We start from the raw sequence: 72,089 nt of genomic DNA on the forward strand, positions 1-72,089 counted from the left end.
TCATTCAAATGATCACATCAATAAATAACTGGACTATAGAACAGTGCATATTAAATCATAAAGGAGCTTGGTAATAAATTCAGCCCCTCTTGGCTGCAAGTAACAGAGTAGAAGTGACCCAGGGCAGGAATAATAAGAGAAGGCTGGAATTCTCATTCACTGTCTGCTTTCCATTTCAATATTCTACTTAGTATAACACACACATTTTAACCCAGGTCAGTTACCCTATGACCTAGTAGCCATGGCTACTATGTCATAGGGTAACAGACCTGGGTTAAAATACAATTTACAATCTTTCCAATACTTTAAGAATTTGCTTTAGCCTGCCTAGAGTCCCAGATTAGTGGGGTTTTCAGTTTTGCAAGTTTTATTTTGGTTCCATTCTGCTAGGCATGCCCAGCTAAAAGTATTAGAAATGATTCCCAGGACTCAGAGTAATGTACCAAGCTGGAGGAGTTGAGATATTCGTCACTGACCTCTCTACTGTGCTCTCCTCTGTGTTCTCCTGTCTCCTATTTTCCTCACCTGGGGGTTACCTGCCTTTGGTGACCCACTAATGCTGCAGGTGTGGGAAGCTGGGTGAAGATGCAGGGGCGAAGAGGAGTGTTGACCCGCCTTACCTCCCTCCCCATCCCTGGCTCCTGTTGGGGTTGCACCAAACGAAGGGTTGTGGTCACAGTCCTCATCACACACACACACACACACACACACACACACACACACACACACACACACACACACAACAGAAGCACCTGGGGAGGAGAGTCTGCTCTAACTGCACAAGGCAAGAGAGCAGCAGGAGATGTTACCTTACACGCACGCATACATGCAATTCAGTCAGCTAAGGAATATGAACTGAAACCTAGTTCCCAATGCAAAATGCAATACTCAACAACCTTTCCTAGATTGTGTTTTCTATGATATTGTAACCGATAATACAAAGAAAATATGTGATGGGACTTACTTTATGAAAAATTATAATAATACATTACTACAGTCAATGATGTATAGTTCTACAGAACTACCACATAGTATCAGCTTTTACCAAGAAGAGAGAAATACATTAGAGCATCATACATAAATGCCAGCTTGCACATACAACTCAAGGAATCGTGTTCCACTGCGTGTTAGCTTTTCCAACATGTCTGCTTTTTAACTTTTAAGACGTGATTGTGAAAAGGTCTTGTCCTCTTTGGGCTTGTTACAACCCTGCCACCCACTAATTAAATATGAGGTGACAGGAACAGCCGTTAAATATGCATTGCGTTCAGACTGAGTAGGCTGCTACACACGCGTCACGCTGCACACGTTCTTCTTAATGTTTTAAAGTAAAACAACAGTCGCACTGGAAGATCGTTTTTCAGCTTTTCTGCAGTATGGACTCTTGCTAACCTATGTCACACTCTTGTGCGTGCCCACACACACACACACACTAACTCTCTCCCACACACACAAACATACAAGTAGTAGGTTGGAATTTGGGAAATTAAGACAAGCCCGCTCAAATATTTGAAATATAAATCAAATTGAATAAAGATGTATTTGTCACCTTATAAAAAAACAAGTTTAGACTAACAATGAAATGATTACTTACGGCCCCTTCCCAACATTGCAGAGAGAAAAAATATATACAAAATTATAACACGAGGAATAAATACACAATGAGTAACGATAACTTATACACAGGGTACCAGTACCAAGTCGACGTGCAGGGTACAAGGTAATTGAGGTAGATACAGTGACTTCAGAAAGTATTCACACCCCTTGACTTGTTCCTGATTTTGTTATGTTAATTAGTGCCTGAATTAAAAATGGATTAAACGTAGATATTGTGAGACACACAATAACCCATAATGTCAAAATGGAATAATGTTTTTTTAATTTTTTTTTTTACAAATGAATAAAATATGTAAAGCTGAACTGTCTTGAGTCAATAATTATTCAACCCCTTTGTTATGGCACGCCTAAATAAGTTCAGGAGTAAATATTTGTTTAACAGGTCACATAATAAGTTGCATGGACTCACTATGTGTGCAAAGATAGTGATTAACATGATTGACTACCTCATCTTTGTGCCACACATACAATTATCTGGAAGGTCCCTCAGTTGAGCAGTGATTTCACACACAGATTCAACAACAAAAACCAGGGAGGTTTTCCAATGCCAATGCCCCACAAAGAGGCATTGCTAGATGGGTAAAAAAAACGAACACATTGAATATCCCTTTGAGCATGTTGAAGTTATAAATTACACTTTGGATAGTGTATCAATACACCCAGTCACTACAAAGGGACATGTGTCCTTGCTAACTCAGTTGCCGGATAGTGTCATGACTCTCCTGTGAGGATTCAAGGATCAGGTTACAGTGGATCAGCGTTCAATAGTGCACTCTCAACCGCAGAGGGGGGAGGGATTGATGTTGGGGGTTTTATTATGACACCTCACGTCGATCGTTACAGAAGGGTTTTTCTCTCAAAACTTCAACCCCAAACAATGAACACTGGGACAATATATTTCAACATCCGAATGTTGGGAATGATGAGAGGTGGAATATGGAAAATGAATTTTTATTTTGTGATGTCATTAAAGGTTGTATGAAGACATTATAACGAAAACATTAACGTCACGTTAAACGTAACGTCACGACAACAGGAAGGAAACTGATCATGGATTTCACCATGAGGCCAATGGTGACTTTATACAGTGCCTTGCGAAAGTATTCGGCCCCCTTGAACTTTGCGACCTTTTGCCACATTTCAGGCTTCAAACATAAAGATATAAAACTGTATTTTTTTGTGAAGAATCAACAACAAGTGGGACACAATCAGGAAGTGGAACGACATTTATTGGATATTTCAAACTTTTTTAACAAATCAAAAACGGAAAAATTGGGCGTGCAAAATTATTCAGCAAACTCTCTCCAGAAGTTCAGTGAGGATCTCTGAATGATCCAATGTTGACATAAATGACTAATGATGATAAATACAATCCACCTGTGTGTAATCAAGTCTCCGTATAAATGCGCCTGCACTGTGATAGTCTCAGAGGTCCGTTAAAGCGCAGAGAGCATAATGAAGAACAAGGAACACACCAGGCAGGTCCGAGATACTGTTGTGAAGAAGTTTAAAGCCGGATTTGGATACAAAAAGATTTCCCAAGCTTTAAACATCCCAAGGAGCACTGTGCAAGCGATAATATTGAAATGGAAGGAGTATCAGACCACTGCAAATCTACCAAGACCTGGCCGTCCCTCTAAACTTTCAGCTCATACAAGGAGAAGACTGATCAGAGATGCAGCCAAGAGGCCCATGATCACTCTGGATGAACTGCAGAGATCTACAGCTAAGGTGGGAGACTCTGTCCATAGGACAACAATCAGTCGTATATTGCACAAATCTGGCCTTTATGGAAGAGTGGCAAGAAGAAAGCCATTTCTTAAAGATATCCATAAAAAGTGTTGTTTAAAGTTTGCCACAAGCCACCTGGGAGACACACCAAACATGTGGAAGAAGGTGCTGTGGTCAGATGAAACCAAAATTGAACTTTTTGGCAACAATGCAAAACATTATGTTTGGCGTAAAAGCAACACAGCGCATCACCCTGAACACACCATCCCCACTGTCAAACATGGTGGTGGCAGCATCATGGTTTTGGCCTGCTTTTCTTCAGCAGGGTACAGGGAAGATGGTTAAAATTGATGGGAAGATGGATGGAGCCAAATACAGGACCATTCTGGAAGAAAACCTGATGGAGTCTGCAAAAGACCTGAGACTGGGACGGAGATTTGTCTTCCAACAAGACAATGATCCAAAACATAAAGCAAAATCTACAATGGAATGGTTCAAAAATAAACATATCCAGGTGTTAGAATGGCCAAGTCAAAGTCCAGACCTGAATCCAATCGAGAATCTGTGGAAAGAACTGAAAACTGCTGTTCACAAATGATCTCCATCCAACCTCACTGAGCTCGAGCTGTTTTGCAAGGAGGAATGGGAAAAAATGTCAGTCTCTCGATGTGCAAAACTGATAGAGACATACCCCAAGTGACTTACAGCTGTAATCGCAGCAAAAGGTGGCGCTACAAAGTATTAACTTAAAGGGGCTGAATAATTTTGCACGCCCAATTTTTACGTTTTTGATTTGTTAAAAAAGTTTTAAATATCCAATAAATGTCGTTCCACTTCATGATTGTCTCCCACTTGTTGTTGATTCTTCACAAAAAAATACAGTTTTATATCTTTATGTTTGAAGCCTGAAATGTGGCAAAAGGTCGCAAAGTTCAAGAGGGCCGAATACTTTCGCAAGGCACTGTAACAGTTTGAGTTTAATGGCTGTGATAGGAGAAAACTGAGGATGGATCAACAACATTACCATACGAACCTAAATGACGGAGTGAAAAGAAGGAATCCTGTACAGAATACGAATATTCCAAAATATGGTCCTGTTTGCAAAAAGTCTCTAAAGTAAAATTGCAAAAAAACGTGGCAAATAAATAAATTTTATGTACTGAATACAAGGCGTTATGTTTGTGTCAAATCCAACATGACACATCACTGAGTACCTGTAAAAACTATTGGTCACTAAATCCAGAGAAATTACAGACCATGTAAACAACGGTTGGTCACTAAATCCGTCTAGAAGGACCACGTAAAAACGGTTGGCTGGTATGCCCTCGCCCGTCTGAGCGATCGGCTGTGAATGCCCTCACCCGCTTTGTACTTATAACTGCTTGGTTCCTACTATAGTGCTGTCCGGTCAGAACATGATGCTGAGGCCCAATCACTGTACTCTTGATAGTCACCACGCACACACACACATACACACACACGCGTTTCCATTTGAGAATGTTTATATGATTTGGTCATCCGAGCAATCAGTCGAGCAAAACTGAGCAATCGGGGGAGAAGGGCCTTGGTGGTAGAGTGTGCAGATGGAAGCCACTCCTCATTAAAAGGCACATCACAGTAGGTCCTCCTCCACCTCCCCTGGGAGGACACGGACCCCACCTGTTACGATTAAAGGAGACAAGATAAACAGGATGAGGATATCCCCAAAAGACTTAATTGTCTTCTTTCTGCTTCTAGCTGGCCTTTCTCAGTCACTTGAAAGGGAAGGAGAAGACACACACAGGATTTAGACGGTGAGACTGAACTGACCATTACATTTTCTCAGAGAGGCCGGTCGTTTTAAGAGAGTCTTCTTAAAAAGTTAGTTCATTGTAGTTTATTGTGCTTTAGCTTGTCTCCTGAAGAGCTAAGCCATTATTATGTCCTGAAAAATTTGAGTAAGTACAGCATTTAGTGCTGTATGATTAAAACTTCTTGGTGACAGGGGGCAGTATTTTCACATCCGGATTAAATGCATGCCCAAATTAAACTGCCTGCTACTCATCCCCAGAAGTTTCTAAAACTGTTTGAATCATGTCTGTGAGTATAACAGAATTTATGTAGCAGGCGAAACCCAGAGGAAAAACCATTCAGATTTCTTTTTTTTGAGGTCACTCTCTTTTCAATGTGTTTTCATTGGGAATCCTGATTTCTAAGGGAACTTCTTGCAGTTCCTACCGCTTCCACTGGATGTCACCAGTCTTTAGAAATTGGTTGAGGTTTTTCCATTGTGTGATGAAGAAGTAGCCCTGTTCAAAACGAGGGTCACTTCAAGTGTACTGTTAAGCACGTACCCAGAAAGGTAGCGTCAGTTTGTTTTCTTCCTGTATTGAACACAGATCATCCCGTCTTCAATTTTATCGATGATTTACTTTAAAAAATACCAAAAGTTGTATTACAAAAGTAGTGAAATGTGTTGACAAAGTTTATCCAGGTAACTTTTAAGATATTTTGTAGTCAAGTTGGAACCGGTGTTTTTCTGGATCAAATGCGCCAAATAAATGGACATTTTGGATATATATCGACGGAATTAATCGAACAAAAGGACCATTTGTGAGGTTTATGGGACATATTGGAGTGCCAAAAGAAGAAGCTCGTCAAAGGTAAGGCATGATTTATATTTTTATTTCTGCGTTTTGTGTCGCGCCTGCAGGGTTGAAATATGTTTTCTCTCTTTGTTTACTATGGTGCTATCCTCAGATAATAGCATCGTTTGCTTTCGCCGAAAAGCCTTTTTGAAATCTGACATGTTGGCTGGATTCACAACACGTGTAGCTTTAATTTGGTATCTTACATGTGTGATTTCATGAAAGTTTGATTTTTATAGTAATTTATTTGAATTTGGCCCTCTGCATTTTCTCTGGCTTTTGGCCAGGTGGGACGCTCGCGTCCCACATATCCCAGAGAGGTTTTAACAGAAATGTCCTTTATTTTTTCCTGGGGTTTTGAAATTGCCTTGGTAGCATTTTCACAAGTATGTGGTACAATGGCACAGTCCCAGGGTTGATGAGGAGGGAGACGTGGCTTGGGTCTTGGAGAATACCTCCCGTAGATCCTGGTATGTCAGGTTGGAGGGCAACCACAGGACTCTCAACCAACATGGAACCACAAGGCAAGGGAAGGCAGGTCCTTTGACTTCCGGGTTCCCAGTCAGTGATTTCAATCCTCGACCAGGAGATGGTGGGGTCATGACATTGGAGCCACGGGAGGCAGAGGATGATTTTGTGCACTGGTGCGGTGATGATTAAGAAGGATCTCCTCGCGCAAGGATCCCACGGTGAAGGTTAGTGGTGCTGTGACGTGTGTGATAATGCCGGATCCCACTGGTCGATTATTCAGGGTGTGGATCGGAAGAGGAGACGAGGGCCTCTTCGATGAAATTCCCTGTAGCACCTTAATCTACTAGAGAAGTAGAAACAACACATGAGGGACAGCCAAGAAGTGACATGGAAACCAGGAAAGGTTTGGTGGAAAACGATGATGGAGTACTCACGCTGGATGTTCAAAGGGCTGCCCCTCTGCTCTCATGGATCCTGGGTTGGAACGCACATGACATTGCTGAACACTGGTGCCCTTCCTACCCACAATAGGCACAGAGCCTTAACTGTCTCCGGTGACACCACTCTGCTGTGGGGAGGTGTGTGGAACCTATCTCCATGGGTTTAGACGCTGCCAAAGGAAGGAGGCAAATGGAGGTGGGCAGCGGCACTCCCGAAGAAGGTTATCCAGATGGATGAGTGCGTCCAATGAAAGGTTGTCATCCCGACATGCCAACTCTGTCTGGACCTCTTCGCACAGTCCTCTCCAAAATAGGGAACCGTGCACCAGCCCATTCCATCCACTGGAGGATGCCACAGTCCGAAAAGTGAGGCCGCATTCCACAGCAGTCTGGGCACACTGATGGAGTTGGAAAAGTCACTCACTGCCCCCTTCCTGCCCTCTGGTGGATGGTCAAAGACCTCGAAGCGGTGGAGAACGCGAAGGACCTCCTCCATAGCGTACCCAGTTGCGCCAGCTGGTTGTGGAGTCTGTGGAGTAGATGACCGTGTTCATTGACCGTCTGGAAGATGGTTTTATCTTCTGCTGTGTCGTGTCTTTGGCTATGCCGGATTAAGTGATATGACAGGCTATTCTATAAAATCCTTTCTCTGTAATTCATATTACCTGATTAAGCTAATCAAGTAAATGTAATTAACTAGGAAGTCGGGGCACCACGAAGAGTGTTTATAGAGCTGTTGTCTTCCGAATAAACTCTTAAAGACCTAGTAATATTTTACGTCACCTTATTTCAGTCTCATCTCTCATGAACCCTGGCTAACAAGTTGAATCAACAATACAAAATTGAGTTTAATTATTAAGTTATTAAATACCTAACTAATCACACAGAATTACATATACACAATTAATCATACATTGATTACAAATGATGTCATAAAGGAAAACGTCCCTAGCGGACGGAACAGATTTGACAGCTGGTTACACAAAGAACGGGGGTTGGATTTGAGTGAAAGAGCGGGAAGACATGAGGAACAAAGGGAGAAGCTTTGTCTCTATCAGGCTGTAGGCAGCTACTCTATTGTAAATACAGAATCTTATGCATTCTAAATTACCGCCCATTCCGAAAAGGAAAATGCAATAAATATTTACTCTGAGCTGCGCTTCAATAGGTTGGTGGTAGATGGAAGGCCGTGTTGCCCAACAGAGTCCTTTGTCCTTTGAAGAGTGTCTCTGGTGGTGAATGGGACACGTTGTAGTGTCGTCGTTGTGTGGTAGATGGTTTACTCTGTCCGTCTTTTCCTGGCCCACGTTTACAGCTGCTGTTGCTAACTCAACGGCTAGGATGTCTCACCTCTTTAGTGAGTAAGAGTTCAAAGTTTATACCATTCAAAACCAAAGCTCACGCTGAGGTTGGCTTAGTTCTGTAGTTTACATGTTAGTCCTTTTCAACGTATGGACTGTCGTCCTATCGTCTTCGGAACAGATAGTTACATTTTTATCAAGGGCTTATATAGTGGAGGGAGAGAAGGGTGTGTTTCATAGTTTTATAACCCATGTCTCTTCACAGGGGCGGGCCACTGATTGAGCAGATCTCGAACTTTATGAAAACCCAAATCTCTCATTCGGAAGCTAAAATTACATTTAATCTTTTCACAAATAGTGTCATATTTAAACATTTAAATTGCACAACAATTCCATGTGAATCTGATAACCCGAATGTGTAGACTTTCCCAGATACAGTTTATGTTGTCCTGTCATCAGTCAGATGACAACCGAACTGACATATTCATTAAGTACCAACGCATATTTTCAACTGGTTCTATTACCGAAATATGGTTCCTTTCCCCCCACTTGTTTGATGTTCCCAGACTCTCTATGTTTAACAAAGGCTATTCAAAAGTCCTTCAATAGAGTTCGAAAGAGGGAAGGGAGAAAGGTATTTATGGGGGGTCATAAACATTACACACAGGCCAACGTCATGACAGCTGCTTCCATATGTTGCGGTATTATTCTGTTATGTATTTGCTGGGAGTCAGGAAGCAGGTGCAGAAGGTGAATTTAATAATGAATAAATGCAGATAAGCAAAACAAGAAAGAGAGTAATACAGAACATGAATCAAAACAATACTACCTAGTGACTGATGGCTACAGAGGGCTAAATAAAGGGAGAGTAATCAAGGAAAAAAATTATGTCCAGGTGTGCGTAATGATGGATGCCAGGGCCGGTAGTTAGTAAACTGGCCATGTCAGCGGGAGTAGGTGTGACAATTAAGTGCAGTTGGATTAAGTGATGTATTTGAACAAATGAGAAGAGAATCACATGAAAAGTATTTCCAAATGAAACACTGATTCAGTTTGGTGAAAAAAATACTGTGTGATTTTGTGTGTTCTACTTACTCAATTGAAAATATGCTTAAAGTTTTTCAAAAACAGCCTGTTTGTTAATCTGTTTTGAGTTTTGTACTAAGAGTTGTGAAGTCCTGCTCCCAGACAAATTAAACAACTTCTTTGCTCGCTTTGAGGACAATACAGTGCCAATAACACGGCCCGCTACCAAAGCCTGTGGGCTCTCCTTCTCCGTGGCCAACGTGAGTAAAACGTTTAAACGTGTTAACCCTCGCAAGGCTGCTGACCCAGACGGCATCCCTAGCTGTGTCCTCAGAGCATGCGCAGACCAGCTGGCTGGTGTGTTTATGTACATATTCAATCCATCCCTATCCCAGTCTGCTGTCCCCACATGCTTCAAGATGGCCACCATAGTTCCTGTTCAAAAGAAAGCTAAGGTAACTGAACTAAATTACTATTGCCCTGTTGCACTCACTTCTGTCATCTGCTTTGAAATAGTAATCAAGGATCATATCACCTCCACCCTACCTGATACCCTAGACCCACTCCAATTTGCTTACCGCCCCAATAGGTCCACTGATGATGCAATCACCATCACATTGTACACTGCCCTATCCCTTCTGGACAAGAGGAATACCTATGTAAGAATGCTGTTCATTGACTACAGCTCAGCATTTAACACCATTGTACCCTCTTTAATAAATTGACTTAAAGGTATCACTAGTAATAAAGGTATCACTAGTCACTTTAAATAACACCACTTTAATAATGTTTACATGTCCTACATTACTCATCTCATATGTATTCTAAACCATCTACTGCTTCTTGCCTATGTCGCACGGCAATCGCTCATCCATATATTTATATGTACATATACATATTTATCCCTTTACATTTGTGTGTATAAGGTAGTTGTTGTGAATTTGTTAGATTACTTGTTAGATATTACTGCATTGTCAGAACTAGAAGCACAAGCATTTTGCCACACTCGCATTAACATCTGCTAACCATGTGTATGTGAACCATACAATTTGATTTGATGATTTAATGAAACAATATAAAATAAAACAAATGTAATATACACAACAACTGAAATATCTTTAAAGTAAAGTAATGTAAATAAATTATGCTTAAAAAATGTTAAGCAGTAATGGGCAGTCACTGCCATAATTGTATTCATTATCTGTCATCACATTTTATTTTGCCCCTTCTCTCTGTTCTCTACACTCTTACAAAAAAGGCTTCCAAAAGGGTTCTTCGGGTGCCCCAATCGGATAGCCCTTTGAGAAACCCTTTTTAGTTCCAGGGACAACCCTTTTGGGTTCTATGTAGAACCCTCTGTGGAAAGTGTTTTACATGGAACCCAAAGGGTTCTACCTGGAACTAAAAGGGTTCTACCTGGAACCAAAATTGTTCTTGAAAGGGTTATGCTATGGGGACAGCCGAATAACCCTTTTAGATGCTAGATAGCATCTTTTTCTCTACGACTATATGGTGGCCAGTAGTCTAGTGGTTAGAGTGAGGAGCCAGTAAACAAAAGGTCACTAGTACAAATCCCCAGGCTGTCAAGGCCAAAAATCTGCTGATGTGCCCTTGAGCAAGTCAATTAACTGTAATTGCTCCCACCTAATTTGTATTATTTATCTAAACAGGACCCTTTGAGAGACAACATATGAGCCAGCTTTCAAATACAAAGCCACACTATGAACTGTGTCAAAATACCCATGTTTCCTCTGACAGTTTCTTCAGAATACAGATAGTGCAGCACGCAGCAGGAGGAATCAACAGCAGCATGGGAGAAAGGGTCACAGACAAAAAGTGAGGGATGGTTGGATGTCATGCATATGAAAGACATCTTAGGGGTGGAAGACCTTTATTCGTATTAAAAGGCCTTGGTCGGCTATATTCAGAAAGAGAGAGAGAGCGAGAGAGAGAGAGAGAGAGAGAGAGACCCCAAATAGCAGGACCCAAAACATGCTCCTGATGATAATGTGACCCTGACAAAGACATCAGGGCAATGGAGAGCGATCAGACTGAAAAGGACAGGCCTAGACTAGACAGCTGTCAAAGAGAGGGTGGGTATACAATTATGTGTCCCTGTGCGTTCATAAAAGCGAATTTTAATTCATTAGAGAAGAGCAGAGACCATTAAATATAGCCACTCTCCTACTTGGCTTTGCTTGGCAGCCACATCGACAGTGTTGATCTTAATTAAACAGCTAATTACTCTCACTGTGAAAGTCACACTCTGGGATGGGAGGAAGGAGGGGGAGGGAGACGAGAAGGAAAGTGGGGAGAATAAGGAGAAAATTAGGAAGCCGAAAAGTAGAGATTAGGGTTGCAAATGCAGGGTATATTACTAGAAACTTTTACCATTAAAAGTAAGTTTACCAGTAAAGTACCAGAAATCTGTACCTTTTGGGTACTTCAGATTATCACGTTTATGTAATTATCTTTGGCCCGCTGTGTGACCTTATCACATGTAAAATAAATTAAATAATCAAATAAGATTATAAACAAATATGTGAATGACAAAGCTGTAAAACCTGATCCTAATCATAAACCATCAACTTAGTGAATACAATTTGTGTTTTATATGAGGGTTTCTGCATGTAATATCAATTATATTTTACACACTTTTATTTATTTTACTATGTCACTCTGTCTTTGTTCTTAATGTTGTGAAAAAGTAAATCATTGCAGAGTTCATTTAAAATAATGCAGATGCTTTTTTCATTAATTAGGCTATATTCTCTTGAACCATATGGTCTATCCATTAGAAACTCATGGACAATATAGACATAGATTTTATTTAAAAAAATAATTATTCAAGTATAAATTACCAAAGATAACATAGATTGTGTCATGTATTGTCATATTATGTCTTGTTCCTGTTCTTTCTCTTCACTCCGTTTCCCTCTGCTGGTCGTATTAGGTTACCTTCTCTTCCTCTCCTTCCCCCAGCTGTTCCTCATCTTCTCTAACTACCTCGTTCACTCTTTTCCCACCTGTTCCCTTTTTCCCTCTGTTCCTGCTTCTTTCTTTGTCAGATTCTCGTTTGAGTTTCTCATGCCAGAACCAGACTATTGTCTTGTTTGCTTCACCCTTGTCCCATCCTGTCGGAATCTGCCTGTTCTTCTGATGCTACGTGTGATCAGGTACCTCTGTCCGGTACGAACCGCGCCTACCCAGAGAGACCAGCAGTCTGTCGCCGCAACCCAGCTATTCTCCTCTGCTGCTAAGAAGGGGACTCTTTTGTAAATATCAGAAGGACTTTCTGTTTCATTTGTCGCCCTCTCTGAGGGTTGTCTATTTTGCCATTTTCTACATCTGAAGAGGATCTATGTCTTCCCTGTGTTTTTACATTAAAGGACTCTGTTTTTGTTAAACCGCTTTTGGGTCCTCACTCAAGTTCACAACAGATTGACATAAATGATCTGTTATTTACAAAATATTCCGATTTAACTTTGTTAACCTCTCTGAACTACCGATACCGGATCCGGGAGCGTGACTACACCCTCAGGCTCATTACCATAATGCAACGTTAACGATTTCTAAAAATCGCAAATGAAATGAAATAAATATGCCTGCTCTCAAGCTTAGCCTTTTCTTAACAACACTGTCATCTCAGATTTTCCAAATATGCTTTTGAACCATAGAAAATCAATCATTTGTGTAAGAGTGTTGCTGGCTAGCTTAGCATTTAGCGTAGCATTTAGCACAACATTTTCACAAAAACCAGCAAAGGAATCAAATAAAATAATTTACATTTGAAGAACTTCAGATGTTTCAATGAGGAGACTCTCAGTTACATAGATGTCCAGTTTTTCCTGAAAGATTCTTTGTGTAGGACAAATCGCTCCGTTTTGTTACTACACATTTGGCTACCGAACCGAAAATTCAGTCACCAAAACGTCGAACTTTTTTCCGAATTAACTCCATAATATCGACCCGAAACATGGCAAACGTTGTTTGAATCAATCCTCAAGGTGTTTTTTCACATATCTCTTCATTGATATGCCGTTCGTGGAAGCATGGTTTTTCTCAGAATCCCATGGAAAAATACCAGCAGCTGAGTTTTGCACACCAATTTCCACGCAGGACACCGTGCGGAAAATGTAGTCTCTTATGGTCAATCTTCCAATGATATGCCTGCAAATACGTCACAATGCTCCAGACCCCTTGGGGAAACGATAGAAAGGGTAGGCTCATTCCTGTCGCATTCACAGCCATATAAGGAGATGATGCAAATCGGAGCCTCAGAAATCCTGTTCATTTCCTGGTTGCAGAAACATCTTGGCATGAGTTCTGGGGCACTCACAGTGAAAATCTTTGCAGTTCTGGAAACGTCAGAGTGTCTTCTTTCCAAAGCTACCAATTCCATGCATAGTCGAGCTTCTTTTTGTGACAAAATATTGCGCTTAAAACGGGAACGTCTTTTTATCCAAAAATGAAATAGCGCCCCCATAAGCTGAAGAGGTTCAATTACGAGTAACTTTGCAAACCTAGTACAGATGTAAGATGAAGCATGAGTGGGTGAAGGGATGTCATATTGTGTAGTCTATGCAGATGACAAAGTCACATTGTTCTTACAGCTAGGGGTTTCCGCTGAAAAGGCAGAGCGTGAAATTCAAAAATATATTTTTGAAATATGTAACTTTTCTACATTCACACGTGCAATACACCAAATTAAAGCTTAGCTTCTTATGGCTGGGGGGCAGTATTGAGTAGCTTGGATGGATAAATTGCCCAAACTAAACGGCCTGCTCCTCAGTCTTAGTTGCTAATATATGCATATTATTATTAGTATTGGATAGAAAACACTCTAAAGTTCCCAAAACTGTCAAAATATTGTCTGAGTATAGCAGAACTGATATTGCAGGCGAAACCCTGAGGAAAATCAAACCAGGAAGTGGCTTCTATTTTGAAAACTCCATGTTCCATAGCCTGCCTTTGCTCCATTTAAAGGGACATCAACCAGATTATTTTTCCTATCGCTTCCTCAAGGTGTCAAGAGTCTTTAGACATAGTTTCAGGCTCTTATTTTGAAAAATGGGCGAGAACGATAACATTGCGTCATTGTATGGCCGGGTGCCAGCAGCGTTTTGTATGCGTAACAGAGTTTGGGCAGCCATTGTCTGTCCCTCTCCTACTGATAAAGGTAGTTGCGGTTGATATATTATCAATTGTATATTTTAAAAACAACCTGAGGATTGATTATAAAAAAACGTTTGACATGTTTCTGTGGACATTACGGAAACTATTTGGAATTTGTCTGCGTTGTCGTGACCGCTCTTTCCTGTGGATTTCTGAACATAACGCACCAAAAAAACGGAGGTGTTTTGGTGTTACTGTAATTTAATTATACCAATGTGATTTCATTAATTGAATTCCCTTAATCTATTTCATGAGAATTTGTAAGATTCTTGTTTGCATAAAATAGACCAATCTTATCAATAATAGGTAACAGAATTTATTCTCGGAGCGCGCTGCCACATTACCACGAGCAACAGTTTATATAAAATAACATGACGTCATTTCATTGCTCCTAAAATGAATCTCCTCCTCCAGACCGGGTTAAAGGGAACTTTAAAGGTTCATTCTGAGTTCATTCTGACCCCCCTAGCACATACACAGGACACACAACATAACTGAATTAACTTTTGACCCCTCAACATTATCGATCACCACTTAACTGACAGTTCTAATTAACAGAAAAGGCTGTGAGTGCATTCCTAGGTTATCTAAAACACCCCAGAGCTCAGTTTCGTCGGTTCAACCATAGGTTAACTACCTTATCTGCTTACTTAATCTACAACCGTATCAACCTAATACACTACTAAAACATTCGTTTCTGCCTAGTTGGAATGGTGTTCATTATCTTTAATTACTCCTTGTCCGTGTCACACAATCCCTTCTTATGAACTCATATTGTTAATCAGATATAATAAAACAGAGTATAAGTTCCATTTAAAATGATTTGTTCAGTCATTTAATCATAATTTTCCTTACATTTGGATATAAAAATAATCTTTATGGAACAAAAGGAACATTTATTGTGTAACTCAGTCTCGTGAGTGAAAACATCCGAAGATCATCAAAGATAAACAATTAATTTGATTGCTTTTCTGATATTCGTGACCAAGCTACATGATGCTAGGTGTACATAATGTTTTGTCGAGCGATCGATAAATTTACACAAACGCTTGGATTGCTTTCGCTGTAAAGCATATTTTCAAAATCTGACACGACAGGTGGATTAACAAAAGGCTAAACTGTGTTTTCCTATATTGCACTTGTGATTTCATGAATCTAAATATGTTTTGTAATATTGTTTGAATGTGGCGCTATGCAATTATCCCATTGTCGGGATTGCAGACCTAATAAATTAACTTCTTGTTAATCTACCCATCATGTCCGATTTCAAAAAGGCTTTACAGCGAAAGCACAGTCACAAAAATACACACAGCCATTTTCCAGCCAAAGAGAGGAGTCACAAAAAGCAGAAACAGCTAAAATGAATCACTAACCTTTGATGATCTTCATCAGATGGCACTCATAGGACTTCATGTTACACAATACATGTATGTTTTGTTCGACAAAATTCATATTTATATCCAAAATTCTCAGTTTACATTGGCGCTTTATGGTCAGTAATGTTGTGCCTCGAAAACATCCGGCAAATTTTCAGAGAGCCACATGAATTTACAGAAATACTCATAATAAACTTTGATAAAAGATACAAGTATTATGCACAGAATTATAGATATACTTCTCCTTAATGCAACCGCTGTGTCAGATTTCAAAAAAGCTTTACAGAAAAATCAAACCGTGTAATAATCTGAGTACGGTGCTCAGACACAAAAACAAGCCATGCAAATACCCGCCGTGTTGTGGAGTCAGTAATAGTCAGAAATAGTGTTATAAATATTCACTTACCTTTGATGATCTTCATCAGAATGCACTCCCATGAATCCCAGTTCCACAATAAATGTTTGTTTTGTTCGATAAAGTCCATCATTTATGTCCAAATACCTCCTTTTGTTAGCGCGTTTGGTCATGAAATCCAAACTCACGAGGCGCAGGCAAGTCCAGGCGAAAGTTCAGACGAAAAGTTCAAAAAGTTATATTACAGTTCGTAGAAACATGTCAAACGATGTATAGAATCAATCTTTAGGATGTTTTTAACATAAATCTTCAATAATGTTCCAACCGGAGAATTCCTTTGTCTTTAGAATTGCAATGGAACGCAGGTTGCTCTCACGTGTGCACGCGTGATCAGCTTATGGCACTCTGGCAGATCACTGGTTGAATCAGCTCTCATTTGCCCCCACTTCACAGTAGAAGCCTCAAACTAGGTTCTAAAGACTGGTGACATCTACTGGAAGACTTAAGAAGTGCAATATGACCCTATACACACTGTATATTCGATAGGCAATGAGTTGAAAAACTACAACCTTCCCACTTCCTGGTTGGATTTTTGTCAGGTTTTCATCTGCCACATGAGTTCTGTTATACTCACAGACATCATTCAAACCGTTTTAGAAACTTCAGAGTGTTTTCTATCCAATACTACTACTAATAGTATGCATATATTAGCTTCTGGGCCTGAGTAGCAGGAAGGTTACTCTGGGCAGGCTTTTCATCCGAACGTGAAAATGCTGCCCCTTATCCCAAACAGGTTTTAAAGACCAAGTTTGAGAATGGCAAAAATGACCAAGTTAGTCTCTTATGACGAACATGACCTGGAGGCCACAGCTACGGTAAGCTTTAATGTCTCGGCGATAGATACCTTGCATATGCTCTTCTCAGAAACTACTAAAACACATGACAGCAGAAGTGTAAAAGCCATCATCCCTGACAGTCAGATTCATTCAGATGCCAAATACTGAGTGGTCATCGATCCTGCTGTAAAGGCAATTACGAAGTGCTCCGTGTCATAGAGATACAGTCAAGCCGCCTTCCACTACACTCCCCCTTCACCTCTTCTCCCCCTCACCTGATTTTACTCCCAGCGCAGCACATTGATAATTATACATGCTTATCCAGGTGGGAGTTCACTGTCAGATATTTGTGGGTGTCAGCACCTTGGACTTGTAGCCAGGGAGGCAATGTTGTGACTTGACTATCATTAATGTTCCTCTGTTCCTCTTGTGATGTAGAGGTTAATGCAGGCCCTGCAGCCCCAAGCACCACTCCAATTCCCAGGTGCTCTCATTTGTTGACTTCTGTAACCGTAAAAGCCTTGGTTTCATGCATGTTAACATTAGAAGCCTCCTCCCTAAGTTTGTTTTATTCACTGCTTTAGTACACTCTGGCAAACCTGATGTCCTAGCCGTGTCTGAATCCTGGCTTAGGAAGGCCACCAAAAACTCTGAAATCTCCATCCCCAACTACAACATTTTCTGACAAGATAGAGTTGCCAAAGGGGGCAGAGTTTCAATCTACTGCAGAGACAGCCTGCAGAGTTCTGTCATACTATCCAGGTCTGTGCCCAAACAATTCGAGCTTCTACTTTTAAAAATCCATCTTTCCAGAAACAAGTCTCTCACCGTTGCCGATTCATAAGGACCCCCCTCAGCCCCCAGCTGTGCCCTGGACACCATATGTGAATTGATTGCCCCCCATCTATCTTCAGAGTTCGTACTGTTAGGTGACCTAAACTGGGATGTGCTTAACACCCCGGCCGTCCCACAATCTATGCTAGATGCCCTCAATCTTACACAAATTATCAAGGAATCTACCAGGTACAACCCTAAATCCGTAACCATGGGCACTCTCTTAGATATCATCCTGACCAACTTGCCCTCTAAATACACCTCTGCTGTCTTCAAATAGGATCTCAGCGATCACTACCTTATTGCCTGTGTCCGTAATGGGTTCGCGGTCAAACGACCATCCCTCATCATCGTCAAACGCTCCCTAAAACAATTCAGTGAGCAGGCCTTTCTAATCGACCTGGCCCAGGTCTCCTGGAAGGATATTGACCTCATCCCTTCAATAGAGGATGCCTCTTTAAAAGTGCTTTCCTCACCATCTTAAATAAGCATGTCCCATTAAAAAAATGTAGAACTAAGAACAGATATAGCCCTTTGTTCACCCCAGACTTGACTGCCCTTGACCAGCACAAAAACATCCTGTGGTGTTCTGCATGAGCATCGAATAGCCACCACGATATGCACATTTTCAGGGAAGCGTGGAACCAATATACACAGTCAGTTATGAAAGCTAAGGCTAGCTTTATCAAACAGAAATGTGTATCCTGTAGCACTAACTCCAAAAAGTTTTGGGACACTGTAAAGTCCATGGAGAATAAGAGCACCTTCTCCCAGCTGTCCATTGTGTATCTATTATTACTTTTATTATTATGTGTTTTACTTTTCTATTCACTTTCTATTTTCTTTCTCTCTGCATTGTTGGGAAGGGCCCTCAAGTAAGCATTTCACTGTTAGTCCACACCTGTTGTTTACGAAGCATCCACCTCTCCATCCCTCTTCCTTTGCCTGCTGTCCCCTGATCTCTCCATCTCCCCAGAGAGATGACTGGTTTCGCAGGGCAGCCTTGTTTGTCCACTCCTAGTACTCCCTTTGAGGAGAAAACAGCTGTCTGCGTATCAACCTAATACACTACTGTAAGGTATCTGCCCTATATGATCACATCCTGCGGGCCTGTGAGAGGCTTGGGGTCAATTCAGTTTTCAATTGAATTGGAAAATTCCTCATTGACAACCATGGCAATTTAAAATTAAAGTCAGGTGTGTGAAGACTGTGAGACTGACCACGAGTCAGCAGGTGTTTGAAGGAAGACAGGAACTGGTCTTAGATCTGTTCTGAAGGACTGCAAAAACGCTTGAGGGCCTCCGGGGGGGTGAGGGGGGGGTGAAACAGAGACAGAGATGTAGACAGAGATTAGAGATAAGGTAAAGTGAGAGTGGTGAAAAGACAGGGAAAAGGTCAGAAAGAAATAGATAGAAATGAGCAGTGATGGAGAACAGAGAGGGATGGGGTCTGATTATATAGGAGAGAGAGCAGAGCTGCAGCAGTACCGAAGGCTCACTTGTCGCAAAGAGGCTTATGAGTTCAGCATCATGGCGGCCATATTAGCCTGACCCAGGTGGAATTACCCTGAATTATCCCGTTGCCAACTCTGTTCTGCTTAATCCCAATCACTACAGGGGGAGTGATTAGCATTACATTGAACATCGATAAACATTGCAGTAATTATGATCGGTAGAACATCACCACTCTCACTGCACCCATTTGTCAAAACCGGAGTCCTGCAGGGGAGAACTCGTCAGGTAGTGAAACATTATAACGGGGTCAGAAACAGGTGCTGGAGCACATTCTAATTACTCTGTTCTAGAAATCAATTATACACTGCAACTCGCTGCACAGCTCAGGGTCCATGGCTCACTGCTGAGCCTCCCATACACAGCACTGCCCAGCACTGCACATACCCAGCAGTAGCATAAAGCATACCTTCGACAGAAATGTGTTGGTAAGGAACTGACTGACTAAGCAGGTTTGTTATTCAGTGCTGATTTGGATGCCTATAATCTTAACTCCACAGTGCCAATTTAGCTGTTAGAGGAATGCTTTATTTCCTGTTTCTGGTGCTGTAGCGTAAATAGATTCTCCTTTCCTCCACCCCTCCCCACCCTCCTTGCCACTTCAAGCAACAGCTCAGAGAGAGACACAGGTGTTCCGCTGCTTGTTTGTTTTTAAGTTCTAACGTTCTTCCAGACAATCGTGGTTGCAGCCTTTGTTTTGCAAACTACCTTCTCACAGCCCTTCCAAAAAACACGAAAACATTATCTAATCAGTGGCAGACGTGTGTGTGTGTGTGTGTGTGTGTGTGTGTGTGTGTGTGTGTGTGTGTGTGTGTGTGTGTGTGTGTGTGTGTGTGTGTGTGTGTGTGTGTGTGTGTGTGTGTGTGTGTGAGAGAGAGAGTGTGTGCATGCTTGGGAAGGAAATAAAGACAGTTTAATATGTGAGTCATGCATCAGGTGAAGTGTACTGTGAAAGGACATGTATCACAGTCCCACTGACTGCACATGGTACTGCACGCCTGACACTCAACTGTGTTGTGTGAAATGCCAAACTGTTCACGGAGGGGATAATGATGGATGTCTCTCCAGATCATGGTTTTGTAGGGCACACTGACAAAATGGGATACGTACAATGACGCCCCTTAATGATCAGCAGCTGCAATGACAGACACACACACAAGATAAAGAGCTAATATCCACCTTCACTTAGATGTGAAGGTTTGCCAAATAAAACCTGGCTGTATGTCTGTGACTCAGTGTAACAAAACCAGCATTTACACTGCCACTGTGAGGAGTCCACAGCTGAGACCTGGGCTAACTCAGTAGAGGTATGTGATTGGATGAGCTGAAGAGAGAGAATAGAAAGTTTGGTGCACTACAGTTGCAACATTATAAAGGACCGGCATTCCTATTAACTCATAGACAGATTGTCTTCAAGGCTGCCTTTGTATATTCAAGTTCATATCACCAGAACAATAAGAACACTGAAGCAAATGTACAAGAAAACCTTTCTTTGCAGAGAAACAAACTGTACTGTAAACAACCTAGCTACGGTTCAAATTAACGTTCTGAAACCATTTAACATAATCATTGTTCTTCAACTGTTATTACATGAGCTGTAATTGGACTACCAGCTCATTGTTATTGCAGTATAATTTGAGCAGGCACCTCTCAGATTTAACTTAGTTAGTTGTCCGGATCCGGTACCTAATTGTTTCACTATTGTCACCATAAATATTATATTAAAAGCGAACAGCGTTAAATCAAGTTGCCTCCTCATTATTTCTCCTGCCTCCCAGAAAGACCATCACGTAAAAGCTTGGTGATCCTTCTGTGTAATCATCATATCCTGCCACACTGATTCCAGACCTGCTCTCTTATTTGTACATATAAGTTATGGGGAGGGCCAGTGAAGTTAATAGGGGAGACCGAGGATGGTTATAACACTTTTAGCAGTTTTGACTTTGTCTCAAATATAAGGAGTGAAATTATCATTTACCTCACAGGTCAGTTGTAACAGGGTGAAATGTAAGAGCTTGAAAAAATGCATAAACCATGACATGCAACGAAATACTGGAAGCCTTTATTGAGAACCTGAGAACAATTTAGGGTAATTAGGGGGGTATTTTAATCTCGCCATACCCTCTGGGTTTTGTGGTGGATTGCTACGTTAGCTGTCATTTTGTTTGGGTTGCGTTTTCTTGTGTTCTGTTGAACAGGTTTTTTTCTGGGCGGTGTCCGGTTGTTTTGAGGCTACTGTTGTAGTCCTGTTCCTGTTCTTTGGACTTGCTAATAAAATGACCTTTTTTCGTGAATTTGCTCTCTCCTGCACCTGACTCCACACCCACTTCTCCTTGGGGAGATTACTGACAGTTTGTGGTGTCCCTAATGAATTCCACATGTGAACACGTGAACACGTGATTACATGTGATTACATGTGATTTTATATGAAGTGACGACGTGAGCACATGTGAGAACACGATCTCATGTTAAATAAATGTAACATGGGGATGCAAATTTTCAACATGTGATACCAGAAACTACACATGACATTTCACATGTGAAATCATGTACGCATGCACACCTGCCTGTCAGCAGTGTTCACAGACAGTTAATCTCAAGATCTGAAACTTATCTGAGTCAATCAAGCACCACAAGCTCTGTCAACCACTGTCTGTCTACATAGCTTAAAGCTACACAAAGCCTATTGCCTAACTTATTATTGAATGTTATTGAACAACATTCAATAACATTGGAGCCAAATATTCAAGTTCCTCGTGAAGCTCAGACAGTAGCTAGCTACCTGAGCAGGTAAGCAACGCTGAAATTCTGATTTCAATGGGAGATTTGACACTGATTGTAAAAGCTAGCTATGAAGAAGATCTATATACTTTGATTGTCTGTATAACCTTTTTTTGCTAGATTTGACACTGATTGTAGTAGCTAAGATTATAGCTAGCTAACTCCAATGTCTGTAGACATTATGCATTGTCTATATAACGTTAGCTAGCTACATATACAGTGGGGCAAAAAAAGTATTTAGTCAGCCACCAATTGTGCAAGTTCTCCCCCTTAAAAAGATGAGAGGCCTGTAATTTTCATCATAGGTACACTTCAACTATGACAGACAAATTGAGAGAACTTGTTATCAGTATAAAAGACACCTGTCCACAACCTCAAACAGTATATATAGACATTCGTTTCACATTGGAGTCATAGCCATGATTTGCATCAGCTAGAAGACAGATAGCATTTATTGCTGTCTGAATGAGCAATGAGCAGGACATTTCAATGGGACCTAAAGAGATTGAATGTAGCAGAACACTTGCTGCTAGCTAACGTTATAGCTCTGCACATCAGAGACACACAGATTACTAACATTAACTAGCTAGTTACTGTCATGATGTTGCCCTCTTTGGGTACAGCAAGCCCATCCCCCTCTCCCTGCCTCCCCCTGCCTCCTTCAATTAGGCTGCTGTGGTCAGAGAGAGGTTGTAAATTCCTGAGAAGACCCTGCCTCATGGCCACACAGTATAAGAGACAGAGTGAATTTTCATAGAGAACAAAGGAATTTCATCCACCTCACAGAACTTGAGGTCCGAACAAATGTCATGTTCCGGACAAGGTATAAAAGATCGGTGAAGAATCCAGCTATGAACTGGTCCGTTTGCTACATTTTGGGGAAGCTCATGGGAGATGGTGTGGCCACATTGCCATAACGCTGTTTATATAATAGCCTCAGATATGAGGTTTACATCTAATTGTTATATAAGATGAATGAGTGAGTATGATACTGTTTGTAAAATTGTGTGATGTGATTTTGGACTGTTTAATGAAGGAAACTCCAATTCCCTTTTGAGTTGAACTAAATCAGAGGACCACCCCTGAGCCCAGTTAGGGTCAGGCATCCTGGGACAGCCCTTTTCTGCAATTCCGAATAAAACCCAACTTTGAGAAATTATCACCAGACCATGTTTTCCTCCATTACGAGGGTACAAAGGTTGTAGACCATTGCTGAATCTTTTAACCATACCACGTGAACTATCGATACCAACAGAATAAGAACAAGTCTTTGATATTAATTACTAGTCTGCAGCTAGAAATTCGGTATCATTGAACTCGAAGAACGACAACCGCCAAAACATTCTATAACGAATGAATTAATGTCAGTCTGAACAATCCACTCTAACCACAACAGAGAGAGAGGAAGGACACCTTGAGGATGCGATAGGAAAAATAATATGGTTGATATCCCTTTAAATGGAGCAAAGGGAGGCTATGGAACATGGAGTTTTCAAAATAGAAGCCACTTCCTGGTTTGATATTCCTCAACTGCTCTGGTGGACATTCCTGCAGTCAGCATGCCAAATTGCACACTCCCTCAAACCGTGAGACATCTGTGGCATCGTGTTTGTTACGTTCCCCAGGTTCTGTGTTGTTGTGGGTTTGTATTTGTTTCTGTGTGTATTTCAGGAAATGGCTTCCTGAAGTTCTAAGCAGCTGATTGGTCAGACCCATCAATAATTGGAGCTCTGACCCCGCCCTCTCTTCAAAGGATACGGCTGTCTTCAATTTGACTCCTTCTGCAGATTAAAAGCCAGAGTTCCTTTGTAAGGAAGAGAGAGCTTCTGGGTATGCCCCAGTATTGTTTGTTGCTAAGGGAGAGCTTCTTTGATGTCCTGTGTTAGTTGTTGCTCAGACAGTTTTTGTGAAGTATTTTGTAGCCGGTCCAGCTGAGGTATGTTTATGTCAAAAGGAATGTTTTGATTATTGAAATTGTTTGTATTATTCTGTTTGATTTGTTCCAAGGGGGAAGGGGAAGGCACCTTGGGAGTGCTTAGGCAAGAGGCCTGCGGGCATACATATACCTGTAGTATGTACTCTGTCTATGGACCCTAGGTAAGACCTGGGCGGACCACCCCCTGTATTTTGGTTAGCATGGCAGGTGGCGTTAAGAATACAGTGGGGCAAAAAAGTATTTAGTCAGCCACCAATTGTGCAAGTTCTCCCACTTAAAAAAATGAGGCCTGTAATTTTCATCATAGGTACACTTCAACTATGACAGACAAAATGAGAGAAAAAATCCAGAAAATCACATTGTAGGATTTTTAATGAATTTATAAATAAGTATTTGGTCACCTACAAACAAGCAAGATTTCTGGCTCTCACAGACCTGTAACTTCTTCTTTATGAGGCTCCTCTGTCCTCCACCTGTTACCTGTATTATTGGCACCTGTTTGAACTTGTTATCAGTATAAAAGACACCTGTCCCCCCCCCCCCCCCCTCAGTCCAGAGGCATATGCTGCAGTATGCTACATATTGTTATTTTCATTCAAATAAGTGTTTTGGTAACATTCCTGAAATGTACTCTTGAAACATGACAAAACAGCAGATTGAATACACTGCTGATATGAGATTCACACAAACCATATAGCATATCATTCTATATGTAGTAAATGCTTTTCCATAAATTAAACATACTCATGTAAAACATTATATTATTGTGTGACTGTGACAACTGTTGAATGAAATATTACATATGAAAATATGTACACCATATGGTTAAACTAATGACAGTAAAATAGAATCAGAACATTGAATGCATCAAAAATACACAGTAAAGGGTGGCTACTTTGAAGAATCGCGAGTTAACTTTTTGGTTAATACATGATTCCATCTGTGTAATTTCATATTTTTTATGTCTTCACTGTTATTCTACAATGTAGAAAATAGTCAAACTAAAGAGAAACCCTGGAATGAGTAGGTGTGTCTAAACTTTTGACTGGCACTGTATATTTTTTTTAATTGCATGTCACAAGTTCCTCTCAATGGTCTCGCTTCCCTCAGTTTATTTTTAAAGTAAATGGCTGTGCTTGTCCCCAGAAGAGTCCTAGAGTCAGGGCGTGTGACGATTCAATAAAGATCATCTAAATACTTCTTGAGGCAAGTTTAAGGGTGTTAGGCCTAGTAGTGTACCATACAGAATCTTCATGCGATCAACGAAACGTGCAGTTTATTTTTTATTTCATGAAAAGAGGTAGAGTGGTATCATTTCTCAAACGCTAAAACAGATACAAATGGTTTCAAAGACAACTAGGCCCACATTTTGGCCCTTGGGGACCCAAATATAAAGCTATAAAGCAATATTTCTTTAGAAGGCAGCCCTGGAAGAAATACAATCTAAGTCTTCATGATTCCATTTTGCTCCAGCTCTGCAGATAAATTAATACAGCGATCATAAATGTGAGCCTCTTTAACACAATTCTCTCTCCATTACAGTGCTTTTATTTGCTCCCATAAATAACCTCTCTGGATAAATTCATGGATGTGTCATAACCCATTCAATACAATACACTGTCTCGTATTTCACAGACACCCAGAGATAAAAAACCAACTATATTCTTGCTAAAAGCAGAGGAGAGGAAACGATGTCTGATCTCTGCACTCAAATTATTAACTCAAAATTAAGAAATATAAAACACCGATATAAAGTGCAAAGGCTGAGAAGGACAGTCAGAAACCTATTGGAAATGACGAATGAAAATGAAATGTAAGATAGAAAGCCTTTTCAAATTTCCTCAAAGTAAATAATGGATCAAAGACATTTTGGGGCATTTTTTATAATATTGTGTCTTAGAGAATAAAGTATCTTCCTCCTACATCACTACTAATACATATATACTATAGTTCATATTGTAGAGTAAATATTAAGTTTGAAACAGAACAGTACAAAACAGACTAGAATCAGGCATGCTGTGGCTAAGACATATTCCTGACATAATCCATGAAGTCCCAAAGAACTGTCAAATCAAACAATATTTGTAAGTCTGGGATATCTAGTGAGTTGCCAGCATCCTGCTGTGTCTCCTGACTCTCTAAAGGGTCAATAGTGACCTACACGGCTTTAGCAGAGTTTTGTGAGACTCCATGAACTTCTCCAGGTACTTGGAGTTGTAGAGCCGGGTGGTGCTTCAGCACGTCCTCCAGCTCAAAGGCCTTGGACTGGCAAGCGTGGCCTTGGACTTCCTGAACCGTCTGAAAAGCTTGTTCCCAGACTCATTCCCCTCGCTGCTCCAGACACTTGCCGTCATACCTGTTCTTGAAGACCGTGGCGAACAGCTTTACGAAGCGCTGGGAGTTAAAGTTATACCACCAGAGCTGGTCTGGGCACTCCTTGGCCGAGCAGGTGGAGCGCCACACAGGCTCCATCTGGAGGTAAAGAACCATCATCTCCCTCAGGGCTTCCTGCCACTCCGCTTTGTGCACCAGCTCCACACACCACCTCCACATCTTCATCTTCTTCCTCCGGGTGGCCTGCCAGCTGACTGGGGTTGGTATTGTGGTAGACCTCCCCTTACTCATCCTGGAAGATCTTGTATGACTCTGTGACGTTGCCGACATTGCAGTGCAGGGTGGGCTGGGTCTCCATGAAGGGCTTAGCAGTGCTGTCCTCCGGGCCTCGCATGTCTTCCTCCAGGTCCTTCAAGGTCGACACCAGTGCCACATCGTATCGGAATCGACGTGTGATGTTGTTCGCTGGCGAGTTACCTCCAGAGGTGGTCCACCCTGATAGCCTGTCAATGATCCCCACATGGCAGGATCTGGACACGACCTTGAGGGCCGGCTGCCCACTACTACATCTTGTGATACTGGCTGCAGCTCAGGAACATGTTGTCCTGTATGGCCAGACACACAGCAGGATGCAGGCCAAAGAGAGAGAGAGAGATTATATTTTTTTAAACCTTTATTTAAATAATGATGGGGAGAGATAGAAAGAGAGAAACAAGGGCAGGTACTAAGACTATTTTTTATGAATGAGAGAGGTGTTATCGCTCTAAGTCCACAAGCTAATTCTAGCACTCTGCTGATAATTTCAGAAGGGAATCTCTTAATTGCACCCCTGCATTTGTTTTCATTATGAATGTTATGTTAGGGAGAGCGGGGTGAATCAGTAAATCTCATGTATTGGCTGCAGAGTGTAGGACTGTGCTGCCAGTATATTTGCAGATACAATTGCTGCTGATGTTGTTTTGATCCTAACAGACTCTTGACAAAAGTTGTTATTGTGCATTAGAGAGAGAGTGAAAAGGGGAGAGACAGAGATGGGGGGTTGAGAGAAAGAATGCCCAGACTCGAACATTGCAACATGGCCTCCAGTTCGTCTGCCTATCGGTGTTCGTTTCCCACCCGCAGACACCTTCACCTGGGTCTTTAGGTCCCTCAGCCGGTACTTCTGGGGGTGCCTTGTCAGTGACGAGATGCTTTCGGGCCTACCTGTTTATGGACAGGCAGGAAGTTGTCCAGGCTCTTCTCTGGAGACCAACTGCCACCCTCCTCTTCCTCCAGCTGGTGATCCAGACAGTGGGCGCTGAACGAGTCCTACTGTACCCGCTCCCCACAGCTCTCTCTGAGGAGTGGCAGGGAGTGCAGCACCCCAAGGAAGGCCTTAGCCGGGGCACTGAGATTGACAGGGGCGCAGGGCAGGGTGCAAGCAAGGCAGTGGGGGCCCAGAGAGCAGATTTATTTAGTGATGCAGCTGTGGCAGAAGAGGTGTCTTCAGGGGGACTGGACGGGCTCAAACAGCAGTTGTTCACACAACTGATAGGTGTCTGATCTCAGGAAGTTCACAGGGAGGTTATCGGTCAGCAGCCTGGCAATCAGGTGCTCTTTCTGGCAGACAGTTATGCTCTTCATCCACTGAGCTCTCTGGAAGCTGGGTCTCACCCAGGGTCTAAGGCCAGGTCCCTGGTGGTGCTCTGTCTCTGTTCTCCAGGCTCTCTTCTTCCCAACAATATCAGCATTGTCCTGGAGGTCCCACTTGGTCCTCTTGGCTAGGCGTTGGGACTCGAGGGGGCTTCCTCCTCTTCCTCCCTTTCTGCTGTAGGGGGGGTTTCAAAGGGGGCAGTGTGTAGTGTGGGGTCTCCACTCATGGACATTGGTCCTGGAGAAGCTGCAGAAGCCCCTTCCTCGCATGGACAACGTCCAGCAGCGCTGGCAGAAGAATGGGGCTGGACTGTCTCCATGTCCCCCGCCACATCCACTTTGAAGACCTTGAGGATGACCTCTGGCCAGCTGGTGGCCTTGCAGCCCATCCTCCACAGGGCAATCCTGCAGGCCTCATCCAGAAGCCCATGGACCTCATGCTCTGGACCTTTGTCTGTCCTGAGGGCCACTACAGAGATGGCACATATTGTATACCTGCACACACACAGGAATGTTACGATATTGCATAGACCAAAATACCGTCTCTTTGATCTTTAATTACTGTATGTCTTAAACAGAGTGAAAGTACATTTCAGAACTTGTTGCTGATTAACAACCACTCTACTCTACATTGACAGATTTTTCAACTTGTCAGCTCGGGTATTCAAACCAGTGATCTTTTGGTTACTGGCCAAACACTAACCCCTAGGCTACCTGCCACCCTATGTGCACACTGAGTGGCATTTAGATCTTCAGTAAAATGAATGAGATATTCAGCGATCGATCCACTGCCCAAAAAAAACATTATTTCCCCCAATTCTGGTGCACAGGGAACTGCTGAGGCTATTTTTGCCTTGGACATTACTAAATGGACACCCCTATCCCTGGAGGACTGTTGTAACGATGCGTGCTGAGAGTCAGGAAGCAAATTCAAGGAGTGAGTGTTTTAATAAATAGACGCAACACAAAACAGACCATGACCAACGCACAGACTTAACCCTGGAACAGAAACAATAATGCCTGGGGAAGGAACCAAAGGAAGTGACATATATAGGGAAGGTAATCAGGGAAGTGATGGAGTCCAGGTGAGTCTGATGGTGCGAGTAACGATGGTGACAGGTGCGCGCCATAATGAGCAGCCTGGTGACCTAGAGGCCTGTCAATTACTTATATTAGTCATTTGCTTGGCTAATTAGTCCTCATTCCCATACAGTAGTCAATTACTTTGTACAGATTCAGGATTTTAATTTCATTGCCTTGTTGCAGGAGAACTTTCCTGTAATGCCGTAGCAAATTAAGATCCTACATCGGTATCACCCTTAAACAATAATACTGTAAGAACCTGGCTAGATCATAAAGGAACAAAATTCCAGACAGAGGGTTGAGTTTACGAATTTACGGTTTATTAACCCAACTTCACACAGGATACTGTTTGGCCATAGCCCACGCCAAATATATGAAGGATACCCAATAAAATAACTGTGACCTTCTCTTGTGAAGGCCAGATGTAAGGGAGAGAACAATGGCTAAACCTGGTCTTAACTTCCAATGCTTAACTTCCAGGGAGTCCCTGGGGTTTGGGGAGAAGAGGCCCCTCTGTATGGGCTAACCTGTCACGGTGCAGTGCACCCGGTAAACAACCTCCCCTAACCTCGCCAGGACGCTGCAGGGTCCTACTCAGTGACTGTCCAACTTGGGGCATCTTCCTTTTTTTCTTAGGGGGCTGTAGATCCAGACCAGCTCCCCAGCCACAAAGTGCCTTCCCCGGGTGTGCACGTCATAGTTCCTCTTCTGCCTCACACCTGCACTCACCAGCTGCTCTCTGGCGAAGGTGTGGGCTATCTACAGGCGGTCCTGGAGTCTCCGGACATACTCCGACCCCGGGGGAACATAAGGGCCATCCAGGGGCCGACCACATGCCAGCTCTGCGGGGATGCGGATCTCTCTCCCCAGCTTGAGGAAGGCAGGCATGCAGGAGGTGGAATCTTGGACAGCGGAGCGGCATGGCATGAGGACCATAGGCAGGTGCTTGTCCCTGTCATGCTGGTGTTTGGCAGAGAAGATGGCCAGCTGCTGTCCAAGTTGAAGCGCTCCACAAGGCCATCCCTATGAGGATGGAGAGGAGTAGTGCGGGTCTTGTGCATACCCAGCCTGTCACACATGGTGGTGAACCAGGGTTACTGTGGACCCAGTGTCCACCAGGTCACCCCCTCCACAGTGACAAAGACATGACAAAAGTCCCCTCAGATGGCTGAGGCCATCTGCGCCGGGATGTCGCCCAGAGCTTAGAGAAACGGCTCGGGTTCCGCGGAACCCTGGCTCTCTTTCCCAACCATCATCAGGAGGAGCAAGGCTCCACTTCCCCCTTAAGCACGTCCCCCAGAAGCAGACGAGGGCAAGCTGATGGAGCCTGTTGTTGTGGTGGGCCAGGGCATGTGTTTCTTAAATTTTTTATTTATTTTACCTTTATTTTACTAGGCAAGTCAGTTAAGAACAAATTCTTATTTTCAATGACGGCCTAGGAACAGTGGGTTAACAGCCTGTTCAGTTGCAGAACGACAGATTTGTACCTTGTCAGCTCGGGGATTCGAACTTGCAACCTTTCGGTTACTAGTCCAACGCTCTAACCACTAGGCTACCCTGCCGCCTGTAGCGACACAGCACAAATGAGTTCAGTCATTCATTCATTTCAGCCACCCATGCAGGCTTTTCCAGCTCTGGGCTGCTCTGCCCACCAGCCCGCATAGTGGGTCTGTCTCCCTGCACCCCCACCAAAGCCCCAGCTGAAGTCCCAGCCCACACCAGCTCCCTCTCCAAAGCCATCTCCAAGGCTATCTGAAATGACTCAGGATGAGGAAGCTAGGTCTGTATGCGCAGCTACGTAGGAGAGCGCCTGTATGAACTGGTTCCGTGCTAGCTCGCTCTGCACGGAGGGGGGCATGTGAGCATATGCCCGCCGAAAGAGGCTCTCAATGTCGTTAGCTAGCGCCCGTAGTGGCTCTCCAGGCTGTCTGCATCTATAACTTAGTTCGGAGTGCAGTAGCCTGGGCTGTACACACTGTCCAAGGCGCCTCCTCACTGCTCCCACTAAGGCCCCATAATCACGTCTGTCCTCAGGGCTAATAGAGAGGTGTAGAAGACAGAAAGGGAAAGAGGTAAGAACCGTGGCAGACAGCATGATTCATGATTAAGTTGGCCCGAAGGTTATCTTAAGAGCGAGTGAGGTGGCGATGATGGGACTGGCTTCCTCTCTCACATCAAAACATACCTGCAGATGAGTGACAAATAGAGTGAGAGCATGATTAAGCCTTTTAAGTTTTTTTTTATTCTAACATGGTCAGTCATCTTAAATCAGGAGGTGAAATGCAAAACTGACCTTGGATCATTAACTCTGGGATGACTATATCTCTGTCTGTATTTAAATGTAAAGCATCTCTTTAATAATACTTCCTGTTGTCCCGACCAAGCGACATCTCACCTATGATCATGCTGTGCCCTTTGTGTCTGCCAGTTCAGATGCGGGAGGGGTTCACCAAAACAGCTGACAGAGGATTTAGGGAGAAGGGGGAGAGGGATGAAGTGAAGAAGAGAGACTGTTTGTGTGTGTGTGGGCTCACCTGGTGTCCACACTGTGGCTACAGAGTACTTTATGCTGAAAAACAGACACATGAGGACAAACAATAGATCATGTCAATAGATGATACTGTATGTGACGCAGACACCTATCGGAGTGTACCTGAAACATGTAAATATAGAGGGCTATGTGTCTCACCACTTGGTTATTGCAAGGCAACCCCCAGGGAGATCATGACTTAGCAGCAACATATAGTCCAGTGAAAATGGCTGTGATTATGTGGTGTAAATCTGAAAATTAGCAGCTGACATTTAAAAATTCTTAGGGATAGCCCCCGTTTTTTTCAATTGTTGACTAAAATGACATACCCAAATCTAACTGCCTGTAGCTCAGTCCTTGAAGCAAGGATATGCATATTATTGGTACCATTTGATTGGAAACACTTTGAAGTTTGTGGAAATGTGAATTGAATGTAGGAGAATATAACACAATAGATCTGGTAGAAGAAAATACAATGAAGAAAACAACCTTTTTTGTATTTTTTTCTACCACCATCTTTGACACATTTACATTTTTCTGCAAGAATATCATCAAATCTGCGTACTTGGACTTTGATTTAGCTTTTCCAGTATTAGTAGCCATATTGTAAGTGCAACATTTGCAAAACACCCAGTTTTCAAAACTTCATAACTCCATATTCTTGCAATTTTTGTCCAAAATTAAAAGGCTTGCTGTCACACAAGGTTAGCAGTGACAGGTCCTCCCGTAAAGCTCTGCTCATTGGTTATCTAGCTAGCTTTGTTTGAGCCCGATTAGTGCTTATTTGACAGTCAATCAAGTGAAGACCGCCAGTGTCATCGTCACGCCATGAAGGCGTCGCTCTCTGACCAGATTTGGTGTCCTATAGGATATACTACACTCCTAATGATATAGTGAAGTCTGGTTACATTCTAGGATCTCTGAGGAATGAATACAAACGTAATTTGACTGGTTGAAACAACGTTTAGGGTTAGATTTTCACAAATGCCTTTCATGCAAATTGAGTGGAAATACACAATCGATTGTGCATGTTATATGGACCTTTTTAGGATATGAAAAATGATTTTATCTAGCAAAACGACACCTCATGTAATCCTGGGACCCTTGGGATGATACATTCTGAAATCTTGCTCTGATTTAAGTACACATTTCACCAGGTGAATTCATCAAACCTATCGTGGTGAAAAAAGTGTTTTGTTGTTAGAAGCTCTCCTCAAACAATAGCATTGCATTTTTTTCAGTAATAGCTACTGTAAATTGTACAGTGCAGTATATTAACAAGAATTTAAGCTTTCAGCCAATATAAGACACTTCTGTGTACCGACATTTGTTGTTTCTCAAAAATGTGCGATCGTGACACACGGCGCTGCATGATTTACAACTGACCCGTTGACGGGACGCTTATCCCTATTAAGGGTTTTTAAATTGATGCATGTGAGACAGGTTCCATGTACAACAAGACAGGCAGAGATGGAGAAAAAGGACACAGAACAGAAATAAATGTCTACATTTTCGACCCCTTGGTCAGCTCACTCTCTGAAAGTAAAGAAAACAGCTTATTTTTTATAGATATGAAAACAATAACTGAGATATGACCGTTCAATCTAAAGCAGCAGATGACATTTTTAGGATACGTCAATACAGCCCAGTGCTGCTTACCTGAGATGCCCTCTTCGTAGGTGTCCGCTTTGACTTCCTTTGTGTCGGAAAAAAAGTTTATTTCAGAACAATTATTTTTGATTGAAAATAAAAAAGGTTTTGCTCTCGACAAAAAGACACAAATGTACTTCCATAGCATATAACAATTTGCCTGTGAATAACCACATCTTCATACAAACGTGCTACTGTATGCAGAATTCTTGACGCACACCCAAAGATGCTGCCATATCCTGCCAGCACGACCACAAGCGAGCTCCTCAGGAGCAGAATGATGATGCGTGGAAGAGGGAAAGGAATGCGATGGGAACAGCAATTTGTTGCAAGTAATCTAACAATTTCACAATAACTACCTTTTACACACAAGTGTAAAGGAATGAATAAGAATATGTACATATAAATATATGTATGAACGATGGCCCGAACGGCATAGGCAAGATGCAGTAGATGGTATAGAGTACAGTATATACATATGAGATGAGTAATGTAGGATATGTAAACATTATATAAAGTGGCATTGTTTAAAGTGACTAGTGATACATTTATTAAATACAATTTTTAATTATTAAAGTGGCTGGAGATTTGAGTCAGTATGTTGGCAGCAGCCACTCAATGTTACTGATGGCTGTTTAACAGCAGGGTTCACGCTAATAGCATTTCAATCGGTGACGTCACTCGCTCTGAGACATTGAAGTAGTTGTTCCCCTTGCTCTGCAAGGGCCGTGGCTTTTGTGGAGCGACTTTTGTGGAGCGATGGCCTTGAGATAAACAGCTTCTATCAGTCTCTCTTTTTGGCCTTCCTGTGACAACGAGTGGTGTAGGTGACCTGGAGGGCAGGTAGTTTGTCCCCCTATTCAACCTTTACTAAAGAATAGTCTAATAGCCAAGCTAGGTGTGAAAACTCCCCCTCCTATCACAGACCATATTTGCCCTAATGACCAAGGGGTAGCTTGCTACTCAATGAAATAAATTAATGACTTTTCAAATAAGTTACCTTACATGTTATGTTGGCTGACAATTTGTTAGCTACGCTGTCTTTACGAACCACACAGCATATCATTACAGCAGTATGTACCGATATGTTAGCTATCTACCTAATGTTAGTAGTTATACATCAAATTTGCCAGTATGTTAACTATAGGCTATCTAACTACTTAACATTTACTGACTTGATTATTCTCGTCATTCTTAGCTTGCCTAAATTGTATAGTCGTTGTGCTTTCTCAATGGACATTCGGTGCTTTCATAAATTCGCTCTGGCTATCTATAGGCCAGAGCCGCCAGTCAGCCAGGAGCCGCCAGTCAGCCAGGAGCCGCCAGAGCCGCCAGTCAGCCAGGAGCCGCCAGTCAGACAGGATCCGCCAAAGACAGAGGAAGAGACTAAAGCGGACAAAGACTATGGTGGAGTGGGGTCCACGTACCGCTCCAGAGCCACCACCGTGGACAGACGCCCACCCAGACCCTCCCCTATGGATTTAGGTGTGCGGCCGGGAGTCCGCACCTTTGGGGGAGGTGCTGTCACGCCCTGGCCTTAGTTATCTTTGTTTTCTTTATTATTTTGGTTAGGTCAGGGTGTGACATGGGGGATTTATGTGTTTGGCCTGGTCTGGGGGTTTTGTATGTTTATGGGCTGTTTTCTAGTCTAGGTGTTTATGTAAGTCTATGGTTGCCTAGATTGGTTCTCAATTAGAGGCAGGTGTTTATCGTTGTCTCTTATTGGGAACCATATTTAGGCAGCCATGTTCTTTGGGTATTTTGTGGGTGATTGTCTTCTGTCTTTGTGTCATTGCACCGGATAGGAATGTTTCGGTTTTCACATTTGTTGTTTTGTATTTTGTAGTGTTCTCTTGTATAGTCTTTATTAAACATGTTGAACTCTAACCACTCTGCATTTTGGTCCTCCTCTCCTTCAGCGGAAGAAAACCGTTAGAGTCAAAATTCCCCCAAGGCTGAAAAACAGCTTAAGAACGTTGGCTAAGTTGGAACACTAGCGCGAGTCCATAGGAAATTAATGGAATGGAATGTTAGTAGAGCCTGTTTTGACTGGAGTGATGCTTAGAATTCCATAAAAAATGTTTCTCTTTGTATTTTACCTCTACAATCTGTTCGTTGGACGAAACTGTGAAAAACAACTTGTGTAGAAAGTAAACATCCACACCTCGATGGTGTCAATTGTGTTTTATGTCTGCGTAATGAAAAAGTAGGGAAAAATTTAAACTTCTGACTATTTCTGGTTTAGCGATCGATGACAAATGAGCTCGCTGCCCAGACTTATATAATTACAAAGAGGAGATTCTCTTGATTAAAATGGTACCAGTATAACAGTTTTGCTTCTGTCCCTCTCCTCGCCCCTACCTGGGCTTGAACCAGGGACTCTCTGAACACATAGACAACAGCCACTCTCAAAGCATTGTTGCTCCACAAAAGAATGCTATCTACATGGATTTCAGAGCACTTTTGTCTGAGTGTACCAGAATAATTGCTTTACGAATGCTCAACACCTGTTGAATATGGCCGGTGTCAGTAAACGTAAAAAAAAACATAATTAAATTGTTTCCAAAAGCACATTCACCAACTCTCTGGTTAACACTAAAACTGCCTTGCCAGCTCTGCTAGGGCAAGTAAAATGGTCAGAGTAGTCTCATTTGTGTCTGTAAGTAGCTAGCCAACGTTAGCTTGGGTGCCTGACTGCCGTTGTAAGGCCAGAATGCTCAAATCAACCCTACTCCTTGGCCCGAACATCCAGTGTGCTCTCTGAGAGCAAAATGGTCTGAATTTACAAACTGACAATTTTTCTCTGAATGGAAACACCATAATATTAATCAAATTAATTAAGCCAAATTCCCTAAAATCAATCCCATATACTATGTTATTACAAAAAAGGTTTTAAATTCTCTGGTAATGTCGTTACGGAATACTGTCAAATGCTATCAAATCCTCAGATGCCCTCTGGTGGTCAAGCTAGCAATAACTTGCAGTAACAGAAGAAATGGCTGAGAATGAAATGACGTGCCACAGAATGCTGCAGCAGCACACAGGGTGTGCCGCAGTATGACGAAACTTTTAAAGGAGGAACCACTGTACCATGGCACGTGGAATTTTCCCTGTCTCCATCTCTGTGTGTCTGTTTTCACAGTGTGTGTTCTTCCTGGTTAGTTTGGTAGTCTGCTTCACTCCCAGCTCTCTCTGTATCGCTCAGACATACCTCTGAGTCTAACAGCTGAGCCAGTGTGTGTGTGTGTGTCAGCGGGGCCCTTACCTTGTTCTTCGGTTTCAGCTGGCGTCAGTTCCCCTGGCGTATCTCTCCACATGGGGGCACAGGGGAAGCCGTAGAGCCACGGCCTGCACAGTGTGCGTGTATGTGTGTGTTTGTTTCTGTCTCTGGGCCTTGGGCTGATTTTTGACTTGGTGTGTCTCCCACTATGGATTGTTACTCCACGGGAAGGATACACTCACAGCAGATCAGGAAAAATTTTGAGGTTAACCGCAAACACACACACACACACACACAAACGCTGAATCTCACAAACTCCTCACCAAGTGGGTATTGCTCTGTGTCACCCCTCTCCCTTTACAACCCTCCATCTGTGAATTCAACACAACTAGGTGGTACAAAAGGTGGAAGGGTATCGGAGAGGTTACCAGTGCAGCGTTGTAATGGAGAAAAGTTGAATTGATGCTTCTTCAAGTCAGTGTACTTAACTTTCCAAATGTATCAGTAATGAAATTAAATAAGATCAGAGGGAAGAATGCAAACATAATATTGAGTGTGCAATAACCTTTTTTAATTCATCAGATGAATGCTGGTTCCAGTCTTACCAAGCAGACCAAATGTTTTAAATGACAAGATCACTGGCGTGTGGAATTGATCCTTCATTTGATTCTGTTTTGCTTTGGGGGCAATCAAGCAATCCCTTTCATTTTGTCTCCAAACCGCCTCCCTCCCTGTCTCCATTATGACAAAACACTAATTAGAAAGCATTGTTTGATATGCTATCTCTGTGGAGACAGATAGACAGACAGTATTTGCCCAAGATCCCTCTTGTTTAGTGCCTTGCCACTGTGCTGGAATTGTCCACCTAGTCATTAAACACACAATAAGCTGGCCCCAGCAGCAACAGTGGAGTCATTCAACCTCTGTTCTCTCCTACTCATCTCTGCCTTCCACACACACTTGAGGGAACACAGACTGTGGTGTTTGTTGTGTAATTTAAACAGTACTGTACAGTGGTGGGGTTTGACTGTTGAGAAGGATGTTATGTCAAATCTAATCAAATTGTATTTGTCACATGCTTCATAAACAACCGGTGTAGACTAACAATTAAAATGCGTACAAATGGGCCTTTCCAAACAATTCAGAGAGAAAAATTATAACATAACAGGAATAATTACACAACAAGTAAAAATAACTTGGCTATATATACGGTAACCAGTACTGAGTTGATATGCAATGGTATGAGGTCATGAGGTAGATATGTACATGTAGGCAGGGGTGAAGTGACTAGGTAACAGGATAGATAATAAAGAGTAGCAGCAGTGTATGTTAGCTATCTGGTGAACTATTTAGTAGTCTGTGGCTTGGGAGTAGAAACTGTTCAGGGTCCTCTAGCTTCCATACTCAGTGCATCAGTACCGCTTGCCATGCGGAAGCAAAGAGAACAGTCTGTGAATTGGGTGGCTGCAGTCTTTGACCATTTTTAGGGCCTTCCTCTGACACAGCCTGGTATAGAGGTCCTGGATGGCATGGAGCTTGGCCCCAGTGATGTACTGGGCCATATGCACTACACTCTGTAGCACATTGCGGTCCGATGCCAAGCAGTTGCCATATCAAGCTGGGATGCAGACCGTCAAGATGCTCTTAATGGTACTGCTGTAATACATTGAGGACCTTTTGTGCCTCTTGAGGGGGAAGAGGCGTTGTTGTGCCTTTTTCATGACTGTGTTGGTGTGTGTGGACCATGTTAATTCCTCAGTGATGTGTACAGCGAGGAACTTGAGGGGGAGTTGTTGTCCTGGCACCACACTGCCAGGTCACTGACCTCTCTATAGGTGGTCTCATCTTCGTCGGTGATCAGGCCTACCACCGTCGTGTCGTCAACAAACGTAATGACATTGTTGGAGTCGTGCGTGGTCATGCAGTTGTTGGTGAACAGGGAGTACAGGAGGGGACTAAGCACACACCCCTGAGGGGCCCCCTTGTTGAGGGTCAGTGTGTTGTTGCGGATGTGTTGTTGCCTATCCTCACCACCTGGGGGCGGCAAGTCAGGATGTCGAGGATCCAGTTTCAGAAGGTGTTCAGGGTCCTGAACTTAGTGATGAGCTTGAAGGGCACTATGGTGTTGAACATGGAGCTGTAGTCAGTGAACAGCATTCTCACATAGGTGTTCCTCTTGTCCAGGTGGGAGAGGACAGTGTGGAGTACAATAGCACGGCCCCCTTCCACCACAGATTCTTTGGATTGAGACGCAGCCCATGCAAAAAAAAAAGATATCTCTAGCTTAAATTGACAGATTTTGATGGGGATTGTTTATGTTACTTTGATTGACGCACGGGTCAGTAGACTCTTAAGGAGTCAATGCACTTATTAATGGAGCCGGTGACTGATGTGGTTAACTGTGTTAGTGAAGCTGTAACACAGTGTAACTGTAACTTAGCATCCGCTTCTTCGGACCACTCACGTACAGTATTGAGCGCATCACTGGTACTTCCAGTTTGAGTTTTTGTCGGTAAGCAGGAATCAGGCTGGTATAGTTATGGTCAGATTTGCCAAAGGGTTGGTGAGAGAGAGCCTTGAATGCTTTTTTGTTGTGTGGAATAAAGGTGATCTAGAGTTTTGTTGCCTCTAGTTGCACAGGTGACATGCTGGTAAAAATGTTGAAAAACAGGTTTCAGTTTCCCTGCACACGAGAAGAGGCGCCTCTGGATGTAAAACATTTTGTTTGCTTATAGCCCTATACAGCTCATTGAGTGCAGTCCTAGTCAAATCAGATATGTGTTTAGCTGATGCTATTGCGGATGTAGTGAAATGCAGTAATTTCTTAAAAGTAATATCTAACAGTTGGGGCGGCAGGTTAGCCTAGTGGTTAGAGCAGTGGACTATCAACCGGAAGGTTGCAAGTTCAAACCCCCGAGCTGACAAGGTACAAATCTGTTGTTCTGCCCCTAACACAGTTAACCCACTGTTCTTAGGACGTCATTGAAAATAAGAATTTGTTCTTAACTGACTCGCCTAGTTAAATAAAGGTAAAATAAAATTCACAACAATACCCACAAATCTAAAGTAAAGGATTGGAATTAAGAATATATAAATATATGGATGAGCAATGTCAGAGTGGCATAGACTACAATACAGTAGAATAGAATACAGTATATAAATATGAGATGAGTAATGCAAAATATATTAATCAAGTGACCAGTATTCCATTATTAAAGTGGCCAGCAATTTCAAGTCTATGTATATAAGGCAGCAGCCTCTAAGGTGCTACTGATGGCTTTTAACAGTCTGATGGCATTGAGAAAGATGCTTTTTGTCAGTCTCTCAGTCCCAGCTTTGATGCACCTGTACTGACATCGCCTTCTGGATGATGGTGCACACATGGACACACATGCTTTGTTTAACTTCTCTAGGATAGGGGGCAGCATTCGGAATTTTGAATGAAAAGCATGCCCAAATTCAACTGCTACTCATCCCCAGAAGATAATATTATTAGTAGATTTGGATAGAAATCACTCTGAAGTTTCTAAAACTGTTTGAATCATGTCTGTGAGTATAACAGAACTTATTTGGCAGGCGACACCCAGAGGACAAACCATTCAGATAAATTTTTTAGGTCACTCTCTTTTCAATGGGTTTCATTGGGAATCCAGATTTCTAAGGGACCTTCTTGCAGTTCCTACCGCTTCCACTGGATGTCAACAGTCTTTAGAAATTGGTTGAGGTTTTTCCTTTGAAAAATGAATAAGTAACACTGTTCAGAATGAGGCTCGAGGGAAGTGTACTCTTTGTTAGAGGCGCGTGACCTGAAAGCACGCTCCACATTGTTTTCCTCCTGTATTGAACACAGATCATCCTGTCTTCAATTTTATCGATTATTTGCGTTAAAAAACACCTAACGTTGTATGACAAAGTAGTTTGTAATGTTTGGACAATGCTTACAGGTAACGTTTGAGATATTTTGTAGTCACGTTGCGCAAGTTGGAACCAGTGTTTTTCTGGATCAAATGCGTCAAATAAATGGACATTTTGGATATATATCGACGGAATTAAAGGACCATTTGTGATGTTTATGGGACATAATGGAGTGCCAACAGAAGAAGCTCGTCAAAAGTAAGGCATGAATTATATTTTTATTTCTGCGTTTTGTGTCGCGCCTGCAGGGTTGAAATATGCTTTTCTCTCTTTGTTTACTGGGGTGCTATCCTCAGATAATAGCATCGTTTGCTTTCGCCGTAAAGCATTTTTGAAATCTGACAGGTTGGCTGGATTCACAACAAGTGTAGCTTTAATTTGGTATATTGAATGTGTGATTTCATCAAAGTTTAAGTTTTATAGTATTTTATTTGAATTTGGAGTTCTGAATTTTCACTGGATATTGGCCATCCCACATATCCCAGAGAGGTTAATGCCAGTGGCAGGTCATTGGTAAAAATAGAAAAGAGTAGAGGGCTTCGGTTTTTTTTACAAACCGAAGCCGACACTAAAATGGTACCCTCCAAGCTCATTATTAAGCTAGGGGCCCTGAGTCTGAACCCCGGCCTTTGCAACCCCGTCCTGGACTTCCTGACGGGCCTCCCCCAGGCGGTGAAGGTAGGAAACAACACCTCTACTTCACTGATCCTCAACACAGAGGCCCCACAAGGGTGCGTTCTCAGCCCCCTCCTGTACTCCCTGTTCACCAATGACTGCGTGGCAGTTTACATGTTTGACATTAGAGAAGCTTTAATGGAAGCATTAGAGAAGCTTCCATTAAAGAAACCCTTTTAGATAGATAGCTCTGAATCCATGATATGGCTTGGTTGACGTTTTTTTCAACAACAGGTTGACATTAACATTACAGCTCCCACAATATTATTTATTTATTTATTTCAACCAATCATCAGGAATTTGTGTCAGTGCAGTAGTTGTTTTTTTGTTGTTTGTTTCGTTTTTTACCCCTTTTCTCCCCAATTTCGTAGTGTCCAATTGTTGCAGTAGCTACTATCTTGTCTCATCACTACAACTCCCGTACAGGCTCGGGAGAGACGAAGGTTGAAAGTCCTGCGTCCTCCGATACACAACCCAACCGCACTGCTTCTGAACACAGCGCACATCCAACCCGGAAGCCAGCCGCACCAATGTGTCGGAAGAAACACTGCACCCCGCCCGCCACAGGAGTCGCTGGTGTGCGATGAGACAAGGACATCCCTACCGACCAAGCCCTCCCTAACCCGGACGACGCTAGGCAAATTGTGCGTTGCCCAACGGACCTCCCGGTTACGACAGAGCCTGGGTGCGAACCCAGGGTCTCTGATGGCACAGCTGGCTCTGCAGTACAGCGCCCTTAACCACTGCGCCACCCGGGAGGCCGCTGTGCATTAGATGTTGAGTGCTCTTCTCTATAAGCATGCTGAAAGTCTGTTGTTAATTTGTTTACAGAGAAATAGCATTGTATTTGGTCAAACACAATTTTTTCCAACAGTTTGCTAAGAGCTTATACTGTATGTCTGCAGCAAGCATATAGATCTGCTGGTAGAACCAGTCATTGCCGCGTTACCACTCTTGGGTAGCCAAATTACTTTGGCTTCCCTCCAGGCCTGAGGACAAAGACTTTCCTCTAGGCTCAGATAAAAAAAATTGACAGATAGGAGTGGCTATAGAGTCAGCTCCATCCTCAGTAGCTTTCCATCTAAGTGGTCAATGCCAGGAGGTTTGTCATTATTCATCGATAACAAAAAAAAATCAAACTCTTTTCCACATCCGACTTCACATAATTCAAACTTGCAATGATTTTCTTATTATTTCTTTATTTTCTGGAGGGCAGGTTGTTTGCCCCCGGTGATGCTTTCAACACACTGTCTGTGTGGGTGGACCATTTCAGTCTGTCAGTGAACTTGAAGCTCTCCACCTTCTCCACTGCGGTCCTGTCGATGCTCCCTCTGCTGTTTCCTGAAGTCCACAATCAGCTCCTTTGTTTTGTTTACGTTGAGTGGAAGGTTTTTTTCCTGGCACAACACTCCCAAGGCCCTCACCTCGTCCATGTAGGCTGTCTCATCATTGTTGGTAATCAGGCCTACTACTGTTGTGTCGTCTGCAGACTTGATGGTTGCGTTGGAGGCGTGCGTGGCCACGCAGTCATTGGTGAACAGGGAGTACAGGAGGGGGCTGAGAACGCACCCTTGTGGGGCCTCTGTGTTGAGGATCAGTGAAGTAGAGGTGTTGTTTCCTACCTTCACCGCCTGGGGGAGGCCCGTCAGGAAGTCCAGGACGGGGTTGCAAAGGCCGGGGTTCAGACTCAGGGCCCCTAGCTTAATAATGAGCTTGGAGGGTACCATTTTAGTGTCGGCTTCGGTTTGTAAAGAAAATTGATAGGTATGGTCTGCAGCTTATCATGAGGTATTCTAACTCAGGCAAACAAAAACTTGAGACTTCATTAACTTCTTGCGTCGAGCAATCCCGTATCCGGGAGCGTAATCATTGCCTCAAGCTCATTAGCATAACGCAACGTTAACTATTCATGAAAATCGCAAATGAAATGAAATAAATATATTGGCTCACAAGCTTAGCCTTCTGTTAACAACACTGTCATCTCAGATTTTCAAAATATGCTTTTCAACCATAGCTACACAAGCATTTGTGTAAGAATATTGATAGCTAGCATAGCATTAAGCCTAGCATTCAGCAGGCAACATTTTCACAAAAACAAGAAAAGCATTCAAATAAAATAATTTACCTTTGAAGAACTTCGGATGTTTTCAATGAGGAGACTCTCAGTTAGATAGCAAATGTTCAGTTTTTCCCAAAATATTATTTGTGGAGGAGAAATCGCTCCGTTTTGTTCATCACGTTTGGCTAAGAAAAAAAAACGAAAATTCAGTCATTACAAAGCCAAACTTTTTTCCAAATTAACTCCATAATATCGACAGAAACATGGCAAACGTTGTTTAGAATCAATCCTCAAGGTGTTTTTCACATATCTTTTCGATGATAAGTCATTCGTGGCAGTTGGGTTTCTCCTCTGAAGCAAATGGAAAAATGCACGCAGCTGGAGATTACGCAATAATTGAAACGGAGGACACCAAGCGAGCACCTGGTAAATGTAGTCTCTTATGGTCAATCTTCCAATGATATGCCTACAAATACGTCACAATGCTGCAGACACCTTGGGGAAACGACAGAAAGTGTAGGCTCATTCCTTGCGCATTCACAGCCATATAAGGAGACATTGGAACACAGCGCCTTCAAAATCTGGGGCATTTCCTGTTTGAAATGTCATCTTGGTTTCGCCTGTAGCATCAGTTCTGTGGCACTCACAGACAATATCTTTGCAATTTTGGAAACGTCAGTGTTTTCTTTCCAAAGCTGTCAATTATATGCATAGAGCATCTTTTCGTGACAAAATATCTTGTTTAAAACGGGAACGTTTTTTTATCCAAACATTTAAAGAGCGCCCCCTATATCGAAGAAGTTAACATTAGACATCACTCAGCAGTTGTTGTTAACAAGGCTATGTAATTATAGTTGACTGGCCCACAATGGGTCACACAAAAAGGCAGGGATGGCCTAATCGGAAACTAGAAATAAATTGTGTTTAATGCAGCTTAATAAACTGCATGCTTTCGCTAGTCGTAGTGGGAGGACCACACAACATATCATGTCACTCCAAGTTTACTTTGATATGATGGTTATTATATCAATATCCAATTCTCTCATAATTAATTTTACAGACAAAAAGTTCCCACCTTGTCTAGTGTGTTTTTGTTTTGTTGATATTTGGAAAGTTTAACGACACATTTTCTGCTTCCATCAGGCCTGTCGTGAAATGTTTTATCCGGCATGTACTTGACTCGCATAAAAAGGTTGGATTGAAACCTGGTTCCTGATGCTCAGTCATTTATCAACACTACCTGCCAGAACAGCTTCCTATCCCAAGCACTCATAATGCCCTTATCCGTCTCTTCCACACTCTTTCCTTATCGCTCTCCGCTGTCTCCCTCTTTTGTCACCCACACCTTGCTAATAGCCATTAATGGAATTATCAGAATGATGGAGATTCATTGCTCGCGCCAACCCTCCCTCCCTCCATCTCTCTCTCCCTGCCTTTCATGTAGAGCTCATATAATCACAGGCTGACAGAGGGCATAGGGGAGGTGAGTGATGTCTTGTTGGGGCTGGCCCTGCTATGTGACCCTGTGTGATGGGGCTATATTGGAGTCACCCTGTGGAGAGTTATAGGGCTTAAACACATAGCTGGAATACACACACTCAACATCACTGCTCTTACAATTTTTCCTCAAAGGTTTTACTCTCAAGTGCGAGTAACGTCAGTGTTCTAACTAATTTGATTAACTCCTACAGTCCCTCCGTGACGCTAGCGCGTTTTGGACTTCTAACCTCTTCAAAACATTGTGTGTTTGAGCTACAGACTTCTGAGCTGTACAATTGGATCCGTGTATGTCTACTGCATCCATTTTTGCCAACCAATAACGGGCTGAGCTGCAAAGCGGCATTTGTGACACAAGGTCAGATCCCGAAGTGGCTCAGGATGGGGTCTTTTTACAAAAAGTCTGATTGGTTTGAGCTCTGTATTAAAAGCTGACTCTCAAGAACACGTACGTGTAAAATGTTTTGCTCTATGATGCTCACAAGCTACACGAGTGATTAGAAAGTAAGGGATTCTACATGTATCATAATAAATCCCAGGACATAGTGTCTACAGTATGTAATAATCTCATAATCGCCTTCAGAAAGGCACTGTATGTGAGATTATTTTCAACATTTTGTTGTTTTACAGTGGCATTAAAATGTATTTTATTTTTAAACAATTGTCAACGATCTACACAAAATACTCTAATATCAAAGCGGAAGAAAATTCTAACATAAAAACATATATTTTAAAAAATGATGTAAGTATTCAACCCTCTGAGTCTCTAAAAGCTTTCCACACCTGGACTGTGCAACATCTGCCCATTATAATTTTCTAAATTATTCCAGCTCTGTCAAATTTGGTTGTTGATCATTGCTAGACAACCATTTTCAGGTCTTGACATACATTTTCAAGCAAATTTAAGTCAAAACTAACTCGGCCACCCAGGAACGTTCATGGCCTTGTTGGTAAGCATCTCCAGTGTAGACTTGGCCTTGTGTTTTAGGTTACTGTCCTGCTGAAAGGTGAGTTCATCTCCCAGTGTCTGGTGGAAAGCAGACTGAACCAGGTATCCTCTAGTATTTTGCCTGTAATTAGCTCCATTCCATTTATTTTTTCATCCTGAAAATCTCCCCAGTCCTTAACAATTACAAGCATACCAACAATGTGATGCAGCCACAACTATACTTGAGTATATGGAGAGTGGCACTCATTTATGTTTGGTGCAAATCCAATACAACACATAACACTTTGTATTCAGGACAAAAAGTGCTTTTCCACATGTTTTGCCTTGTTGCAAGCAGGATGCATGTTTTGAAATATGTTTCTTCTGTACAGGTGTTCTTCATTTCCCTCTGTCAATTAGATTAGTATAGTGGAGTAACTACAATGTTGCTGATCCATCCTCAGTTTTCTCCTATCACAGCCATTAAACTCTGTAACTGTTTTGAAGCCATCATTGCTGCACACAGAGTGAGTCCGTGCAACTTATTTAGCAAATGTTTACTCCTGAACTTATTTAGACTTGCCATAACAAAGGGGTTGAATACTTATTAACTGAAGACACTTCCGCTTAAACACTTGTATTCATTTGTAAAAACATAATTCCACTTTGACATTATGGTGTATTCTGTGTAGTCCCCAAAAACGTCTAAATTCAACCCATTTTCAATTCAGGCTGTAACACAACAAAATGTGGAAAAAGTCAAGGGGTGTGAATGCTTTCTGAAAGCACTGTAGTTGTCACAAAATCCAAACTCCACAAAGGTGTCACTGACTAGTAGGATATTTATTTCCCACTGAGCAACATTTTGTGTACTTAAAGCATTCATATAAATGCATTTTTATCAGGTATTTGCTTTGGGTCAGCTATTTGCCTCACTTTGTTGTGAGGCTAAATATAAGGGCTGGACATGCATATAAATGGAAGCCCGATAAATTAAAAGTATTTTTTTGCTGGTGTCTCGAGATTGTGCCGATCTTGTTCTATTACATTGTTCTGTTCTGTAGAGTCTAGACAAAATAGGAAACATATCCGATCAAAGAACTTCTTTATTGCAAACGAATCCCAATACCAATCCCAGGTGTAGCCTGGTAGTGTGTTTACAGACAGTACCCTACACCAGAAGGGAAAAAAACCTGGGACTGATCAAGTGACAGCCACTCCAGATGGGTCTGATCCACTCTCTGCAAACCAAATAAAATTAAAGCCGGATTCAGGGACACTGGGGTAGTGTGGGGAATACGACCTGGCGTCTTTAATCAAAATAACAATGCTTTTTAATTCTGTGTTAATTAAATGTAGATTTCCCTAAGTGAGGAAGGGGCACCAGTGCCACGGGAGCCTTCAGACACACAAACACTCGCTTTGAGGATTTGTTTTTTAATAAACCCATATGAATTTACACAGCCGGCCCATCACCAGCAGATTAGTGTCTCTCAGACAAAACTTCTCAAACAATTACAGGAGTGTGCACTGGTTAGTCTCTGTCAAGACACACATATACGGCATGGTACTGCTTCACCTGGACACACACAGATGTGGTGGAGTCCTTCCATGCTTAGCTGGTTATTAGCAACAGTATCATGGAACTCTACAGAGGTGGTAAGTTGAGTTTGAAAAGTTGTAGCCATCCTTCCCCAAAAGAGAAAGCACAGATTCCTCCCAAGCCTTGGGATATTTTCTATTTCTTTCTTTCTCTCTTTCTTCTGATCTTTCTCTTCATCAAGATGGCGCCGACAGAGAGGGCTGCCTCGCTTTTAGTCCTTAGGACTAGCCGTGTTTTGTTTTTTAATGTATTATATGCTGTCGGAGTTGGTATAGCCTGGATTCTCAGTGCATCGCACTGACAGCAATAAACATCTCTCCGGTAAGAAGAAGGGTGTATGTTTCATGGTTAACAACGCATGGTGTAATTGTATTAACATACAGGAACTCAAGTCCTCTTGTTCACCTGACCTATAATTCCTCACAATCAAATGCCGACTGTATTTTCTCCCAAGAGAATTCTCTTCGGTTATTGTCCCAGCCGTGTATATCAACCCTCAAGCCAATACCACGACGGCCCTCAAGGAACTTCACTGGACTTCATGCAAACTGGAAACCACATATCCTGGAGCTGCATTTATTGTAGCTGGGGATTTTAACAAAGCCAATTTGAGAACAAAGCTACCTAAATTCTATCATCAAATCAACTGCAGCACTCACGCTGGAAAAACACTGGACCACTTACTCTAACTTCTGCGATGCATACAAGGCCCTCCTCCGCTCTCCTTTTGGGCAAATCTGACCATGACTCCATTTTGCTCCTCCCTTCCTATAGGCAGAAACTCAAACAGAGAGTACCAGTGCTAAGGACTATTCAACCCTGGTCTGACCAATCAGATTCCATACTGTTTTGATCAAGCGGACTGGGATATGTTCCAGATAGCCTTAGAGAATAATATTGACGTATACGCTGATTCGGTGAGTGAGATTATAAGGAAGTGGTATAGGAGATGTTGTACACACTGTGACTATTTAAACCTACCCTAACCAGAAACAATGGATAAATGGCGGCATTTTCACAAAACTGAAAGCGCAAACCACCGCATATAACCATGGAAAGGTGAATATGGCCGAATTCAAACAGTGTAGTTATTATTAATATGTCATTATAGAGACTAAATGGAGTCACAATTCAATGACTCAGACACGAGACGTATGTGGTAGGGTCTACAGACAATCACGGACTACAAAGGGAAACCAGCCATGTCACGGACACCTACGTCTTGCTTACAGACAAATTTAAACACCTTCTTTGCTTTGAGGATAATACAGCGCCACTGACGCGGCCCGATACCAAGGACTGTGGGCTCTCCTTCTCTGTGGCCGACGTGAGTAAGACATTTAAACGTATTAACCAATGCAAGGCTGCGGGCCCAGACGGCATCCATAGCCGCTTCCTCAGAGCATGCGCAGACCAGCTGGCTGGTGTGCTTACAGACATATTCAATCTCTCCCTATCCGAGTCTGCTGTCCCCACATGCTTGAAGATGGGCACCATTGTTCCTGTTCCAAGAATGCAAAGGTAACTTAAATAAATGAGTATCACCCCGTAGCACTCACTTCTGTCATCATGAAGTGCTTTGAGAGACTAGTTAACATAAGGATAGGCACCTTTTTTTCCATTTTCGCCTAAAATGACATACCCAAATCTAACTACCTGTAGCTCAGGCCCTGAAGCAAGGATATGCATATTATGGTACCATTTGAAAGGAAACACTTTGAAGTTTGTGGAAATGTGAAAGGAATGTAGGAGAATATAACACATTAGATCTGGTAAAAGATATTACAATGAAAAAAACTACGTTTTTTTGCATTTGTTTTGTACCATCATCTTTGAGATGCAAGAGAAAGGCCAAAATGTATTATTTCAGCCCAGGTGCAATTTAGATTTTGGCCACTAGAAGACCGACTGAGCCAATGAAACTTTTCTGTTCAAAATATTGTATCAAGACTGCCCAAATGTGCCTAATTTGTTTATTAATAACTTTTCAAATTCAAAACTGAGCACTCTCCTCAAACAATAGCATGGTATTCTTTCACTGTAACAGCTACTGTAAATTGGACAATGCAGTTAGATTAACAAAAATGTAAGCTTTCTGACAATATCAGATATGTCTATGTCCTGGGAAATGTTCTTGTTACTTACAACCTCATGCTAATCGCATTAGCCTATGTTAGCTCAACCGTCCCACAGAGGACCTTAAGGATCATATCACCTCCACCTTACCTGTCACCCTAGACCCACTTCAATTTGCTTACCGCCCCAAAAGGTCCACTGACGATGCAATCGACATCACACTGCACACTGCCCTAACCCATCTGGACAAGAGGAATACCTATAAGAATGCTGTTCATTGACTATAGCTCAGCATTCAACACCATAGTACCCTACAAGCTCATAATTTAGCTTGAGGCCCTGAGTCTAGACCCCGCCCCGTGTAATTGGGTCCTGGACACCCTTGACGGGCCACCCCAGGTGGTGAAGGTAGGAAACAACATCTCCACTTCACTGATCCTCAACACTGGGGCCCCACGGGGGTCATCAGCCCCCCCATGTTCTCCCTTTTCACCCATGACTGCATGGCCATGCACGCCTCCAACTCAATCATCAAGTTTGCAGACGACACTACAGGGGTAGGCTTGATTACCAACAACGACGAGACAGCCTACAGGGAGGAGGTGAGGGCTCTAGGAGTGTGGTGTCAGAAAACAACCTCTCACTCAACGTCAACAAAAACAAAGGAGATTACGTGGAATTCAGGAAACAGCAGAGGGAGCACCCCCTATCCACATCAACGGGACAGCAGTTGAGAAGGTGGGAAGTTTTAAGTTCCTCGGCATACACCACTGATAAACTGAAATGGTCCACCCAAGCAGACAGTGAGGTGAAGAAGGCGCAAAAGCGCCTCTTCAACCTCAGGAGGCTGAAGAAATTTGGCTTGACACCTAAAACCCTCCCAAACGTTTATAGATGCACAGTTGAGAGCATCCTGTCGTGCTGTATCACCACCTGGTACGGCTACTGCACTGCCCACAACCGCAGGGCTCTCCAGAGGATAGTGAGGTCTGCACAACGTATCACCGGGGGAAAAATACCTGCCTGGACACCTACAGCAGCCGATGTCACAGGAAGGCCAAAAAGATCATCAAGGACAACAACCACCAGAGCCACTGCCTGTTCACCCCGTTATCATCCAGAAGGTTAGGTCAGTACAGGTGCATCAAAGCTGGGACAGAGAGACTGAAAAATAGCTTCTATCTCAAGGCCATCAGACTGTTAAACAGCAATCACTAGCACAGAGAGACTGCTGCCTATATGGACTTGAAATCATTGGCCACTTTAATAAATGAAACACTAGTCACTTTAATAATGGCACATCAATAATGTTTAAATATTCCCTGTCTTAGGTCAGTTAGGATCACCACTTTATTTTAAGAATATGAAATGGCAGACTAATAGTAGAGTGATTTATTTCAGCTTTGATTTATTTCATCACATTCCCAGTGGGTCAGAACTTTACATACACTCAATTAGTATTTGGTAGCATTGCCTTTAAATTGTTTAACTTGGGTCAAACGTTTCAGGTAGCCTTCCACAAGCTTCCCACAATATGTTGGGTGAATTTTGGCCCGTTCCCCCTGACAGAGCTGGTGTAACTGAGTCAGGTTTGTAGGCCTCCTTGCTCACACATGCTTTTTCAGTTCTGCCCACAAATTGTGGCCAGGGCTTTGTGATGGTCACTCCAATACCTTGGCTTTGCTGTCCTTAAGCCATTTTGCTACAACTTTGGAAGTATGCTTGGGGTCATTGTCCATTTGGAAGATTAATTTGCGACCAAGCTTTAACTTCCCGACGGATGTCTTGAGATGTTGCTTCAATATATCCACATAATTTTGCCTCCTCATGATGCCATCTATTTTGTGAGGAGTTTCAGTCCCTCCTGCAGCAAAGTACCCACACAACATGATGCTGCCACCCCCGTGATTCACGGTTGGGATGGTGTTCTTCTGCTTACAAGACTCCCCCTTTTCCCTCCAAACATAACGATGGTCATTATGGCCAAACCGTTTTATTTTTGTTTCATCAGACCAGAGGACATTTCTCCAAAAAGTACGATCTTTGTCCCCATGTGCAGTTGCAAACCGTAGTCTGGCTTTTTTAATGGAGGTTTTGGAGCAGTGGCTTCTTCATTGCGGAGCGGCCTTTCAGGTTATGTGGATAATTTTACTATGGATAGAGCTACTTTTGTACCTGTTTCCTCCAGCATCTTCACAAGGTCCTTTGCTGTTCTTCTGGGATTGATTTGCACTTTTTGCACAAAGGTACGTTCATCTCTAGGAGACAGAACGCGTCTCCTTCCTGAGTGGTATGATGGCTGTGTGGTCCCATGGTGTTTATATTTGCGTACTATTGTTTGTACAGGTGAACGTGATACCTTCAGGGATTGGGAAATTTTTCCCAAGGATGAACCAGACTTGTGGAGGTCTACAATTTTCTTTCTGAGGTCTTGGCTGATTTCTTTTGATTTTCCCATGATGTCAAGCAAAGAGGCACTGAGTTTGAAGGTAGGCCTTGAAATACATCCACAGGTACACCTCAAATTGACTCAAATGATGTCAATTAGCCTATCAGAAGCTTCTAAAGCCATGACACAATTTTCTGGAATTTTCCAAGCTGCTTAAAGGCACAGTCAACTTAGTGTATGTAAACATCTGACCCACTGGAGTTGTGATACAGTGAATTATTGTAACGCTAGTTTTTGGAATGAGGTGAGGACCAAAGCTCAGCGTTGTAAGTGTTCATCATTATATTTATTCAACAGAGAACACGAAACAAAATGACAAAGGAGAACGAAACAAAACAGTTCTGTAATGTGACAGACACATACAGTGTAACAGAAAAAATAATCACCCACAACTCAAGCGTGAAAACAGGCTGCCTAAGTATGGTTCTCAATCAGGGACAACGATTGACAGCTGCCTCTGATTGAGAACCATACCAGGCCAAACACAGAAATACCAAATCATAGAAAAAAGAACATAGACTGCCCACCCAACTCATGCCCTGACCATACTAAAACAAAGACATCACAAAGGAGCTAAGGTCAGAACGTGACAATTATAAGTGAAATGATCTGTCTGTAAACAATTGTTGGAAAAATGACTTGTGTCATGCACCAAGTAGATGTCCTAATTGTCTTGCCAAACTATAGTTTAACAAGAAATGTGTGGAGTGGTTGAAAAACGAGTTTTAATAACTCCAACCTAAGTGTATGTAAACTTCCGGCTTTCTCTGTATCTTGCATTAATCATCTCATATGTATATACTGTATTCTATACTATCTATTGCATCTTAGCCTATGCCACTCTGTCATTGCTCATCCATATGTTCATATTTATATATTCTTATTCCATTCCTTTTCTTAGATTTGTGTGTGTTAGATATTGCTGCACTGTGGGAACTATAACCGCAAGCATTTCGCTACACTCGCAATAACAGTAAAACGTTATTTGATTTGATCAGTGTAGTGGGCAAATCACTGGCCACAGGAGAAAGATGTGAAGAGAGAGGAAAACAACAGTCATCCTGGTTGTCTGAGTGTGAAAGAGCAGCATTGTGTATCAGCTCCAGCCCCCGTGCCCATCAGGCCCCCCAACCCCTGATTGTCTCCTTATCTGGTCTCCACTCTCCTGGAGGAAGAAAAACAGAGCTGCTCCCACACATAGATCTGGTTATTATTTTTCTGTCCCTTAACTAAAACATCCATTATGGGAAATGCTAGGATGACCGTGCCCTTTTCAGCAGCGACTGTGTCATAGCTCAGACGGGGGATAATGGCACTGTGATTCAAGCCGATTCAGGACTGATTAAGAGTGACAAATCTGTAAACCAATTCACAGCCTATTTATCTGAGGGGAGAGCGGGCGAAATATGGGGGAGGGAGAGGGGGAAGGAGAGGTCCTCTGTAACTCAGTTGGTAGGGCATTGCACATGTAACACCAGGGTAGTGGGTTTGATTCCCGGGACCACCCATATGTATGCACGCATGACTAAGTCGCTCATGATAAAGGTGTCTGCTAAATGGCATGTATCATTATATTTATATTGAGGGAATTGTCAATTGAAAGCTGTCTGGTCAAGTTGGAGAGAGAAATAACAGGCAGGAGGAGAGGTAGTGGGAGAGCACAGAGAGGTAGAGATGGTTGTCTTCTGGAGGCTGGGAGGTCTAATTGGAGAGAGAAATGACAGGCAAACTACTTGCCGTTTTCATTATTAAGTAAATGGTATAACTATTTGGTTTAAATATCACCTCTTGAAGAGCATAGTCAAAACTACACATTTTCGTTTATTCCACATGTAGCTCTATCATCAGAGTTATACAGCAAGTAAGAGCGTGCTTTTTGGGAACAGTAAACATCAATTGACCATTATTGACCGTATTTTCATATACGTGAGGGTAGCCAGATCCATTTGACATGTAGCTAGCTAGCTAAGCAAACAACATGTGAGTTTAGGCTTGACATTTGCAAGTCATCGTCCTGGTAAAGTAGTCAGTCATACTACAGTCATCACCACAATAGATGGCAAGCAAATCAAACAATATTTGGATGTAGCCAACTAGTTTATCCCCTGAACGTTAGCTTGTTAGTTTCAAATTATCATCATCTGGTCAGTGGAACTGTGTTATTACAGCTTGCTTGCTGTTGTTAGCTATCTCTTTGAAAATGATTTATAGCGCCCGGGTGGCGCAGTGGTTAATGGCGCTGTACTGCAGTGCCACCCCTGTGGCGGGCCGGGTGGCAGTGCATGCTAACCAAGGTTGCCAAGTGCACTGTGTTTCCTCCGACACATTGGTGTGGCTGGCTTCCAGGCTGTGTTAAGAAGCAGTGCGGCTTGGTTGGGTTGTGTATCGGAGGACGCATGACTTTCAACCTTCGTCTCTCCCGAGCCCGTACGGGAGTCGTAGCGATGAGACAAGATAATAGCTACTAAAAAAGCAATTTGATACCACGAAATTGGGGAGAAAAAGGGGTCAAAAAAAAGAAAAAAAGAAAAGGATTTATGTCACGAGCGTCATCGTAGGTGAGGACCAAGGTGCAGCGTGGTAAGTGTCCATATTCTTTAATAAAGTAATAGAACACTGAAACAATAAATAAAACGACAAACGAACAGTCCTGAATGGTGCTGGAAAAACACTGAACAGAAAATAAACACCCACGAAACCCAGGTGTAAAAAAGGCTACCTAAGTATTATTCTCAATCAGAGACAACTAACAACACCTGTCTCTGATTGAGAACCATACTAGGCACACAAAAACCAACATAGAAAAACGAACAGACTGCCCACGCCAACTCACGCCCTGACGGTACTAAAACAAAGACAAAACAAAGGGACTAAGGTCAGAACGTGACAGTACCCCCCCCCCCCCCCCCCCCCCCCCAAAGGTGCGGACTCCGGCCGCAAAACCTGAACCTGTCTGGGTGGGTGTCTGTCCGCGGTGGAGGCTCTGGCGTGGGACGTGGACCCCACTTCACCATAGTTTTTGTCTGCCTCCTCAACCGCCTCCGTGGCCTCTTATGAGCGGCGACCCTCACCGCCGACATCGGACTGGGGATCCTCGCCATGGGTCCCGAATTGACGGGAGATTCTGGCAGCGGCGGGCAGGCGGGAGACTCCGGCAGCGCCGGGCAGGCGGGAGACTCCGGCAGCGCCGGGCAGGCGGGAGACTCCGGCAGCGCCGGGCAGGCGGGAGACTCTGGCAGCGCTGGACAGGCGAGAGCACCTGTAGGGAGGAGACAGAGAGACAGCCTGGTGCGTGGGGCTGCCACAGGGCCCACCAGGCTGGGGAGACCTACAGGAGGCCTGGTGCGTGGAGGAGGCACTGGATGGGCCGGGCTGTGAGGGAGCACTGGAGCTCTGGTGCGCAGCCTTGGCACCACTCCTCCAGGCTGGATGCCCACTTTAGCCCGGACCCTCCCGAGTGCAGGCACAGGTTGACCAGGCTGTGGGTAAGCACTGGAGCTCTGGTGCATACCACTCGCACCTCTCCCTTCGGCTCAATACCCACATTCTCCTGGCACGGGCGGAGTGCAGGCATAGAACACACTGCACCCTATCAGCGCCCTGGAGACACAGCACGCAGCGCCGGCGCAGGATACCCTGGACCGAAACGGCGTACTGGAGACCAAACACGCTGGGCTGGCACAACATGCCCTGGCTGGATGCCTACTCTCGCATGGCACTTGCGGGGGGCTGGCCTATAGCCCACCGGGCTATAAGCACGTACTGGCGACACTGCGCGTTTGACCGCATAAAATGGTGCCTGACCAGTACTGCACTTCTTCTGATAAGCACGAGGAGTGGGCTCAGGTCTCCAACCTGACTCTGCCCCACTCCTGTGTGCCCCCCAAAAAACATTGAATGGACTGCTTATCCTTTAGTATCATGCCCTGTGTGACTGCTATCTTTCTATTGGCCCTATGTGTTTTACAAAAGTGCATTCTCCTACATGGAGTGCGCTGGCATTAGTCGCTGTCCTTTCAGCATCACAAGCCTGTGACACACATCCTTTTGACGCTTTTGGTAATTGTGTGATAGTGATGGCATTAGGCTACCATAGGTTGTGTAAGCAGTGCAACCTGGTCTCAGAGCATTTCGTATTATTCTGTATGTAAATCCGGGACTCTCCATTCGGTATGATATGTTACATTTCGTATGGTATGTATTCATTTGTGAATGTCCATTGCCCATTTCGTATGATACGTTGGGAATCTGTTAAATGCATGATATGTTATGAATTCTAGTTAGGGTTAGGGTTAAGGTCGTGGTTAAGTTTAGGAGTTAGGTGAAAGTGTTCAGGTTAGGGTTAGCTAAAAGGGTTCAGGTCAGGGTTAGCTAAAATGGTTAGGTTCGGGGAAGGGTTAGCTATCATGCTAAGTAGTTGCAAAGTAGTTTAAAAGTAGTAAGTAATTGACAAGTTGTTAATTAGCTAAAATTGCTAGACGTTCGCCTTATATGTGACCCAATTCAGGAAACTAGGTGTGTGTCGCAAGTCACAATTTCACAGGAGAGCCGTTTGAACATAAAAAATATCTTTGGATCAAAATGTGTTTTTTGGGCAGAAATGCCTTCTTGAACATGTGAACTTTCATATGCCTTAATAACAAACTTGTATGCTAACTGTAAATATGAATAAAATAGTTCAATTACTAGCCTTGTTGGTTAAGCCACAGAAAAAGTTGGCAACTGTCCCACTAGCAATGATTGGCTGGGGTAATGAGTGGGATGGACATGCCGAAAGAGGAGTACAGATTGGTCTGCCATAGAAGGTCGTCAGTCTGTGTTGGTAATCCTTTTTTCAAATGTATTATGTAGTGGAGCTGCAAAAGTGTGGCTCTCCACTTTCTGGAGGATCAAGTTTTGAAATCAGTGGAATTAGAGTATGATAGCTAAAGAGATGAAGGAAACACCTGTCTCCGGATTACATCTTCAAACTAAAGGCAACCGTGGCATGGCATTCCTGACAGGGAGACGCGTCCATGCACGATGATGTATACAGCCAGGTAAGCCTGGTAATGTTAACTAGCTAACATTGAACATGGCTGTTTAGCTCCCAGCCCTGTGGAATTGTTGGCACTGTTTATTGCTTAACTAGCTAACGTTGGCTGGCTGGCTCATTAGCTAAAGTTACATGATGTGGGTACAACACCCATTGAATATGGCAGGTGTCAGTAAACGTCTGCAAAAAAAATGTAATAAAATTGTTGCCAGCCACACTGGTTAGGCTGTTTTTATGTTATCCAGAGGTAAACAAATCATCGGCCAGAGCGTTGAGTGTGCACTCCGAGAGCGAAATGAGGTGGGTGGGGCTAAAGCTTAAGAGGGTGTGAAAGATGTTGAATAGGTGTAGACAAAGAAGAGCTCTTTAATAGATAGCAAAACATTCAAAGGCAATTTTCTCAAAATTGAGTTTACAAGTTGATCAACTTTCAAAGCAGAATTACTTTTCCTCAAATGCAGTGTATGATATACAATTGTGTAGCTCTGAGTCTCTACATTTATATAATGTTTTTTTTAAATCTAATTTTGATACATAAGACCAAATCCTGGTAGTGAGTCACATATGTCCACCCATCCAACCACCCTTCTTTCATTTTTGTATTGAGTAACCATCTGTCTAGTGTAACCATACCAAACATAACATACTCTAATTCTGTGTGAGTGGCAGCACGAAGCTTGGGTCAGCCTCTGGCCTGTTTGACTGTTATTTTTCTTGATTTGAGTATGGTACAACGTGTTGGAGGATAAAAACATTTCCACTGAAGGCCTAGGTTCAATAGCCACGGTTCGCCACAGCGCAAACATGTCGATAATAGATACAGTTGAAGTCGGAAGTTTACATACACCTTAGCCAAATACATTCAAACTCAGTTCTTCACAATTCCTGACATTTAATCCTAGTAAAAATTCACTGTCTTAGGTCAGTTAGGATCACCACTTTATTTTAAGAATGTGAAATATCAGCATAATAGTAGAGAGAATGATTTATTTCAGCTTTTATTTCTTTCATCACATCTTTCATCCCAGTGGGTCAGAACTTTACATACACTCAATTAGTATTTGGTAGCATTGCCTTTAAATTGTTTAAACTTGGGTCAAACGTTTTGGGTAGCCTTCCACAAGCTTCCCACAATAAATTGGGTGAATTTTTGCCCATTCCTCCTGACAGAGCTGGTGTAACTGAGTCAGGTTTTTCAGTTCTGCCCACACATTTTCTATAGGATTGAGGTCAGGGCTTTGTGATGGCCACTCCAATACCTTAACTTTGTTGTCCTTAAGCCATTTTGCCACAACTTTGGAAGTATGCTTGGGGTCATTGTCCATTTGGAAGACTCATTTGCGACCAAGCTTTAACTTCCTGACTGATGTCTTGAGATGTTGCTTCAATATATCCACATAATTGTCCTGCCTCATGATGCCATCTATTTTTTTAAGTGCACCTCCTGCAGCAAAGCCCACCCACAACATGATGCTGCCACCCCCGTGCTTCACGGTTGGGATGGTGTTCTTCGGCTTACAAGCCTCCCCCTTTTTCCTCCAAACATAACAATGGTCATTATGGTCAAACTATTCTAATTTTGTTTCATCAGACCAGAGGACATTTCTCCAAAAAGTATGATCTTTGTCCCCATGTGCAGTTCCAAACCGTAGTCTGGCTTTTCTATGGCAGTTTTGGAGCAGTGGCTTCTTCCTTGCTGAGCAGCCTTTCAGGTTATGTCAATGTAGGACTCGTTTTAATGTGGCCATAGATACTTTGTACCTGTTTCCTCCAGCATCTTCACAAGGTCCTTTGCTGTTGTTCTGGAATTGATTTTCAGTTTTCGCACCAAGGTACGTTCATCTCTAGGAGACAGAACACGTCTCCTTCCTGAGCGGTATGATGGCTGCGTGGTCCCATGGTGTTTATTTATTTTCATTTTCCCATGATGTCAAGCAAAGAGGTTTGAAGGTAGGCCTTGAAATACATTCACAGGTACATCCACACTTGACTTAAATGATGTCAATTAGCACAGTCTACCTAGTGTATGGTAACTTCTGTCCCACTGGAATTGTGATACAGTGAATTCACTGTGAAATAAGTGAAATTACCTGTCTGTAAACAATTGTTGGAAAAATTACTTTTGTCATGCACAAAGTAGATGTCCTAACTGACTTGCCAAAACTATAGTTTGTTAACAAGAAATTTGAGAAGTGGTTGAAAAATGAGTTTTATTGACTCCAACCTAAGTGTATGTAAACTTCCGACTTCAACTGTATAAAGACTGTTACAATTCCCCCCGGTCTCCCCTTACTAATAGTGAGCGAGAAACTTTCCAACAAGTCGCCCCACTCTTCCCTACAGACGAATCAACAAAATTCTGGGAAAAGCAACAATGTTTGAGGATATTTTTCAATGAAAGTAAAGAACAGTAATGTTAAGTGTAAATTAGCAGGAGTGTTTATATTTTGTCATGATCGTTATAATGAGTGGACCAAGATGCAGCGTGGTATGGTTCCATCCGCTTTATTTTGAAGTGAAACTCAAAGAAAACAATAAATCGCAAAACGCAATGTGAAGCTACTATCGTGCTCGCAGGCAACTATACATAGTCAAGATCCCACAAAGCACAAAGGGGAAATGGCTGCCTAAATATGATCCCCAATCAGAGACAACGATAAACATCTGCCTCTGATTGGGAACCATACCAGGCCGACATAGAAATATAATCAACTAGATGACCCACCCTAGTCACACCCTGACCTAACCAACAAAGAGAATAAAAAGCTCTCTATGGTCAGTGACATATTTGGCCTGGTGAAGAGGTTTTATGCACCGACTGAATGGAAGCTGATAATTACTGTATGAGTTTTTTATCCAGCTGGTGTAGTCTAGTCTCAGGAAGAAATTATGAGTCCCCATTGTCCGAGACTGAGTCAAGACGGAGTAAAAATTTCTCTGACACTGAGACAAGACCAAGACACTCAATATGTGGTCTAGAAAGTGGTGTCTAGAGACCAGACTCAAGACCGGTCTCGGTCTAGCGTACAACCACACTGCTCATATTGAATGAAGGCAAATAAATAAGCCATAACACCTGCTTAGGAAAGTGTTTTGAGATAGATCCAGAGCCATTGATACTCTGTTGCTTTTCATATTAACATGTTAATATGTTTATATGACTCCAAACTGAAAGGGTAATAAGGTAATGTAGAGTGATAGGATTGCAACTTGCTTGTTTATAATGTTGATGATAAAATGCACTTCTTTCTCTTTCCCGTAGTGCACTCTCATTCTCTCTTTCCCATCCTCTACCTCCCTCATTCATTCTAATACAAATCGCTTTCCATTTCCTCCTGTGAAAGACCTGCAGAACGAGGGAGAGACAAAAAGAGCCAGACAGCCACAGAGAGAGAGAGAGAGACACAGAGAGAGACACCGAGAGGGAGACAGAGAGAACACTTATTTATTCAGTCAGATAGTCTAACGTGGCTTGAATAGATTTGATTTGGGGATGCTGCCTTTGGGATCACGGGAGCCTGAACTAAATGACTATCGCCCTGTAGCACTCATTACTTCTGCAATCATGAAGGGCTTTGAGAGGCTAGTTAAGAACCATATCACCTCCATCTTACCTGACACCCTAGACCCACAACAACAGAACCACAGACAACGCAATCGCCATTTCACTGCACACTGCCCTATCCAACCTGGGCAACAGGAATATCTATGTAAGAATGCTGTTCATCAGCTACAGCTCAGCCTTAAACACCACATTTGTTCAGAGCCTTGAGTCTGAACCCCTCCTTGTGCAACTGGGTCCTGGACTTCCTGATTGGCCGACCCTAGATGGTGAAGGTATGCAACAACACCAACGCCAAGCTGATCCTAAACACAGGGGCTCCACAGGGGTGTGTGCTCAGCCCCCTCCTGTACTCCCTTTTCACCCATGATTGCGTGGCCATGCACATCTCCAACTCAATCATCAAGTTTGCTGACGACACAACAGTAGTAGGCATGATTACCAACAATGATGAGACAGCCAGGAAGGAGGTGAAAGCCTTGGCGGAGTGGTACCAGGAAAACAACCTCTCACTCAACATCAAGAAAACGAAGGAGCTGATCGTGGACTACATGAGACAGCAGAGAGAGCACACCCCCATCCACATCAACAGGGCCACAGTAGATGGTCAAAAGCTTCAAGTTCCTCAGCGTGCATATCACTGAAAAGGCATGACAGAGCATCTTCAACCTCAGGGGCTGAAGAAATGTGTCTTGGCCCATAAGACCCTCACAAATTCTACAGATGCACCATTGAGAGCATCCTGTTGGGCAGTTTCAACTCCTGGTACGACAATTGCACCTTCCACAACTGCAGGGTTCTCCAGAGGATGGATAATTAAGGACCTCAGCCACCCAAGCCACAGCCTGTTCAACCCACTACCATATAGAAGGCCGAGACAGTTCAGGTGCATCAGAGCTGGAACCAAGAGACTGATAAACAGTATCCCCAGGACATCAGACTGTTAAACAGCCACCACTAAATGGCCTCCACCCAGTACCCTGCCCTCTGCCCAGCACCCTACTCTGCCCCTCAGTCACTAGCTGGCTAGCACCGTGTACTCTTACCTTGCACCTAAGGGACTGCTGCCCTATGTAAAGTACATTGAACAATGGTCACTTTAATAATGTTCACAAACTATTTATATATCTACTACTAATTTGTTATTAGTGTGCTTGTTGACATTTACTGCATTTTATTTATTTTTTTTATTTCACCTTTATTTAACCAGGTAGGCAAGTTGAGAACAAGTTCTCATTTACAATCTTGACCTGGCATTGAATGATAGTAACTAGGAACATTTCATTGCACCTGCCTTAACACCTACTAAACTGTGTATTCAACCAATAAAATGTCATTTAAATTATTATAATTTCAAGTTATTGCATCATCATTATCAAGTTATTACCTACCCAAAAATATTATAAGACTCCCCTTTGCAGTAAACTATAAGTGTGAAAAGTTAGCGGAGGACACATTTGAGACAGAATAGTGGAACGTTTCACCTGAGGTTATCATTCTCATCACCTCTTTCTACTAATCAAATGTTTCATTCAAGGAAATGTCTGTCTTGATACACCTCCCTTCTCCTACAACAACTCTTTACACTATTCTAAATTACTTCCCTACACAAAACAGTAAATGCTCAAAAGTTTCTGCCACCGGATCTCTGTACCTCTCTCTCTCACCACCAGATCTCTCTTTCCCCAGCTCTCTCCTCCTCCCTCCTCCAGATACTGTACCTTTGTCAATGTGAACAACAATGCAAAGAAAGTGTGTGACTATATTTCATCAGGTATAGGGCAGAGCCCATTATTTCAAACAGGCCTATAGATGTAGGATCTTAATTTGATCAATCTTTTGTTGCTGATAATTTTCTTGCACAGCAGGATATGCAAACTTGTAGTGTATTTGAGGTTTAAAAAGGCTTATTTTTGTCATTTCCACTCTTAAGGCTCAGGGGCAGTGTTTGGATGTTCAGATGACTGACGTGCCCAAGGTAAATTGCCTGTTACTCAGGCCCAGAAGCTAGGATATGCATATAATTGGTAGCATTGGATATAAGATACTCTGATAATGTCTCTGAGTATAACAGAACTGATATGACAGGCGAAAACCCGAGGAAAAATCCATCCGGACATTTTATTTTGAGGTCACAGGCCATTTCAAAGCTAGCCTATGAGAAAAACAAATAGATAGGACCCAGGTTGCAGTTCCTATGGCTTCCACTCGATGTCAACAGTCTTAAGACAGGGTTTCAGGCTTGTTTCTTAAAAAATGAACAAGTAGTTGTAGTTTATCCAAGGTGTCCCTCATTAGAAAATTAGTCTTGTTGCGACCGTGAATGAGGTGCGTGCTCTTCGTTATTTATCTTCCCTATTGAACATACTCTTCTCCATCTTTAATATTTAAATAAACTATAATATTTGAGTACCTGAGGGTTAATTAGAAACATCATTTGACTTGTTTGGACAAACTTTACCGGTAACTTTTTGGATTCGTTTGTATGCATGTTGAACAAGTGGATTACTGAAATCAATGGCGCCAACTAAACAGAATTTTTGGGATATAAAGAGGGACTTTATCGAGCAAAACGACCATTCATTGTGTAGCTGGGACCCTTGGGATTGCAAACAGAGGAAGATATTCAAACGTAAGTGATTTATTTTATCGCTATTTGTGATTTTGTGACGCCTGTACTGGTTTGAAAAAGTATTTTGATGTGGGGCGCTGTCCTCAGATAATCGCATGGTATGCTTTCTCCGTAAAGCCTTTTTGAAATCTGACAACGCGGTTGGATTAACAAGACGTTAAGCTTTAAACGATGTAAGACACTTGTATTTTCATGAATGTTTAATATTACGTTTTTTTATTTTGAATTTCGCGCTCTGCAATTTCACTAGAAGTTGTCATAGTGGCACGCTAGCGGGACACCGATCCCAAAGAGGTTTTTAACATTTCAGACTTGATTTGCAGTAACAATTTTTTTATCAACCCCTACAAAAAAACTGTACATTTATTATAATCAACATAATAATCCACAATCATTTAAATTTCTTGTTGCTGCAGGATTATTACCTGCTGTAGCAAACTGGCTCAAATTAAGGTCCTACATCTGTATGAGTAACTTCACTCCACGCGTCTCCAAAGCAAGCACACTCTATATGCAAAGCAGAGGTACGCAGTTAAAGAAACTGGCACTGAGTGATTATATTTGTAATTTAATTTCCTTGGTCGCCTGGAGATAAGGGACGGAAGCGGCTGCAGTTGTCCAGGGATGAATAGAGAGATGACAATGGAGCCACAGCCTCATCGTCTGGACAAAGATGTCCAAGAGGAGAGACAAGGATACACACAAACACACAGGCATGAAAAAAATGATACAGATACAAACACACAGGCTAGGCCTATACAAAAAGACACGCACACACACACACAATCAGGCCCACTTAAATAGACACACAAACCCAATGAGACAAAGACAGTATAAAGGCCTTCAGTATATGTACTACCCACATACACTCACAACACACATACATACCTTCACACATATAGACAAATGACTGTGACCTTTGACTAACAATCTCAGATTTTTTTCTTTTTTTCTTGCGCTCTCTTCCTTTCTCTATCCGGCTGAAGGGAATATAATCAGCAGGGGTGGTCTGGACAGGACAGAACGCTAGTCACAAAGAGCAAAGGCGCACTTAACATTCACCGGGAGTGACGGACAGCTGGGGTCCTTCCTGGGAGAGGAACAAGAAGGGAGAGACTGAAGGACACCAGGACACTGAATTTACTCTCCCCACGTCCCTGTCCACCTTTTCCTCTGTCTTTTTTCTCTCTCTCTTACTCTCTACCTCCTTTTTTCTCTGGGAGACCAAAAATCTTCTGACGTTAACATTAGCATACAATCACTATTTACAATGAATGACTAAAATGTAAATTGCAATGGAATTGAAGGTAGAGAGCTGATAGAGAGATCATCATTTTACATTAGAGAGAGGAGGGAGGAGAGAGTGAAAGAGAGAGACGGGAGGGAGGCTTTTTATCAAGACAGGTCTGTGACACAACACAATTCAAACCTTTTGCAGACTGCAATGTCGAAATGTTAAACCATCTTCGGTCTCTTTCTCTCTCTCTCCTGCTGTCTTGTCTTTCTGCATGTCCCCTCAGTGTCTCTGCTCTAAATGTAACAGTATTAAACTGTCAGAAAAATTACAGATATTCAGAGGGAATTATAAAAAACAAGAAAAATACAACTGCAGTGAGCTCCAATTTCCTGCTTTATTTCATAAATAATCATCCTCCAAGACATAGCCAAATAAAACCGCCTTCTGACTCCTACAATTCAGAACATTTTTGGGGTATACTTCGTCAGGGTATGTCTGTAACAAATCAAAACACACAAACATGTGCACACACAAACATCCACGCACACACACAAACATACACAGACACGTGGCATGAATCAATTTCTGTAATTTCATTACTCATCAAATGAAAGCAAAAAAAGAAGATATATCCCCCAATTTCAAGGAGCCCACATATCACGTTACACTAGCACCACCAAAAGGCCAAACAACATTCCTCTACCTCTGTTCCTCTCCCTTCTTTTTCTTAACCATGGACCTACCATGAACACTGAAAATCAAATTAATTCTGTTTTGCCTTGGCAACCGGTGTCCAGATGGTCACCAAAATAATTTAGTTGTTTTTTTCAGAGGGGGGGGGGGGGGGGTAACAGGTACACATTTTTTAAAAGCATATTAAGATAACCTCTGAACCATTGCCCCCCTCAGTCCCCAGCCACCCGCCCACATCCTCCCTCCGCACCTGGAAACCATGATTCCCCCCACCCAATTCATCCATCCATCCCTTGAGTCTCCCCTTACATTCCCCCCAATCCCCCCCACAATAACCAGAGACTCATCCCTCCCCCGTACCACCCCTTCCCTGTGGGCCTGAAAGCAAAGAAAGTAACAAGTAAAATAATTATATTTGTTTTTTATGTGTGAGTCAAGAATACACAGAGTGTACAAAACATTTGGAATACTTCCTAATATTGAGTTGTACCCCTTTTTTACCCTCAGAACATCCTCAATTCGTCAGGGCATGGACTCTACAAGGTGTGGAAAGTGTTCCACAGGAATGCTGGCCGATGTTGACTCTAATACTTCCCACAGTTGTGTCAAGGTGGCTGGATGTCCTTTGGGTGGTGGACAATTCTTGATACATTTGGGAAGCTGCCAAGCATGAAAACCCCAGCAATGTTGCAGTTCTTGACACTCAAACTGGTGTGCCTGGGACCTACTACTATACCGCGTTCAAAGGCACTTCAATCTTTTGTCTTGCCCATTCACACTCTGAATGGCACACATACACAATCCATGTCTCAATTGTCTCAAGGCTTAAAAATCCTCCTTTAACCGGTCTCCTCCCTTCATCTACACTGATTGAAGTGGATTTAACAATTGACATCAATAAGGAATCATATCTTTCACCTGGATTCACCTGGTCAGTCTGTCATGGAAAGAGCATGTTTTGTACACTCAATGTGTTTGTCCAGGCCTAAATTGTTCCTTGACCAGCACCATTCATTCTCACAGTCGATCATTCAAATGTAATAACTTCTAATAGTAACTGTATCAAATCAAATCGTATTAGTCACATGCGCCGAATACAAACAGGTGTAGACCTTACAGTGAAATGCTTACTTAAGAGCCCCTAACCAACAACGCAGTTTTAAAAAATATGGATGTGAACAAGAAATAAAAATAACAAGTAATTAAAGAACAGCAGTAGAATAACAATAGAGAGACTATATACAGGGATGTACTGGTAAATAGTCAATGTGCGGGGGCACCGGTTAGTTGAGGTAACATGTACATGTAGGTAGAGTTATTAAAGTGATTATGCATAGATGATAACACAGAGAGAAGCAGCAGTGTAAAAGGGGGGGGGGGCAATGCAAATAGTCTGGGTAGCCATTTGATTATGTGTTCAGGAATCTTATGGCTTGGGGTAGAAGCTTTTTAGAAGCCTCTGGGACCTAGACTTGGCGCTCTGGTACCGCTTGCCATGTGGTAGCAGAGAGAACAGTCTATGACTCGCGTGGCTGGAGTCTTTGACCATTTTTAGGGCCTTCCTCTGACACCACTGGTTAAATGGGAGAGAGTGAGGTGGTGGCCATCTTAGCCAAAAATGTTGCCTGTTAGCAGTAATCTTATCTGATTGATTGAGAGATTCAAGGGGCTATCATCATTAACTTGTTGAGGATAGGGGGCAGTATTTTCACTTTGGATGAATTGCGTGCCCATAGTGAACTGCATTCTACTCTGTCCTAGATTGCTAATATATGCATATTATTATTACTATTGGATAGAAAACACTCTGAAGTTTCTAAAACTGTTTGAATTATGTCTGAGTATAACAGAACTCATAGGGCAGGCAATCTTCCAAACAGGAAGTGAAATTCTGGATACATGTCTAATTTCAAGTCATCGCCTATCCACTTCCAAATAAGATATGGATCTGGTAGCACTTCCTACGCCTTCCACTAGATGTCCTCATTCAGTAGAACGTGGAATGGAGCTTCTGGTGTAAACCTTGACCGAATGGGAGGGGAAATAGTCACTGTCCCGACAGAATGCAATTTCCCTGTGGCGCATTTCTCTGTGGGTGCCACCGTCGTTCCATTTGGCTGCAGCTGAAAACGTATGATCCGGTTGGAACGTTATTGGATATATAGGAAAATAACATCCTGAAGATTGATTCTCTACTTAGTTTGACCAGTTTATTCGACCTGGAATATATATTTTTGAAGTTTTCGTGCGAGTTGTCCTGGACCAGCGTCAGCATTTGGGCACGTGAGCTGAAAGTGGCAGCAAATGCAGCTAATTGGACACTAGTATTGGACATTATGGAACAAAACAACGATTTATTGTGGAACTAGGACTCCTTGCACTGCATTCTGATGAAAGATCATCAAAGGTAAGGGAATATTTATGATGTAATTTCGTATTTCTGTTGACTCCAACATGGCAGAGAAATACTTTTACGTCTGAGCGCTGTCTCAGATTAATGCATGGTAGGCTTTTTCCGAAAGTTTTTTAAAAATCTGACACAGCGGTTGCATTAAGAACCAGTGTATCTTTAATTATATGTAGAACATGTATCTTTAGTCAAAGTTTATGATGAGTATTTCTGTTATCTGGCGTAGCTTTCTATAATTCCTCCGGATATTTTGGAGGCATTTCTGAACATGGCGTCAATGTAAACCGAGATTTGTGGATATAAATATGCATATTATCGAACAAAACATAAATGTATTGTGTAACATGTCATATGAGTGTCATCTGATGAAGATTTTCAAAAGGTTAGTGATTCATTTTATCTCTAATGCTGCTTTTGTGACTCTATCTTTGGCTGGAAAAAATGGCTGCGTTTTTCCTTTGATTTGGTGGTGGTCTAACATAAATATATATTGTGTTTTCGCTGTAAAACATTTTTAAAAATCGGACATGATTGGTAGATGAACAAGATGTTTTTCTTTCATTTGAGGTATTGGACTTGTTAATGTGTGAAAGTTAAATATTTGTAAAGAATATTTTTGAATTCCCTGCGCCACCTTTTCAGCTGAATGGGGGGGTGGAGTTCCCCTCGGGGATCGCCTTGCCATAATTAAGTAACAAAACTGAATGTTGTTACTTTGTCCCAGAAGCATTTAACTGCATGGCACTCCCATGTCATGTGAAGGAATGTGCCTACCTGCTTTAGGGGACACAGTGAACAGTTGAGAGTTGGGGCCAATTGTATTATAAAATGTTTCCTTGGTGTTAAATAAATGATGTGAACAACCTTAATGTATACATTTATGATTCAGATTATAGACTGTCAAGGTCATATTTTTCCATATTCTGTTCAATTTAAAGGGTTGTTCAGATTCAATTATATCTGTGGACCATACTTTTTAAATGGTTAGCTCGGAATATAAGCTTTCCAAAAGTTGTTTATATATTATAGAGATCAGTCCTTTCGGGAGCTCAGATAATTTATTTATAAATCCCATCATTGGATGGTTCGGTAGTTGGGTTTCCCAAGGAACTCCATAGGCCAGCATACAGTGGCTTGCGAAAGTATTCACCCCCTTGGCATTTTTCCTATTTTGTTACCTTACAACCTGGAATTAAAATAGATTTTTGGGGGGGTTTGTATCATTCGATTTACACAACATGCCTACCACTGTGAAGATGCAAAATATGTTTTATTGTGAAACAAACAAGAAATTAAACAAGAAAAACAGAACTTGAGCGTGCATAACTATTCACCTCCCCAAGGTAAATACTTTGTAGAGCCACCTTTTACAGCAATTACAGCTGCAAGTCACTTGGGGTATGGCTCTATAAGTTTGGCACATCTAGCCACTGGGATTTTTGCCCATTCTTCAAGGCAAAACTGCTCCAGCTCCTTCAAGTTGGATGGGTTCCGCTGGTGTACAGCAATCTTTAAGTCATACCACAGATTCTCAATTGGATTTAGGTCTTGGCTTTGACTAGGCCATTCCAAGATGTTAAAATGTTTCCCCTTAAACCACTCAAGTGTTGCTTTAGCAGTATGCTGAGGGTCATTGTCCTGCTGGAAGGTGAACCTCCGTCCCAGTCTCAAATCTCTAGAAGACTGAAACAGGTGACAGTGACATGGCGCCAACAGAGATGGTCTCCGCACTTTGCGTTCTTAGGAAACTATTCAGTATTTTGTTTTTTTATGTATTATTTCTTACACTGTTACCCAAGGAAATATTAAGTCTTATTACATACAGCCGGGAAGAACTATTGATATAAGAGCAACGTCAACTTACCAACATTATGACCAGGAATACGATTTTCCCGAAGCGGATCCTCTGTTTGGACCACCACCCAGGACAATGAATCAGATCCCAGTAGGCGACCCAAAACAACGCCACCGCAGAAGGGGCAGACGGAGCCGTCTTCTGGTCAGGGTCCATAGATGGGCACATAGCTCACCGTTCCCGAGTATACTACTCGCCGATGTCAAGTCTCGTGACAACAAGGTAGACGAAATTCAAGCACGGGTTGCCTTCCAGAGAGACATCCGAGATTGTAACATTCTCTTTTCCCAGCCACCCAGTTTCTTCACGCATTGCGCCGACAGAAATAAACATCTCTCTGCTAAAAAGAAGGGCAGGGCTGTATGCCTTATGATTAACAAGTCATGGTGTGATCATAACAACATACAGGAACTCAAGTCCTTTTGTTCACCTGACAATCAGGTCAGCCAAGACCTAAGAAAAAATTGTAGACCTCCCAAAGTCTGGTTCATCCTTGGGAGCAATTTCCAAACGCCTGAAGTTACCACATTCATCTGTACAAACAATAGTACACAAGTTTAAACACCATGGAACCACACAGCCATCATACAGCTCAGGAAGGAGACGTGTTCTGTCTGCTAGAGATGAACATACTTTGTGCGAAAAGTGCAAATCATTACCAGAACAATAGCAAAGGACCTTGTGAAGATGCTGAAGGAAACGGTTACAAAAGTATCTACATCCACAGTAAGACGATTTCCTTATCGACATAACCTGAAAGGCCGCTCAGCAAGGAAGAAGCCACTGCTCCAAAACTGCCATGAAAAAGCCAGACTACGTTTTCCAAATGCACATGGGGACGAATGAAACAAAAATAGAACTGTTTGGCCATAATGACCATCGTTATGTTTGGAGGAAAAGGGGGAGGCTTGCAAGCTGAAGAACACCAACCCAACCATGAAGCACGGGGGTGGCAATATCATGTTGTGGGGGTGCTTTGCTGCAGGAGGGACTGGTGCACTTCACAAAATAGATGGCATCACGAGGCAGGACAATTATGTGGATCTATTGAAGCAACATTTCAAGACATCAGTTAAAGCTTGGTCACAAATGGGACTTCCAAATGGACAATGAACCCAAGCATACTTCCAAAGTTGTGGCAAAATGGCTTAAGGACAAGTCAAGGTATTGGCGTGGCCATCACGATGCCCTGACCTCAATCCTATAGAACATTTGTGGGCAGAACTGAGAAAGCATGTGTGAGCAAGGAGGCCTACAAACTTGACTCAGTTACACCAGCTCTGTCAGGGGAAATGGGCCAAAATTCACCCAACTTATTGTGGAAAGCTTGTGGAAGACTACCTGAAACATTTGACCCAAGTTAAACAATTTAAAGGCAATGCTACCAAATACTAATTGAGTGTATGTAAACTTCTGACCCACTGGGAATGTGATGAAAGAAATAAGAGCTGAAATAAATCAATCTCTCTACTATTATTCTGTCATTTCACATTCTTAAAATAAAGTGGTGATCCTAACTGACCTAAGACAGGGAATTTTTACTAGGATTATTTGTCAGGAATTGTGAAAACTGAGTTTAAATGTATTTGGCTCAGGTGTATGTAAACTTTCGACTTCAACAGTATATTGCCGTTTTATCGCATCTAAGGTGGCCAAATAACTCCCCTGGAACACAGTTGGGGAGCCCATAGCCTACAGAGCCTAATGAAACATACCGTATGTTCTTATAAACCCAGTCATTGCGCAATCACGTGTGAAAACAGAGTTTTGACTGGCCACTATTTAAAAGAGGATACCATCTTTCTTGTGCTGCCATATTTATTGCTAAATTCTTCAAATTAAGCACATTAATCTGCTTTACAGTGTAGCCTAGCCTAGCTGACATATTAAAATGGTAACAGCACGTAACCTCCATTCACTCTTCAAGTGCAGGCTATGGATGATATGATAATTTTTTGTGAGCCATTCCAAGTTAAAAATAATTCCACACATATTAGTAGGCTATATGTAAACACCAGATTAAATACCATTTTAAATTAAGAATATTCTGAAGGGTGAGAATATTATCAAGTGCTTGTCCAATTGAGAATGAGAAAGTGATGAAGTGTGTGCAGCTTTCCTATAATGATGATTTGAAAAATGTCCCATGGGAGTTGCATCATGCAGCCATAGAACGTTTGTATCACAAATAAAGTTGCATAAATAACTCTAAATTAAGCATATAAAAGCTCAACACAGAATAGACGTATGTGCGGACTTCCCTCTGAAAACGTTTGGGAAAAATAGCCTTCCTATTTTATTCAGCTATGTTCAATTGTATTGTTTTTCAAATATAAGAATATAAATAATGCCACAGGAATTATAAGTCAATCTTGCCAGCTAAATAAACTAGTGTATCCCACAGCCATGTGGCATAGCCAGAACAGGGCCTAACATAAGGACGACTCAAAATATTCTATTCTGTTCTTCTGAAGTAGGCTACTGTCACGACTTTCGTTGTCAGATGACGAAGAGTAGTCGGACCAAAGCGCAGCGTGGCAAGTGTTCATATTTCTTTATTGAACTGAACACTAAATACAAAAATAACAAGAGAATAAATTAAACCGAAACAGTCCCGTAAGGTGCAAACACTAATACGGAAAACAACTACCCACAAAAACCCTGTTGGAAAAAGCTACCTAAGTATGGTTCTCAATCAGAGACAACAATAGACAGCTATCCCTGATTGAGAACCATACCCAGCCAAAACAAAGAAATACAAATACATAGAAAAAGAACATAGAATGCCCACCCAAATCACACCCTGACCAAACCAAAATAGAGACATAAAAAGCTCTCTACGGTCAGGGCGTGACAGCTACATTTTCTTTATATGATGTCTCTTTCGACCTGTCTAAAATAAATCATTTATTGTGATGGAGTAGGCTATATTAAATGGATTTAATAGACTATTTTAAATGTAGATGTGGCTTGTTGGCTACTTGTTTATATTAATTA

At 42.4% G+C, this 72,089-nt stretch overlaps 1 pseudogene; it reads right to left on the minus strand.

Moving 5' to 3' along the window:
• Positions 1–26,039: 26,039 nt before the first annotated feature.
• LOC109888880 (V(D)J recombination-activating protein 1-like) lies at positions 26,040–38,387 on the minus strand (annotated as a pseudogene).
• Between the last annotated feature and the right edge of the window lie 33,702 nt (positions 38,388–72,089).

This window comes from Oncorhynchus kisutch, linkage group LG4, assembly GCF_002021735.2.
Source record: "Oncorhynchus kisutch isolate 150728-3 linkage group LG4, Okis_V2, whole genome shotgun sequence".
Lineage (NCBI taxonomy): Eukaryota > Metazoa > Chordata > Actinopteri > Salmoniformes > Salmonidae > Oncorhynchus > Oncorhynchus kisutch.